A 72,089-nucleotide genomic window follows, 5' to 3' on the forward strand; every position below is an offset into this window, starting at 1 on the left:
GATATATAAGATGTGGAAGCAGAGGTGTGCTGATGGTCACAGGGAGATAAGACAGCAATCCTCAAGTAAGGGGAGCCGTCCCACCAGAGGAGGCATTTTATCCCTCTTGGAAGGAGGCCCAGGGGTGGGAGATACCACAGCCCATGGATTAGGGGGGTGGCAAAACTCTGGAGGCAAGGCTAATAAAGACAGCCATCCCTGGAGATCAGCGCCCTCATATACCTCTGACCATATATTGGTCTTGAACAAATGTGCAGCATGTAATGGCCCTCATGGATACTGGGGCCGAGGTAACCCTGATACATGGCAACCCCGATAAGCATCAGGGGGCCACAGTTTATATCAATGCTTATGGGGATGGGAAGAGCGTACCACTCAGGTGGCAGCATGTCTAGCTTTGGGAAAGTCTAGACCATTTTGGGCAAATGTGTTAGTCTCTCATCTACCTGAATATATCATTGGAATAGATTTATTGAAAGGGAGAGAATTTCAAACCCCATGGGGTCAGTTCTCTTTTGGGATTTGGGCCATAATGCTGGGAAGGGCAAAGTGGACCCCATTAAAAGTACCACCACCTTGCAAAGTGGTATATGTAAAGCAATATCGACTGTCGGGGGGGGGGGCATAAAGAGATATCGCAAACCATTCAGGGATTGCTGGAAGTAGGAGTTCTAAGACCAGTGGTCTCCCCTTTTAATTCTCCAGTATGGCCACTGAAGAAGCCAAATGGCACGTGGAGAATGACAGTTGATTATCGGCAATTGAATAAGCATGCCCCGCCACTGGCTGTAGCTGTGCCAGACATAGTGACCTTATTGGAACAAATAGAGAAAAATGCTGGTGCTTTGAGCCAGGGGGCCACCAGGTGGCACATTGGAAGATGGCCGACAATAACATCTCTCTGACCCACACGAGGTAATTAAGAGGCTGCTATGGGAAGTATGCAGTCTTCCCAACCCCCCAAGGAGATGGGGGGACTGCCTTGCCAGCGGTGTCCATAATGCACCCCCGGAATCGAAAGAAGGGGGTGCCGGACACTTGGCACGAGCCCTCGGTGAAGTCGGCTCTTCCTGACGCTGTCTCCAATTAGCGTGTGCTGGTTCGCTTTAGCTCGGAAATATAATTGGAAACATATAATTGGAAAGAAGCTAAAGCACATACATCAAGCAAAGTTCGGGAGATAAGACTGCTGATTAATGGATCTCTGTGATCGGAGCGACGCACGGGACAAATAAATCAAGTGATGAACCACCATTAAGAGATTGGTATGTTTGGAGTGAAACGGAGGGGGGTGGAGGAAAAAACTTTTATTTTCTTTGCCTTATGTGAGTGGGAAAAGAGAGGATCGGTAAACATCGGAGTACGGAGGAAAATTTTATGACGCAGCTCTAAATGGCATCTCGCTAAAACAGGCTTGTCTAAGAAAGATTGGGGGGGGGGGAGGACCAGGATCATCGGAATGCGAATGATGATTGGAATGTGATCTAACCTGGCAGAGCCCTCTGTGATATATTTAGCAAGCCTGGGAAAATTAAAGGACAGACCGAGGATAAATTCTTTACGGAAGTGTGGAATGGCGTCTGTTCCTATGTGATATGATTTTTGGAAGTGTAAAGCCCACACAGAGGATGTTTGTTTCCAACCCGCTTGTGAAGATTATCAGAGATCGCAAAGAAAGGAATATATGATAACAACAAGAAGATGAAGAAACTAATAAAGAGACTATCTGGACAGAACTGGATAGAACTGTCTAATTAAAGCAGCAATATAAGAGATGCTTGGACCCGTTCGGAGCTTGAAGTATGGGTACCCCCAACAAAATTTAAAAATCTGGCTGTATAATTTGGAATTAATGTGATTTGGAAATAATGTGATTTGATTGGCCTGTTAATAAAAATTATTTAAGATAGAAAAATGCTGGCACCTGGCATGCCGTAATTGATCTGGCTAATGCATTCTTCTCAATAGCAATTGCCCCTGAGTCCCAGGATCAATTTGCATTCACCTGGGAAGGCAGGCAGTACACCTTCCAGGTTTTACCACAAGGGTATGTGCACAGTCCCACGCTATGCCATGGGGTGGTGGCTAGAGACTTAAAGGAAGTTATACTGAACTCTACCTTGTTTATGGCCCATTACACTGATGATATTATGCTATCAGGACCTACAGAAGAGGAGGTTCAGCAGGGCCTAGCCATTTTAAGTGACCACATGAAAGCCCGAGGGTGGGAAATTAATCCCGGAAAGATCCAGGGACCAGCACGACAGGTGCAGTTCATAGGAGTGATCTGGGCAGGACCTATGCGGCATATTCCTGAGAAAACCCTCAATGTAATTGCCACTTTGCAGGCTCCACGCTCCAAAGAGGAGGCTCAATGGCTGGTGGGGTTTTTGGAGGCAGCATATTCCCCATTTGGCACAGATATTGGGGCCAATTTACAATGTGACAAGGAAAAAGGCCCAATTTGAATGGGGGGAGCTGCAAGGGAAAGCCTTAGCGGAAGCCAAAGCCGCAGTAGCAACTGCCATGCCATTCGGACCCTATGAAAAAGGGCAACCTTTTGAATTGCAAGTGTCAACAGATAAGGAAATTGCTGTCTGGAGTTTATGACAAAGGGGGCCAGAAAGGGAAGCAGATTCCTCTAGGGTTCTGGTCAAGGAAATTCTCTAGGATTCTGGTCAAGGGTTCTGGTCAAGGAAAAACTAGTGGGATGGCACCAAAGATAAAGAAAGTGGAAATCTGCCCAAAGACTTGCTCCGACCATAATGCTGTAAAGATGGAGATGAACTTAACAACAGCTGGCTCCTTCAGATGGAGGATGAATGACTCCCTATTTAGAGATGAAGAGGTGTACAAAAAGGCCCAGAAAGCGGTGAAGGACTATTTTGAGATAAATCTGAGAACAGAGGTGGAGAAAAGAGTAATTTGGGACGCAAGTAAAGCCGTCATGCGAGGATTCTTAATACAACAGAATGCTATAAAAAGGAAGAGACAGAATGAGAAGAAGGATAAGATCTTGGAAAGGATAAAAGAAGGAGAAAAAAACTGAGATCAAAGCCAAAGTCACATGAAATTTTGAGAGAAATTAAGTTTTATCAGAGGCAATATATGGAACTGATGAATCAGGAGATAGAATGGAAAATAAAACAAATGAGACAAAAGACATTTGAATCGGCAGATAAATGTGGGAAACTTCTGGCATGGCAATTGAAGAAGAGACAAAAACTGAATATGGTTACAAGCCTAGAAGTTGAAGGAAGGAACATTTATAAACCAAATGAGATTAGAAACTGTTTTCAGAGTTATTTCAGGAGACTTTATGCACAAGGGCCGGTGAATGAAAAAGAGATAGAAGAATTTCTTAAAAAATATGGATTACAAAAAATTTCTGAACAAAGTAAAGTGATTTTGAACCAGAAGATAACTGAGCAAGAAATAGAGGGAGCCATTCAAAATATGCAATTGGGAAAATCTCCAGGACCAGATGGATTGACTTCCAGATACTACAAAGCATTGAGAGAATGGCTGGTACAACCGCTGAAGGAAGTCTGTAATGAAATTTTAGAGGGGAAGAAGGCACCCGAATCGTGGAAAGAAGCGTATATTACACTTATACCAAAATCTGAGACTGAGAAGAACCAGATTAAGAACTACCGCCCTATATCACTACTTAATGTGGATTACAAAATCTTTGCAGACATTTTGGCAAAAAGATTGAAGAGAGTTTTGGTGGGAGAGATTCATAAAGATCAAGCTGGCTTTCTTCCAGGAAGACATTTATCTGACAATGTGAGAAATATAATAGACATTATGGAACTATTAGAAGCTAATATTAATACTAAGGCAGTATTAATATTTGTGGATGCAGAGAAAGCCTTTGACAATATCTCTTGGAGTTTTATGAAGAAGAATCTTGAAGGGATGGGGGTAGGCCAAGGTTTTGAGAATGGTATAGGTGCAATTTACTCTGAACAAAAAGCAAAATTAATTGTAAATAACGTGGTTACTGAAGAATTTGCTATTGAAAAAGGGACACGACAGGGGTGCCCAATGTCCCCATTACTTTTTATATCTGTCTTGGAGGTTTTATTAAACATGATCAGAGGGGACCAGCTGGTTAAAGGGATTCAGGTCGGAGCTAAACAATATAAACTGAGAGCGTTCGCAGATGACCTAGTATTAACTTTACAAGAGCCAGACACTAGTACAAAAAGAGTTTTAGAGCTAATACAAGTATTTGGTCAAGTAGCAGGTTTTAAGCTGAATAAACAGAAAACGAAAGTATTGGAGAAAAATTTAACAGTTGCTGAAAGAGAGAGGTTTCATAGTGAAACCGGATTAATGGTAGCAAAGAAAGTGAAATACCTGGGGATTAATTTGACATCTAAGAATGTGAACGTATTTAAAGACAATTATGAGAAATGTTGGACAGAAGTTAAGAAAGATCTAGAAATATGGTCAAATTTGAGACTTTCCTTGTTAGGCCGAATTGCTGTTATTAAGATGAATGTTTTGCCGAGAATGTTGTTTTTGTTTCAAACATTGCAAATTGTTGACAAGATGGACTGTTTCAAGAGGTGGCAGAAAGACATATCTAGATTTGTCTGGCAGAGCAAAAAGCCCAGAATAAAATTTAAGATATTAACTGATGCAAAAGAAAGAGGGGGGTTTGCCCTGCCAGACTTAAAACTGTATTATGAATCAGCGGCTTTTTGCTGGCTGAAAAACTGGCTACTTCTTGAGAACACAGACATTTTGGATCTGGAAGGGTTTAATAATAGGTTTGGTTGGCATGCATATATATGGTATGACAAGGTAAAAATTCACAAAGGTTTCAAAAACCATATTGTTAGGAAAGCACTATATAATGTTTGGATTCGGTATAAAGATCTGTTGGAAAATAAAACCCCTAGGTGGCTGTCACCAATGGAAGCTAAGGAAGTGAAAAAACTTAATATGGAATCTAAATGGCCAAAATATTGGGAAATTATAGAACAAGAGGAGGGAAAAGTGAAACTACAGAGTTATGAGAAATTGAAGTCTAAAGTAAGAGACTGGCTTCATTATTATCAGATAAATGAAGTTTTCAAACAGGACAGGAAAATCGGCTTTCAGGTGGAGAGATCAAAATTAGAAACTGAATTGTTGGAACCCAATACTAAGAATTTGTCAAGAATGTATAACTTGCTGTTGAAATGGAATACACAGGATGAGATGGTTAAATCAGCTATGATTAAATGGGCACAAGACATTGGTCATGACATTATGTTTGCTGACTGGGAACAGTTATGGACTACCGGTATAAAATTCACGGCATGCAATGCCTTAAGAGAGAACATTATGAAAATGATGTACAGGTGGTACATGACCCCAGTCAAGCTTACAAAAATCTATCATACGCCCAATAATAAATGTTGGAAATGTAAGGAAACTGAAGGTACTTTCTACCACCTTTGGTGGACGTGCCCAAGGATCAAGGCCTTCTGGGAAATGATCTATAATGAAATCAAGAAAGTACTTAAGTGTACTTTTCATAAGAAACCAGAGGCCTTCCTCCTGGGCATGGTAGGCCAATTGGTGTCAAGGAAAGATAGGACGTTCTTTATGTATGCTACAACAGCAGCAAGAGTTCTTTTAGCAAAGTATTGGAAGACACAAGAACTACCCACGCTGGAAGAGTGGCAGACGAAGGTGATAGACTATATGGGACTGGCTGAGATGACTGGCAGAATCCGTGACCAAGGGAAAGAGACGGTGGAAGAAGATTGGAAGAAATTTAAAATTTATCTTAATAACTGTTGTAAAATTAATGAGTGTTAAAATGTCATGGGTAATGTAAAACAGAATTGCAGTGACAAATAATTGGGTAAGAGAAAAAGGATTAAAGAAAGTGAATTATAAGTAATTGAAATTAGGAGTTGCTGGGAAAATTTAAAACAGGGATGCAGAAAAGGGAGGCATGGGGAAGTCGTTGAAACATGGTTTAAGAAAAAGAGGATATGAAATTATACGTGTTTGTATGTTTGTTTGTTTGTGTACTGTCAGTTGTGTTGTGTTTTGATATATGTTGGAAAATCAATAAAAATTTATATAAAAAAAGGAAATTGCCCACTGCATCATACACTCCATTTGAAAAACAGCTTCTTGTCTGTTACTGGCCCTTGGTAGACACTGAGCGCTTAACTGGGCAAGACCCAGTAATGTTAAGACCTGCCATTCCAATCATGGCATGGGTTCAGAATGAATCTGTTAGTCCGAGAGTAGGACGGGATCAGCAGTCCTCAATTGTTAAGTGGAAGTGGTACATTGCCGACAGCAAGGGTAGGGCCTCAGGGAGTCAGTGCACTGCAGGAGCAGGTGCTAGCACTGACACCTACAGGGGAGGAGGTGCAAGAGAATTCTGTGGTCAAACTGGATAAAGTCCATTTCACAGATGGGTCGGCTGGATACCAAGGAAATGAGAGAGTGTGGTGCGCTGCAGCCATCAATCCTAAGAGAATCCCCAGCGATGGAGGCGCCCCCATAAAAATTAAGCAGCTAACACCTACCCACACGTTAAAGGGGTGGGGGAAGGTATTTGAGCAAGCTGAATTTGAACAGTCGTCCTCTGTGTGCTGGACTTTGCAGCGAATGAGCTCACAAGGAGTATTCTTACCAGTAACCCACCTCAAGGTATGGAAGGTTCAGCCATACGGTAAGCTACCCCTCCGGGCAATGCCTGATAGTGCAGGAGCAGATCTCATCACGCCTGAGAAAGTAGTGGTACCAGCTGGAGGGCAGGTAACAGTACCCTTAGGCATAGGGATTGCAGTGCCTCCTGGTACGTATGGGCGAATTGCACCGCGGTTGGAGCTGGCCCTCAAGGGCATCCAGATACTGGGAGGGGTGGTGGATACTGGTTACCAAGATGAAATAAAAGTACTACTGCATAATATTGGTGTGCAAGATGTGATTCTCCCCACAGGACAGCGAATAGCTCAACTTATCTGTGAAAAATAAGGATACCAACTATCCAGGGAGTAGCCGGTCCAAACCAGCCTACAAACAAAGGTAGCAAAGAGTCTGAATCAACAGATTCAGATTTCATGGCAGGACAAAAAGTATGGGTGGTGTATCCCAACCGGTCTGACCAACCAGGGGAAATAATTGGTAGGGGCCCGAGGGCCACCTATTGGGTGCTGCTATCCCAAGCCAGCGCTCCAATTTGTTTGGATTATGCTAAACTGAAGCAAAGAGAATGATAAAACTCATTTTCAGAGTTACCTTAAATGTTTATTAGTTGGTATTAATTTTGTTTCTTTCATTTAGGATCTCAAGTATCCCACACGAACATGCACAAGCCTGCCTTTAATGATGAACAACCGATCTTCTCCCAAAGACAATGGCTCCCAGGCACCCAGGACAAGCGCATGAACAGAACGGGGCAAGGGATAAGAACGATGTCCAGAAGAAGTGGAACACTGTCACCCAAATGAAACCAAGGATGTAAAGGAAATGGAACATGCCACGGGGTGGAATGTAGTGGAAATGCGGAAGACAACTGTATTTTGAGGGGTTAGGTGGCATGTCCCTTTCCCTTTAACATCCCCAGTTGGATTCTTGTGTTTCACACACCTGTCATGAGTTTATTGGGTTCTTCTGTGTTGCAAGTGCTGGCTGGATGCCGGCTGCAGGTAGTGGGAGACTCTCAGCCACTCTGTATTAATCATGAGTGATGCCAGGTGCACTTGATTACATCAAGGCAGACTATAAAAGCCATAGGTGGTGGGGGGGGGGCGGTGAGCTTCTGCCCAGATCAAAGGACCTGATGCTGGGAGACCGACGGTCGGGGTCTTTCTCCTGCTGCTCTACCTGGGGGCTCCGGGCAGCTGAAGAGGAGATTGGGTGGCCCCTGTCGGGTTTGTTTTATGTTATGCTTTGTATGTTTGTTTGTTTGTTAATAAAACTGTTTTGGTTCCCCTTCCACCTCCTCATTCCTTTTGTCCTGATATTCTTTGAAAGAACTGCCGCATTTGGCAGCACAATTGCTTTTCATATTTCCCCTCTTTACTCTCTATTCAATTCTGATAATCACAAAATGTTTATTGTAAATCGGTGCTTTCTATAAACTATAGTCCTATCAGTGTTGTTAGATGTTCACAATTATCTTTCAAATACTCTATGAACTTATTGCAGTCTTTGTGAAACATTTTGTCCCACTGGTTTCGGATTTTCCCAGTCAATTTCGCCAACTCAGCATATTCCAACATCTTTGTCTACCAGTCCTGGATCGTTGGTAAGTCCTGTTGTTTCCATCTCTGCGCTATTAAAACGCTTGCTGCAACAGTTGCATGCCTAAACAGTTTTTGGTCTTTTTTGGGTATTTCCTCACCTATTATTCCTAATAAAAATGCTTCTGGTTTCCTTACAAATGTAACCTTTAACATTTTCTTCAGTTCATTATATATCATATCCCAAAAAATTTTGACTTTATTACAAGTCCACCACATGTGGAAAAAGTTGCCTTCCTTGACTTTGCATTTCCAGCATTCCTTATTTTTACATTTTTGCATTTTAGATAACTTAGTTGGTGTTATATACCATCTATACATAATTTTCACCACATTTTCTTTCAATGCAGTACATGCTGTAAAGCTAAGTCCCTCTTTCCATAAATTTTCCCAGTCTTCTAGATGAATATTATAGCCAAAATCTTTTGCCCATTTAATCATAACCACTTTAACTTCATCATCTTTGGTGTGCCATTCTAATAGTAATTTATACATTTTTGATAATTTCTTTTTATCATCCAACAATTCTGTCTCTAGCTTTGATCTCATCGTTTCAAAGCCATTACCTATCTTGTCCTCACTGAATACTTTATTTACCTGGTGGTGTTGCAACCAGTCTATCATCAGATCTTTAACCTCCTCATAAGGTCTTAGCTTTGATTTATTATCTACTTCCATCAATAGATCTCTGTATGTTGCCCAGTCTCCTTTCATATTTACTTAAGTGCTATCGCTTCTAATGGTGAAAGCCACCATGGTGTTTTTCTTTCCAGCAAACTCTTATATCTGTTCCATACCTCATAGATACTTTCTTATTACGTGGTTTAAAAAACCTCTATGAACTTTGACTTTATCATACCACAAATATGTGTGCCAACCAAATCTATTGTTGTGACCTTCTAAATCTAGAAGATCTGTATTTTTTAACAAAATCCAATCCCGTAACCAGCAAAGGCATGCTGCTTCAGAATATATTTTTAAATCTGGCAGTGAAAATCCACCTCTCTCCTCAAGATCTGTAAGCAATTTATATTTAATTCTAGGCTTTTCCCCTTGCCAGATAAACTTTGAAAGCACTTTCTGTCAATCTTTAAATTGTCTCAGTCCGCTGGTCACTGGGATTGTTTGAAACAAAAATAGCATCTTGGGTACAACATTCATCTTGATTGCGGATATTCTGCCCCAAAGGGACAGTTTCATCCTTGCCCACACCTCTAAATCTCTTTTAATCTCATTCCATGTCGGTATGTAATTATCCTTATATAAATTAATAGCTTCTGCAGACATCCAAATTCCTAAATACTTCACCTTCTTTACAATTGTTATTCCTATCTTACTTTGCAGTTCTACAGTCTTTTCTTTATCCAAATTCTTAACTATCATTTTCGTTTTGGCTTTATTCAATTTGAAGCCTGCTAACTGTCCAAATTCATAAATCATTTCTAAAACTTCTAGTGGTTTCTCTACTGTCAGTACCAAGTCATCTGCAAAGGCTTTAAGTTTGTATTCCTTAGTTCCAACTCTTATACCTGTTATTTTTCCACACATTTTTATCCTCTTTGTTAGGATCTCTAGGACTGTAGTAAACAATAAAGGTGACAACGGACATCCCTGCCTAGTTCCATTGGTTGTGTAAATATTATCTGTCAAGACATTATTCACTATTAGTCTTGCTCTTTGCTCAGTGTAAATAGCTTGTATGCCTTTAAGGAAGGAGTCGCCCATATTCATCAATTCCAAATTTTTTATCATAAATATCCAAGAAATATTATCAAATTGCTTTTTTCTGCATCAATAAATACTAACCCAGCTTGTTCATCATTCCTGGCCTCAAGATATTCCAGAATATCTATTACATTTCTTACATTGTCCTTCATCTGCCGGCCAGGAAGAAAACCAGCCTGGTCTTCATAAATCACATCCATCAAAATATCTTTTAATCTATTTGCAAGGTTACTAGTAAAAAGTTTGTAATCATTGTTTAATAAGGATATAGGTCTGTAATTTTTGACTTGTCAATGATCTGTGTCTTGTTTTGGAATCAGTATGATATATGCCTCCTTCCAGGATTCAGGAACTTTACCATTTATCAATATATTATTCATTACTTCCTTTAAAGGGGTTGTCAGTTGTTCTGTTAAAGCTTTATAATATTTTGCTGTAAATCTGTCAGGTCCCAGAGCTTTTCCAATTTTCAGTTGCTTTATAGCCATCTGTACTTCTGCATTGGTTACCAAGCAATTCAACTGTTCTTTCTTTTCTTTCAGAATCTTCTGCAGTCCATTTCTCCCAAGGTACTCTATTTTCTCTTTACTAAATTTCTCTGCTTTATATAAATTTTTATATTTTTTTGGAAATTCTTCCTGATCTCTCTGATTTTCTATTAATTTCTCCTCAATTTAGTTATTGTATTTTGCTTTGCTCTTTTTTTAATTGCCACGCTAGTAGTTTACCAGGTTTATTGGCAAATTCAAAATTGCTTTGTTTTAGAAATTTTATCTTCCATTCAACTTCTTGATTTATCATTATTGAAAATTGGGCTTGCAACATTTTTATATTCTGCTTAACTTTATTCCCAGTTCTTTTTTGCTAACTACTTTCCACTTTCCATAATTTGTTTTAAAATCTCCTTTCTTCTTCTCTCTTATTCCTTTTAAAAACATTTTGTTGTATTAGGAAGCTTCTCATAGCCGCTTTACACAGTATTCAAGTCCGTACCTTTACTTAAATTTATCTCAAAGTAATCTGCAAGTGCTTTCAGGGCCTTCTTTGTAACCTCCGTCATTCATTCTGCACCTGAAGGAAGTTTCCTCAATACCTTTCAACTCCCAAATTATTGAATTATGAGCTGAGAGAGTTCTTGGAAGAACTTCAACTTTCATAACTCTTGGTGTCAAGTCCTTGGAAGTCCACATATAATTAATTCTTCCTGAACTTTAATTTGGTTCTGTAAAGTGAGTGAATTTTTTTCTAATGGGTGCTTCAACCTCCATATATCAATCAAATCATAATTTTCTGCTAACATAAAGAATGAGTTGGGTAATCTCCCTTCATTTGTATCCCTTTTCATTTCTGTCCTGTCCATTTCCATTGAGACCACCCCGTTAAAATCACCCATCAATATAATTTTTTGGTCCATATGTTCAAATAAATTCTCCTCTAATGATTTATAAAATTCTGATTTCCTTTCATTAGGTGCATAGATTCCTACTACAATCAACTTCTCATCCTGCAATGTGACCTGTACCGCAATTATCCTCCCGTCCTCATTCTTGAAGATTTGCTGCGGATCATAATTCTCCCTTATATACAAAACTACACCTTTACTTTTATTAACATCTGATGAAATAAATTCTTTACCCAATCTCTTATTTGTCAGAATTCTTCTATGTTTCCTTGCAACATTAGTTTCCTGTAAACAAATTATATCTAAATTTTGCTTTTTTAATACATGTTCAGTTTTATTTCTTTTCACTTTATTATTTAGTCCATTCACATTCCATGTTAAAATTTTCAGCCCCATTGTGATGTTGCTTAAATTTAAAATAATAATTTTTAATTTTTGATTCTTCTTTTTCTTCATCCAAATCTTTTTCTTCTTCCTCTCCCAGTGCTAGTGTTTCGTTCTGCTTTTCCCCAAGCTCCTTTGCATACTTCCTCCAAAATTTTGCAATGTCCTGTGGGTTTTTCATTTTGAATTTCTTGTCTTTATAAAAGGAGATCCCCTCCGGGAACTCCCACTTACACATAATTTTGTTCTTCCTTAGAACATCAACCAAGTCCTTGTAAGCTTGGTGTTTATTCCTAAATCTTTGGGGGACTTCTTTATAAATTATGATAATCTTTTCATCTATGCAGAGTTTTTTCTCTTGATTTGTCCTTAGAATTAAATCTTCCATTTCTCTAGAATTTGAAAAAAAATACAGTCTCCTGAGATTCCCCCCCCTTTAGTCAATTTCATTTTAATTCTAAATATTTTATCAATTGTAAATGCCACATTTTCATTTCATTTTTTACCATTTTGCAATTTCAATGATTAATCTGCTTTTACTATCTTCCCCCTCCTGTTCCGGCACGCCTCTGAATCTCAAATTCAATTCCTTTTGCTTCATTTCAAGCATAGCAAGAGTGTCCAAGGTCTCTTCATGCAGTTTTGTCAACTCTGCTACTTCTTGTTTGGTTTTGTCCCTATCTCTCCTTGTCTCCTTGATTTCTTTCTGAACTTTTAAAACTGAGTCATCCAAAGACTGTGTCTTGGTCCTCACTTCAATTACTTGTCCTTTTAATTCTGCAATAAAAAGGTAAAGGGACCCCTGACCATTAGGTCCAGTCGTGACCGACTCTGGGGTTTCGGCGCTCATCTTGCTTTATTGGCCGAGGAAGCCGGCGTACAGCTTCCGGGTCATGTGGCCAGCATGGCTAAGCCGCTTCTGGCGAACCAGAGCAGCGCACAGAAACGCCGTTCACCTTCCCGCTGGAGCGGTACCTATTTATCTACTTGCACTTTGACATGCTTTCAAACTGCTAATACGACTGGACCTAATGGTCAGGGCTACCTTTACCTTTAAGCACTTTGTTGGATAAAAAAACCTCTTAAGACCGCTTTACTCACATCCCTAACCGTTTTTATATCCGTTCCTTGATTTAAATTAAATTTAAAATATTCTTCTAAAGTTTGCATGGCCTTCTGTACTATCTTTTCATCGTTCAGCATGCTCTCATTAAGTCACCATCTTTTAGTTCTTTCTTCCTCTTTAAACTTAGCCCATACTGGGTTGTGATCTGAGATTGTTCTTGGGTGGATTTCAACTTTTATAATATTACACAATAATTCTTTAGAAGCCCAGATTGCGTTTATAAACTCTTTCTCTATTGGATGTTTAAACCTCCAGGTATCATTCAAATTCAGGAGGTCTATTAAATGAAAGGAGGAGGCTTGGAGTTTATCTTGTCTCAATGGTTTTTTCCTTTGCTGTTCTGTCCATGCCCGGATTGACTACTCCATTGAAGTCACCTAGTAAAATGATTTTGTCCCCAAGGTATTCTACTGCTTTTTCTTCCAGAGAGTGATCAAATTCCGCTTTCCTTTCGTTTGGTGCATATATTCCAATAAGTTATTTTTTCAGTTTTGATCTTTACCTCAACAATCACTATTCTACCTTCTTCATCGTTATAAAGCAGTTTAGGTTCCAACTGCGGTCCTTACATAGATCACCACCCCTCTCTTCCTTATTTGATGAAATAAAATCTAGTCCTAATCTTTTATTAATACTCTTTTATGTTTTTTCGCAACATGAGTCTCTTGGAGGCAAATAAAATCATATGTTTGCTTTACCAAAATATGTTCTACCTTATTCCTGTTTGATTTTTCATTTAGGACATTCACGTTCCAAGTAATAATTTTAAGATCCATACTTTATTTCCAACCAATAATACAGCAATTTAAAAAGAAAATATCAACGCAACCAAAATTTCTCAATATACACCAGAAACTTTTACTTAATTTCTGAGCTGGATTCCCAGATTAGCTTCTGTTTGCTGTGGCCATTGACTCCGATTCCTCTGGCTCCCCCCCCCCCGAGTTGTCTCTTTCCTCCAAGCTCTCTCTTCTAGTGCTGACAGGCACTTTCTTCGTTTACCTTTGAAGAAAAAGGAGATGCCTTCGGGGTACTACCATCTATAGTCCACTGCCTTTGCTTTCAAGGCCTCAGCTAGAGGTTTATAATTGTCTCTTTTTATCAATCAATTTGGGATAATTATGTGAATAATAATATTGTTTCCTTCAATATTTAGTTTCATCTTGTTAGTAGTTTGAAGAACTTTATTTCTAAAGTCCATAGAATTAAAGGAAACAAAATAATCTGCCGGCCAGTTGTTCACTTTGGCTACACTTGACTTGACTCTAAAGGCTTTTTCTATTTTTGGTATTACTTCTGATTCCTCCAGTTTTAACCATGCTGCTAGTTCTTTAGGAAATTTTTGTTCAATTATTTCCTCTGCATTCTCCGGTAAGCCTCTAAATCTCAGTGTATTCTCTCTCCTCTGCATCTGCAGCATTGCTATGGAATCCAAAGTTGTTTCCTGGATTGCCCTCAAGTCTGCTGGTTTGTTCTTTATTTTATCACATTCCCTTTTTATCTCAGTTTTCATTCTGTATTTTTTTTTTGTGAGCTTCATCTAAATTTTGTGTTTTTCCCTTAAGGTCCTGCACTGTTTTGGTTAATTCAGAGTTTTTTTTGAATCAAATTTTTCACCTGGGTCGATAGTTTTGTGATTTTCATCAATTTTGACCCCCTATCGAGACAAGGTTTCTTCTGTCATTTTTGCATTCTCATTTACATTGTTTTTTAAATCTTGGCTTCAATATTACCAGATCAATGAACTATTTAAGTTGGACAAGAAAAATGGTTTTGCAAAGGAAAAAAACAAACTGGAAACGCAGTTGTTAGATACTAATGTTAAAAATCTGTCTAAAATGTATAATTTATTGTTGGAGTGGCATACAAAGGATGAACAAGTGAAATCTGTGATGATAGATTGGGCAAGGGTTCTTGGCCATAATATAATGATGGAAGATTAGGAAAAGTTGTGGAAGAAAGGGGTCAAGTTCACTGCATGTACCGTGTTCAAGGAAAATATTATGATGTATAGATGGTACTTAACCCCAGGAAAATTAACAAAGATTTATCAAATGAGTGATAATCTATGTTGGAAATGTAAAGAAAAAGAAGGTACCTTTTACCATATGTGGTGGACGTGCCCAAAGGTGAAAGACTTCTGGGGAAAGATATATAATGAATTTTTAAAAATGTTGAAATATACATTTATTAAGAAACCAGAAGTCTTTCTACTTAGAATAATAGGTTTGGAATTGCCCAAGAAAGATGTTAGATTGTTTTTCTATGCCACAACTGCAGCAAGAATTTTAGTAGCCGAAAACTGGAAATCACAAGAAATACCTACGGTGGAAGATTGGCAGATGAAAATGTTGGACTTTCTGGAGCTGGCAGACCTTACTGGAAGAATCCGCGATCAGAGGGAGGAGAAATATCAAGAAGATTGGAAGAAATTTAAGGATTATTTAGCTAAATATAATATTTTATAAGTAGACATATTTGCAAGTATTAAATTGGCTTAGGATTAAGAGATATGGAATTGTATAATATTATGGTTTGAGTGATGTATGGAAGTGAGAGCTGGGCCATAAAGAAGGCTGATGGCCGAAGAATTGATGCTTTTGAATTATGGTGCTGGAGGAGACTCTTGAGAGTCCCATGGACTGCAAGAAGATCAAACCTCTCCATTCTGAAGGAAATCAGCCCTGAGTGCTCACTGGAAGGACAGATCGTGAAGCTGAGGCTCCAGTACTTTGGCCACCTCATGAGAAGAGAAGACTCCCTGGAAAAGACCCTGATGTTGGGAAAGATTGAGGGCACAAGGAGAAGGGGACGAGAGAGGACGAGATTGTTGGATAGTGTCTTCGAAGCTACAAACATGAGTCTGACCAAACTGCGGGAGGCAGTGGAAGACAGAAGTGCCTGGCGTGCTCTGGTCCATGGGGTCACGAAGAGTCGGACACGACTAAACGACTAAACAACAACATGGTTTGAGAACATGATGAAAAGTAAGGAAGTTAGTAATCTGAACTAGTTAATTATATTAGAAAATGTATATTGGAAAATTGCTAAAATGAGTCTTAATGAAAATCAGTCAGGAAGGCTCTGAGGAAGTCACCTAACAATGGATATTAGGTTAGATTTGGACTGGAAGACATTTTCTATGTTTGTTTGTTTTCTATATGTTTTGCCCTTTTGTGTTATGTTGTATTTGTCAAAAATTGGGAAAATTAATTAAAAAAATTGAAAAAAACACCATTGTTTTTTAAAATCTTGAATATCTTAAGCCTAAAATTAATTCTAATATCTAGCGTCGAGTCCAGATCATTGGCAGAACGTCTCCTAATTTGAGATGCTGAAACTACTGAAGGGCCAGGATGTGAAGGCTTTTTATTATTCATTACTATTAATTTTCCCTAATGATTCAAAATAGATTACCCCGATTCACTAATTGACCTTAAAAATTGATTACACCCTGGGTTTCAATTGATTTCCACCATTTTTCAATAAAAAACACACCATCAACCCTCTCTAATATTTCAAATTAATATCAATCTTACAATCACTGATTCTGTCTTAATTTAAACATTAGTATCAATTCTAGGCTTCAATTAAATACATTTTAGTAACTCCATAAGATGACTTTCATTCAAATATATAGAATAACACGCACTCAGTAGGGAACACCCTCTCTCTCTCTCTCTCTCTCTCTCTCTCACACACACACACACACACACACAGGAATAGAAGGAAGAAGAAGAAAGAAAGAAGAGGAGGAGGGGAAAAGGGGAATTATAATAAATAGAATAAGCTGAGAAAGAGGTAATGGAGGCAAGTGGGGAATGTGGTTGAGAGTGAGGAGTATGTAAGGGTAATAGAGTAATAGAGAGACAGCAGAGGAGCACGTTCAGTTTGAAAAAGCACAGTGTAGTACTCTTGAGCAGCCACTGGGTGTCACTCTTCCAATAAGCTCAGTCTTAGATGTCGGTGAGGTGCAGATTTTTGTTCGATAGATGTTGCCCTTGGAAAATCACTCGTCTACGTTTTCAATTTAAGCTTTCAGTGTCTCTTGATCCAGTTCATTTCCGTTTCGCGATGCAAAAAAGATGTCGGACTGCATGAGTCAGCAAATACACAATCAGTCCAGCCTAAACTTCACAGTGACCAACAAGAGGAAACTGGGAATAGGGACTGCCTTGCACAGTAACTCTTGAGAGGGTGGATAGATGTTTGGCAAATTCCGGCTTTATAAGCCGCTCCACCACTCAGCCGTCAGTGTATCTTTGTGCAACCACCACAGGCTGCAAACAGCTTATTTTTTGTTGCCTGGTGGATGGAATCCTGACCTTACTACCTCTTCTTAGTTGCTTTGTCCCCTTTTTTCCTAGTCAGCTACCGAGGATATATAAAAATGAAACGAAATTATATATGTTCTGCGGAGTCTGTCTGCTTCTTGCTGGTCTCTTTTTTCCCCTTGTTGGGAATGTCTCTTTATCTCTTTTTGTCTCAGTTTGTTCCTCTCTGCATCTCTGTCGCACCGCTAATATTTATATAAATTCATAAAGTGTTCATAGCATCAGTATAATAAGGCACAAATAATTTGGGTTTTTTAATGGAGTAGACGTCCTTCATCTCAAATCATTCCGTTGTAGCTCATTGTCAAATAAAAAAAAAATTCCGGAAAGCCTTCATTTCTTCTCAGCACATTGTACTGCATAAATTCATTTATTAATCACTAGGTAGCAAATTCATTGATTGTGTAGGCTAATCAGTTAGGTGTGCTTCAGTCTGTCGGAAGTAAAGCCTCTTACATACCCGTGTACTTGGGCTTCTCGGCAGCAGAGGATCACTGGATCTAGTGCCCGAGAAGTTCTCCCTCTCCCTGCCGTTCAAGGGTCCTCTTCTCTGCACCACAGCAATTCCATTTCATCTCGGGATCCCCTCCCAAGACTTTGGGGTTCCCGTAGCCTTGGTCCCCCCCTTCTTAGCTCCACTACCAAACGTGTTCTCCCCCAGTGCGGGAGAGTGGAGGAGATGCATCTGTTCGTGAGTAGCGATCAACCGGAAGTTCTCATGCTTTTGTTTTTAAATGGTGTATGAACTTTCCTTCTGACTTGATTTTCTGCCATTACCACAAGCCATTTCCAATAAATTGCATAAAACAGGTAAACTGTACTAAAGTTATCCAGATTGCACTACATATATTTGGAAAGAACTATGATTTTAAAAGTTAAAGTGTTTAAAATAAAGCTTAAAAACTAAATGAGCAAGTAAAATAGTTTATAATCATTTTTCACATAATATGCAGCCTTTGCTGTGTTTAATGGAGAATTCAGCCTCAGTTTGGACATCCTCAGAAGAAACGGATGGCCCTCAGGGCTTATTTCTCCTGTGGCATAATGAGTTCATAATGTCCGACTTGGCCATCTTGCTTTAGCTGGTCTAGCAATTCTTCTTTGCGCCTCTTTCGGCTAACCACCAGGTATCTATCACGACCCTGGCCATGGGATTTGCTCTTAAGACCATATTTTTGGGCTATCTGATGTATCTGTTTGCGTTCATCATTGGTCAATTCTGTCGAGAAAGTCAGATCAATTTTACTGTCTGAGAAGGCATAATTCTGGATGATCTGTTCAATATCTTTCTTTGTGATTTTCAACTCCCTTTCAATGTCCAGCCCAAGCCCTTCCCTTTTGAACTGTTCCTTCACAGCAATCGGCTCCCGGATCCCTTCTCCACTTTTGCCCAAGCCGCCACCCGTCCAGCCCATTTTCCTTAAAATCTGATTCCCAATATTATCTTCCTTGATCTGCTGCTTCAACGCTTCTTCTGCTGATCGCCCACAGATCTCATTCCTTGAGATTACATCTTCAATAGTGCCTTTTTTCAGGTTGTTGACAACTGTTGGCTGGGTTTTCTTCAGGATTTTGACAGCCTCTTCAGCTGCAACATGCTTGACAGTCTTCTTGACTCCAATTGATTCAGCTATTAATTCATTTTCCAGCAATACCTTGCACTTCCACCGCATCCCTGTCATCCTTTCAAAGACGTACTCCACAGTCATCTTGTTGAACTGAGCTGTGTCATTCAGCGTGCACACAGGGTTCATGGAGTTCTCATATACAACAAGGTCCTTCAGATCCTTCTTCTTGGCAGAATCTCGGGCAGCCTCACCAACTTTCTGAACATGGACTGCTTTGGTGACCCCAGCATTGGACTGGGTCTTCTGGAGAATTTTCAGTGCCTCGTCTGCCGCAGCATGCTTGCTGGTTTTCTTTGTGCCATACCCTTCAGCTAAAAAGTGGTCCTGTAGATAGACACTGCAGTGCCACAAGCGGTTTGGCATCAGGACATATTTGTATTCAATGGTCATTTTGTTAAAGGAAGCTGAATTGTTCAGAATCCCAATGGCATCACTGGCATTTTCTGTGAGAACAAAGTTAGTCCAATGTTTGGCTGAACTGGGACCCTGCTGTATGTTGGTGGTTGGCTGCCCAGGTGTGCATTCTTTCATGGCAGCAATAAAGTCATCTAGCTGCTTGAGAGCTGGCGGGAATTCAAGGGGAGACGTGCCACTCTCACACAGCACTAAATCCTCCTGGGTGGTGTTCTTGAACTTCCGCTGGGCAACTTTAACCTCCACGGGCTTTTGCAGCAGCATCACTGCTAGTTCCGTTGCTCGGTCCCTGGATCCGTTTTTGCTGCCAGCATACCCTGTGGTCAGATACACATTCTGGCACCTCACCTCACAAGCAAAGCCATCTTTTAGGAGCTTCTTGTTTTTGGGAAAATCCCCAGGGGAAAGATCTTTCAAGGGAGAATAAGTATACTCAGGGTTTGTCTTGCAAGCCTGTATGGACCGTGTCAAGAGGTAAGTGTAGTTAATTTTGTCTGTCCCACTGCTAACATCAAAGCTAGCAAGACTCTTGTGGACTGCCATTACAAGTTTGTTAATGAAACACTGCTTGGCTGTTAGAACTGACTTGGGAAACATTTCAGAGGTGGCCTGGAGAAGAGAAGCCCCCACCGAAACCGCTGCAACACCACTACCAGAAGAGTCTTTGCTTTTAGAAACTACTTTGGCTTGTGTCTGGCTAGCCTGGCTACTTCCATAACCTAAACTCATTGAACTGGAAGAATGAGTGCCCCCATCCAGCATGTTGAAGCTGCTGAAAACCCGATCGGCATAGTTTTGTATTTGCTGGGTTGTGATGTTCTCACTGGCCACCTGCACTTGGTTCTCTGAAGGTGGCTCCATTCCTCCATCTTGAGTGTTGCTAGCTACAAAGTGTATGGGTTCAAAACGAGGCCTGACCCAGAATTTCGGAGGCTGCTTTCTCAGAGGTTCAACACCTATGCAATGCAAGAAGTTAAAAGATAATTTTTAATAGAAAAAAATTAAAAACATTGGTGAAATATAGCTTTTCTCTGCAGGCATGAGGACTTGTAACTTTGTTTTTCCCCCAATGTTCGTTTCCCCCTTAATAATACTTCTACAATTTAAAGTTGACAGAAGCACATCTTGTTTGTTACTCAAAAGAAAGTGAAGTCAGACACACCATTTATTGATGAGAGGTGGAATAATGTCACCAACGTGACTGGCATCCAAACATCCCACCACTTTCAACCCTACGATGAAAATCATATACTGGTTAGCAAAACAGCAAATGCTGAAGTGCCACAAGTTAGCATCACACTTAACGAGACATCTAGGACTAATGAACATATGTACAGTGACCCTTCTGAAGATGGTAGTTCATCAAATGATGATCCAAGGCCACCAGAAGAACTGCTTCCATTCACACTAAGTTTAAAATAAATGTAATAATAAAAAATTTCCTCACTCGTTAGCTTACATCAGACAATATTTTATGGTTCATATTTTTGTCAGTGTTTAATGCAACTTTTACTCAGTTTTTGTTTAATGATAAGTTATCTCTTGTTTTACAATGAATATTGATTGCTTGAGTAATAATAAAAGGTGAAAACTGGTATATTGCTTGTCATATCCGTTACGTAACAGTGCCACATCCGTTATAGAGAAAACAAGCATTTTTTAAATTATTAGAAATCATTTCCTTTGCAAACAGTTCACATTGAAAATTTTATCAATCCTGCTGTATGAAAAAAATTACACTTACCTGTACTTACCTGAGATTTTTAATAAAGCATCAACAAAACACCTAAGTGCAAATCATGCCACATCCATTACAAGCATGACTGCAGATAGAAAACTTGTTCATAAAATTGAACAAAAATTTGCAGAAGTGTAAATGAGATACTAAACTCATTTACAGTAAACAGCCTTGGCCCAGTATACCTGAAGGAGTGCCTCCACCCCCATTGTTCAGCCTGGACACTGAGGTCCTCCTCCAAGGGTCTTCTTCTGGTTCCCTCACTGCAAGAAGCAAAGTAACAGGGAACAGGGAACCAGGCAGAGGGCCTTCTCGATAGTGGCACCCTCCCTGTGGAACACCCTCTCTTCAGATGTCAAATAAATAAAGAACTACATTAACTTTTAGAAGACATCTGAAGGCAGCCCTGTATTAGGAAGTTTTTAATGTTTGATGTTTTAGTATGTTTTTATATATGCTGTAATGTATATGTATGTTCCCACCCACTGTGGAGAAGGCACACGAAGAAAAGCCTCAGATTGCAGGGTCCGGGTAGGTTCATATGGGGAAAGGCAGTCCTTGAGATATTGACGTCCTGAGCCTTTTAAGATTTTATAAGTCAAAACCAGCACTTTAAATGGGTTTGACTGCAGTGTAATGCTTGGTTACACACTGGCTAGGCAGCCATTCTGTTTGCTCAGGGCTGCTTGCTGCCTGCCCATAACACTTACTCAGAAGTAAGATCCATTAATGTGAATAGGACTTACTCCAAATTAAGTGGGCTTAGGACAGCAGCAAACAATTGCTGCCTATATTGAGTTCTGAAGGTAGTAAAACATTTTCAGATTTATTTTCTGTACATTTGATTTCTTTAATTATTTTTTTATTGTTAAAATAGTTCATTAATACACATATATTACAGATATACAAGCATACAAACATACATTTCATACAATCCTTAAAAGTGTTCAAACATACTTACACTTAATCCCACCAATAATTCCTTTTCCCACCACCATCCCTTACCCCTCACCCCACCTTTGTGTTAGACTTCCAATCTACTCAGTTGCAATTTCTTTCCACTTCTATTACTTTCTTTCACACACCTTTAGCCTAATTTCATACTTCTTTTTCTATTACACATTGTTATCCATCTTATTCAGTATTTCAAACAGAACTTGTTTATTCTAATAGGAGTTCTGATTTTTCGATATGGTTTTGCAAGTATCTTTTAAACACCTTCCAGTCCCTATCTATCTTCTCTTTTGAGATCCTTCCAATTTCTCCCATTGTTTTGGATATATTGTAGTACTCCAATAATTTGGCAAGCCACTCTATTTTTGTCGGTACAATACCACTTTTCCAGTTTTTCGCAATCAATAGCCTTGCGGCTACTGTTGCGTATAAATATAAGGTCTTGTCTTCTTCCTTTAGGCTTCCTGGTATTATTCCCAATAGAAAACCTTCTGGTGTTTTCCTAAATGAATATCTAAACATTTTTTTCATTTCGTTATATATTATTTCCCAAAATTGTTTGATGTTTAAACAATTCCACCATATATGTATCATAGTACCTTTTCCAGTGTTGCATCGCCAGCAGACATCACTACAATTTTTATTCATTTTTGTTATTCTTTCAGGTGTTAAATACCATCTATGTTGTATTTTGAGGTAATTTTCTTTCAGTATATAACACATAGTGAATTTCATATCATCTTTCCACAATTTTCCCCATTGTTCAAACATAGTATTTTTTCCAATATCTTGCGCCCATTTAATCATTGATGCTTTAACCAATTCATCCTTTGTTTCCCACTCTAAGATCAGATTATACAATTTAGATATTTTTTTTTTGTATTAAATATTTATCGAATTTTGATATTTCTTTTTCAAATCCTAACTTTTTGTCTTTCGCTAATCTATACTTAATTTGAATATATTGGAACCAATCACTAATATGAGCTTTAATTTCTGTATAATCCTTTAATTCCAATTCTCCGTTTTCTTCCTTTAATACAGTTTTATAGGTAACCCAATTTTCTTTCATATTTAATTTTTTCACTGTGACAATTTCTGCTGGCGATGCCCACCAGGGAGTTTTCGGTTCTAGGAGTCTTTTGCTTCTCCCATATTTTATATATAGACTTTCTGACTATATGCCCTAGGAAGCCTTTATGTACTTTGACTTTTTCATCTATTAGATAGGCATTGCATCCAAATCTCATCTCTACTCCCTCTAAATCCAATACATCCGAGTCATCTAATTTGATCCATTCTTTTAGCCAGGTCAGACCCACCACATCATGATATAACTCCATGTCTGGGAGACCAAATCCTCCTCTCTCCTTCTTATCTATCATTATTTTGTGTTTTATTCTTGGCTTTTCCCCTGACCATACGAATTTAGCCAAATCTCTTTTCCAGTTATTAAAACATTTATCTCCTCCTAGTATTGGGATACTTTGAAATAAAAACATCATCCTTGGTAATATGTTCATCTTTTTTACCGATATTTTCCCTAGTAAGGAAAGATTTAATTTCCCCCATACTTGCAAGTCATTTTTTATTTCATTCCATGTTTTCCCATAGTTCTCATTACTTAAATCTATAGTGTTTGTTGTTAAATTTATTCCAAGATACCTTATTTTCTTTTTAATTTCCAATCCTGTAATTTCTTGTAATTTCACTTTATCTTTTTCTCCCATATTTTTCACTAGTATTTTGGTTTTCCCATAGTTTAATTTGAATCCTGCTAATCTGCCATATTCGTTTATGCATTCCAATATTCTAGGTGTACATTGTAGGGGATTTTCTGTTGTGATCATAACATCAACTGCAAAGGCTCTTAACTTGTATCTTTTTTCACCAACTGCTATTCCTCTTATTTGGTTGTCCTGCCTTATTTTCTTTAATAGAACCTCTAATACTATTATAAATAACATTGGGGATAGGGGGCATCCTTGTCTTGTACCTTTAAAGATGTTGATTTCTTCTCCAAACTCTCCATTAATTATAATTTTTGCTTTCTGTTGGTCATATATTGCATTTATACCTTTTTGGAATTTTTCACCTAAACACAATTCTTTTAATAGTTTTTTCATAAATTCCCATGAGATTTTATCGAAAGCCTTCTCCGCATCAATTGAAATCAGGGCTGCTTGTTTATCTCTTCTTACTTGTAGATATTCCATTATGTCTATTATATTTCTAATATTATTCTTTATCTGTCTACCTTCCACAAATCCAGCCTGATTTTTATGTACTATTTTTCCTATAATTTTTTTCAACCTGTTAGCCAATAATCCTGCGTAAATTTTATAATCTGAATTTAACAATGAAATGGGTCTATAATTTGAGACAGATTCCAAATCCGTACCTTGTTTTGGCAGGAGCGTTATATACGCTTGAGTCCAAGAGTCTGGAATATTCCCCTTCTCTACTGCTTCCTCTATTACTTCTTTTAGTGGGTCCATTAATTCATTTAACATTTCTTTGTAGTATTCTGCTGGTATGCCATCTGGACCTGGGGATTTCCCTATTTTTAATTTTTGAATTGATTCCTTAATTTCTACGGTTGATATTGGTTCATTTAATAATTTATGGTCTTCTTCTGCTATCTCTATTAAATTATTTTTCTTTATATATTCCTCTGTTTCTTCTATTGGCACTTCATCTTTTTGATATAATTTTTTGTAATATTTTTCAAATTCTTTTTTAATTTCTGTCATATCCCTTATTGTCCTCTCTTCTACTTTTATTTTATTTATTAATTTTTCATTTCTTTGTTTCTTTAATTGCCAGGCAAGGATCTTGCCTGGTTTATTTGCCCATTCAAAATTTTTATATTTCCAAAATTTAATTTGTTGTTCTACCTCCTGTTCTATAATATTATTATATTCTACTCTCAGTAATTTAATTTCTTGATTTAATCTCTCTTTATTTTTGCTTGCATAGGCCAATTTTTCCTTCCTTTTAATTTCTTCTAAAAGCTCCCTTTTCTTTTTTTCTTTATTCTTATATGCTATTGAGTTTTGTTGTATGAAATATCCCCTAACAACTGCCTTCCCAGCATCCCATACTGTTTTAACATCTGTCCCTTTCCTCCTATTGTTTTCAAAATATTCCTTCATCAACTTTCTGGCTCCTTGTATTACTTTTTCATTTTTTAATAAGAAAACATTCATTCTCCACCTTTTCCCCCTTTCTCTTTTCCTTTAAGAGTTAATGATACTGGATTGTGATCTGTGTTTTTGGTAATATTTTGGCATTCTCTGCTTCAATTGTCATATCCTTAGTAATCCATATACTGTTGATTCGACTATACAAATTGTTTGGTTCTGAGAAATATGTGAACTCCTTTTCGACAGGATATTTATATCTCCATATATCCACTAAATCAAAAATCTTTACCATTTCCATAAAGCTTTTTGGCAACTTCCCTTCATTTCCCCCTCTCTTCTTCTGCGATCTATCAAATTCTGGTTCCATTACTCCATTTAAATCCCCTAACACAATAATTCTCATATCTATATATTCCATTAATAATGATCTTACTTTAACATAGAATTCTGATTTTCTTTTATTTGATCCATAGATTCCCCCTACCACAATTGGTTCCCCCTCTAGTGATATTTTGACTATTACAATCCTCCCCTCTTTATCTTCATATAACAATTCTGGTTCATATTTGCTTTCAACATACATTCCAACCCCCCCTCTTTTTTCTTACATCAGATGCGATGAATTCTTCCCCTAACTTTGGTTTAGCCAATAGTCTTTTATGCTTAGTATTGATGTGGGTTTCTTGTAAACAAACAAGGTCCTACTTCTGCCTCTCTAAGATACGTTCTATTTTCTGCCTCTTCCTCCTATTATTTAAACCATTTATGTTCCAAGATAACAATTTAAATTTCATTCCATATTAGTTAAACAATTATAAAGTTAGTGGAAAGAGTTTAAATTATCTGCAGTGGTAAAGGAGAAGGGTTTTGTAATAGTTATTGGTCTGATTCTTTACCACTGGCATAGTTCTTTATCCTTCCACCCTTTGCTGAGCTCTTTCTTCTTCTTCCGCCTCATCCGATAGCTCTCCCTTTCTTCCTTCCTCATTTCTTCCTTCGCTTTTCCCGCCTCCTAATTCTCCTCGATACTTCCTCCAAAACATATCTGCTTCCTCAGATGTCTCAAATCATCTTTTTCCTTTGAAGTTGAAGGAAATCCCCACTGGGTATTCCCATCTGAAGGATATTGATTTGGCCCTTAGTGCTTTTGTTAGAAATTGGAATTGCTGTCTCTTTTTTAACAGCCAGGTGGGACTTCTCGTAAAATTATTATTTCCTTTCCATCTATGGTTAATTTGTTCTTACTCTTTACTTGGAGGATCTTATCTTTCATCCAATTCGATGTGAATACAATGATGCAGTCTGCCGGCCATTTGTTCATTTTTGCTTTTCTTGAGTTCACTCTGAAGATTTTCTCTGTCTGTTCTATTATGTCTTTTTCCTGTAAATGTAGCCACTTTGCTAAAGTTTCAGTCATCTTCTTCCAAATATCCTCCTTCTCCTCTTCTGGAACATTTCTGAATCTCAAGGTCTTCTCTTTAATCTGCATCTGTATCATTGCTAGCGCATCACCAGTAGCTTCCTGGACGGCTTTTTGTTCCTCCATCTCCTTTTTCAATTTGTCCATTTCTCTTCTTTGTTCCCTTTGTTCTTTGCTAATTTTCTTCACCATCTCATCCATTTGTTGATTCTTATTCTTAATTTCTTGTACTTTCTTACACTTTGTAGTAATTCCGTTTCAGATAGTGTGCTTTTCAAATAGTTTAATTGCAATCTGAGTGATTTCTTTACACTCTCTCCATATTTTTTTTCCGTTCTTCTGTCTTCCCTTTACTTTTGTGGTAGCATTACTTCTCCTCCGCTATTTTTACTCTTTATCTTGTTTTGGGTTGTTTTGGGTTTACTCACTCCGTGAGGGATTTCCCCCCTGAGTTCCCTTTCCCCCCTTGTCTTATTTCCTTTTAGGTTTTGTTACTGCTGCTACCACTTTACGTTTATTTTAATATAGAAATAGAGATTTTACCATCTTGTCGCTGCTTCAGTGATGTGAGGCTTTTCACCAGTCTGTTTGACGTTCTTCTCTGTGCCTGGATTCCCCCCCCCCCCACCTCAGCCGTTTTTTCTTTCGGCGAGGGGTGCCGGGACTCCAAAGAGACACTGCCGAAGTTCCTTTGACTTGAGCTTCCTTCCAAGCCTTTTCAGGGGTCGTTTAGCCAAACGTTGCCCCTCACAGTACCGGTGTATGCTCCGACCTGCTTACTGCAGTCAGAGCTCACACTGTTGCAGCTGTGGTAAAAGCGGAAGTCCCCTCCTGTACATTTGATTTCAAGTAAGTTAACACAATGAGAGGGCAGAAAAAGGAAAACAACTAGGAAAGGGAGAGTAGACTTAGCTTCCCAGCGATGGAGACCCTTAGTTAATCTCAATTAAATGAATACTCAGATCCTATGGATGACTACTCAGAAGGTCCATTTATTTTAATGGGACTTACACTCACGTAAGCACACACAGGACTGCAACTTTAACATTTCTGTGTTGATTTGGAATGAAAATCAGTTTTATTTAGTTTCTTTTTTAAAAGATTTGTAACGTGGCAAGACTTTGTAAACGAAAATAAAAAAATAGCACTTTTTGTTTTGGAACTACAACTACTGCATATTGCAAACCACCCTGTGAATCTCTGATGAAGGGCAGTATAGAAATTTAATTAACAACAACTACAACTGCAAGACAGGTGATGGAGGACAAAAAGTGCAAGAAGGTAGACATAGAAAAAGGCACCAGCAGGTGACAGAGAAAGGAAGGATGTGGTAAAAATTATGGAAAACAAGAAAGTGGCAAAGTCTTTTTTGGTAACAAAGTACAAACATAATTGGTGATGAAGACTTGCTGTCTTGGTCAGTATCAACCACAGGCTTCACTGAAGAGAGAAAAGCCAGAAATCAGAGAGAGGATATAAGGTTCAAAAGTTTGACCAATGTGTATTAAAAATAATAGTATGCCTACACCTCAGTGTGCGTTGCGTGGTGAGATGCTAGCATGATTAAGTATAAATCAAAGTGAAAATCTGAGAGTGGGTCCCAGGTTCCTGGTTGGGAATCAGAGGTGGGTCTTGGGTCTGGACTGGTTGAAGATCACTGTGCTAGTGCAGCTGTTGCATTGGATTCCTATGTTGCATAGCATTAAAACTCACCTGTCTGCTAGCACAAGAGGATGCAGAACATTGCCTATTACTGTGACATACAATAATCATCATTAAAGAACCAACTCTGCTGCAAATGAGGGGAAATGGAAGTACTCACTGCAAGATGGAGAGTTGTCCAGCAGGGAATATGGCCTTTTGGTAGCCTTGGCATCAGGCACTAATTCAAATGATGGCATCTTGCCAATGTCAATCCCTTCGGCCATATGGAGAATTTTCTCCATAACTTTGGGGCCATACCTGCATTTAAGTGAAGGAAGGTTCGAGTAATAAATCATCATTACAAAACTCTCCTTACTGCTCTACTCCGACCTCTGGCTACTTAAGTGGGTGCCCTGTCATACCAAGAGTTGTGTGGGTACAACACCTTCCCACACCTTTTCCCAGTTGGAATGAAATATAATGTGAAATCCAAAAACACAGGAAACTGCCTTATTCAGAGTCAGCCCACAGGTCCACCTAGCTCAGTACTGTCCATACTTGGGATAGTCAATGTGGTGCCCTCCAGATGCTGTTGGACTCCAGCTGGCTGGGACTCCTGGGAATTGTAGTCCAGCAACATCTGAAGGTTGACCGACTGGGAAAGTCTGCCCTTGGCAAAAGAAGGGGAGCCATTACACTAAGAAGGGGAACCTTACACTATGATATAAAACTGGCACCTGCTTCCAGTTAAAATGCAAACAACATCCAGAATATCCAGATATGCTGGCATAGGTCCTGCCTTTGGCGCACATGTGTGCCGAAGAAACATGTGTCTGCACTGTCATTAATGCTTTACAGAACAATCCAAACTACAGGAAGCCAACCAGAGTAAATTATGCTGGTGCAAATTTTGGTGTAAATCCAAACTCCATACAGAAGCAGGGCTACTGCCGGCTGAGCTCACTCAAGTCTGGTAGCGGGCAAATGACCCTTTAAAATAATTTGATTGAAGGGGAAAACTTGCTCAGAGTTCCCTAGGACCCAAATCTCCCTGTCACGAGGCAGGGTCAGTCTGGAGAGAGTGGGGTGGCCCCTTTCCTAGGGAGGATCTGTGATTTGGACCTTCCTTGACCAGCCAGTGGGAGGGACAATCCAAGTCTAAGTGACTGCCCTCCAGGATCCCCAGGGAAGTTTGATTCAACACTACCCTTTTTGCTAGTGTAAGTACCACTGGGTTGTGAGGTCACATAACTGAGCTGAATGGGATTTGGAATAGGGGCAAGTCTCCTGAACCATCCTGCCCCCACCACACCCCCAGAATGCTTCTTTTTGGGGACCTACCTGGGTCATTCCACATCAAGTGATTCAACTTTTTTACCTCATGTCATCCAATTTTCTTAATATCGTTCATATGCTAGTTTAACACCTGGACAGCAGGTGGGGATGTGGCAGCATTTGTTTGTTTGTTTTATTGAATTTATATCCCACCCTTCCTCCCAAAAGAGCTCAGGACGGCAAACAAGAAGAAACAAAACAATAAAAACAAAAATCTTAAAAACAATCCCAATACAGATGCAAGCTGTGAAAGATCTCAATTTAAAAGGCTTGCTGGAAGTGATAGGTCTTCTGTAGGTACCAAAAGGATAACAGAGAGAGCATCTGTCTAAGATTTAAAAGTTCAAAAGTCCTAATTGTGTGAAACAGACCAGCTCTTTAAGATGGTATCTGCAGGAGGCCCTCACCTTCAAACCACCGTAATTGATGGGGGTGAAACAATCTTTCAGGTGTCATGGTCCTAAGCTGTGTTGGTGGTAGAGTTTGTTGAACCAAAGTTGAACTGTTTCAGAAGCTTTGCTAACGCCATCTTGGTAGTCAAGATCAGAGTTAGAAACTGAGTTATGAAAGCTAGGAGCTAAATGGCACCTAAAACCTAGGTTATGGGCACAACGGAATGTCTAGGCATGCTTTTTTATAACAAGAATACAAAGCTGAAAATGAATGAACTAAAATATCATGCTCATTTTTCATATGGTCTAGTCCTTCCCCTGCCCACTGCCCTAATATTCTAAAGAGGGTCTCTTCTCCAGTCTTCAGAGAGTAGCTGGAAGTGGGGAGACAGAAAAAGTCCTCCTTTCCTTTGACTCTGCAGGGTTTTTTGTTTGTTTTTTAAATAAATATTTATAATTTTCATTTATAACAAATAAACATTTCAACTATAATTATCACATTTCAAACCTCGACTTCCCTCCCTCTCTTTATATGGTTCCTTAAATTTATTTACATATTTCCTTGCATATCCCAGTTATCTCTACTTATTCCTTTATTCATCTGTTTTCATATATGTCACAGAATAACAACAGCAACAACAACAACAATTTATTATTTTTATAATAAATTGCGCAGCGATTCCTCTTGCTGTTCTGGCTTCTGGGATTCAGAATATTTTTTTTCTTGTTTTCCTCCTCCAAAAACTAGGTGCGTCTTATGGCCTGGAGCGTCTTATAGAGAGAAAAATATGGTAGATGACATACAGGGGTATTCAACAAAGGAAAAAGGAAAAATGGCTTTGATATTACAAGATCAAAGCTGGAAACCGAATTGTTGGGAGGTAAAAGTAAAATATTATAAAAAATGTACAATTTATTACTAGAATGGCACACAAAAGACGAAGAGGTAAAAGAGGTAATGATAAAATGGGCAAAAGATTTTGGGTATAATATACAATTTGAATCCTGGTCAAAGTTATGGAATGAAGGAAATAACTTTACTGCATGTACGGCATTGAAAGAAAATATAATGAAAATGATGTATAGATGGTATCTAACCCTGACTAAATTAGCTAAAATGTATAGAATGAGAAATAAGAATTGCTGGGAATGTAATGTTAAAGACGGAGATTTTTATCATATGTGGTAAACATGCGATAAAGTCAAATTATTTTGGGGAAACATCTATAATGAGTTTTTAAAAATGTTTTAGTATACTTTTCCAAAAAAAACCCAGAAGCGTTCTTGTTGGGTATAATAGGAGGGGAAATACCAAAAATAGACCAGAGGCTATTTATGTATGACATTACGGAAGCCAGAACTTTATTAGCCCAAAAGTGGAAACAGCAAGAACTACCAGCGGTAGAGGAATGGCAGACAAAGATGATGGACTATGCAGAATTAGCAAAGCTGAAGGGGAAAATCCGAAACCAGAGCGACTAAACATTCCAGAGAGAATGAAGTAAATTCATTCAATACATAAAAACACTAGCAGGACTGCAATAAATCTTGCAATGTTTATTAGAAGAATTTTTTTACATTTGATTAAAGTTTAAAAATATATTGGAATAAATGTAGAATTGTGATGATATAAATGTGCAGAAATACGATGTAAGCATGTGAAAACCAGATGACGAGATGGAGGGAAGTCAAGTGGCTCTGCAGAGCCAAAAGTTATGTAAAAGGGAATAAGATGTTATGTGAATGTTAAAAATGGAAAATCAATAAAATATATATTAAAAAAAGAAAAGAAAAAGAATTTCTGCAAAGCAAAGGGGGGTGGGAAAGCAATTGAAATAGATCAACACATTTTATTGCAAAACACTCACATCTTAGATCTGGAAGGTCATGATTTTAAATTTGGCTGGCATGCATGTCTTTAGTACGGGAAACCTAAAATATATGAGTTTTTTGAATCATGTTATCAGGAAGAATTTGTATAGAGTCTGGAAGAAATTGTCAGTACGCCTTTCAATCGATGTCAGCGACTGGGCTCAATAACTGGTTCTGTCCCAACTGCGCTAGGCGACTGGAGCACTTTCAGAGACCTTCCAATCCTGGAAAACAGGTCCCAGTGCACTGGACCCACAACTGTGCATTGTGAGCACCAGACTCAGCAGAGTATAAATAATGCAGAAGCTAGCTGTGAAGCATAGCTCCTTTTATTTCTAACAGCTACTGCAAACTAAAGAACTACTGGCTTGCATGAGTGTTACATCTCCCACTCAGCCATCTGGTCACTACATAGATAAGACTCTCTCCACACACAGAGTCAGGCAGTCAGTCAGGAGCGGAAGACGAGAAGAGCAGTTTCCGCCCCCTCCTTTCTCAAAACATCAGATCAGGATATTCTTGCAATGGGTGGGGGTGAAAATATAAACAATCTCCCCCTTTTTATACCAACAATTGCAGAATCTAACACATTTGCAATCTATGTATACATACAGCGAGTTGTTCCCTGTTAACAACTTTGGTTAGTGCATCGGCAGGTATTTCTTTCCCTGGCATATACAACACTTTCACAATTCCTTTCTGGATGCATTCTCTAGCTCGTTGAAGCTTAATTTGTAGATACTTTGTTCTCTGTTTGCATCCTTCAGAGTAGAGCAAAGCTATACAAGCTTTATTGTCCTGATAGACCTGAACAGGACAAGTAACTTTCACTTTTACATCCTCATACAGTTGTAATAACCACTCTATGTCCATGAGGGAAAGAGTTAAAGCATTAAGTTCTGCTTCCCAAGAACTCATGCTTACTGTCGCCTGCTTCCTACAAGATCAATCAAAAAGGCATTGATTATACAAGTAGCACACACCTGAAGTGCTTTTGCCATCAATTGCATCACTGCCAAAACTGGCGACGGCATAAATTTCAAGACCTCCAGATTTTTGGCTAGTAAGCTTCAACCTGTAATGCACAATGCCTTTTAAGTATCTTGCTATGCGTTTCAGCACCTTCCAGTCTTAAACTGTGGGTTGGTTTGCATGTCTGCTGAGCAGATTTACACTTACAGCAATATCTGGTCTTGTGCACCTTGCTATAAAACTGAGTGAAAATATCAACAGAAATACAAGAACCTGCTGGAAAGGAAAACACCCCTATGGTTATCGCCAATGGAAGCTATTGCAATCAAGAGAATCAACATGGACAGACAGCGGACAACCTATACAGACTTACTGGACCTCTCAGGGAGGGAATCCAGATTGAAACCAAAGGAAGGAATAAGGAGCCAAGTAACAGACTATTTACAGTACCATCAATTGTATGATATGTTTAAACTAGGTAAGAAAAATGGATTTCTGGACCAAAGCTCACAAGAGATTTATTAGAAAATAATGAAAAACTATTGTCTAAATGTATAAGCTACTATTGGGAGTGGGAAACAAAAGATGAGCTGGTAAAAGCTTCAATGACTCACTGGGCTCATATAGAATTTGACCTCTGGGAGAAATTGTGGAAGAAAGATTTGAAATATGCCACAAGGTACGCTTTGAAGGGAAATAATATGAAAATGATTCATAGATAATATTTAACACAGAGTAGATTACGTAGTTAAGATGTATAAATCTGAATCTGATTTGTGTTGGAAATGTAAGGAAACAGAATGAACTTTTTTCATATGTGGTGGGCATACAAAAAGTTAAAGAATATTAGGAAATGATATGATGAAATGGAAAAAAAGTTTTAAAACAACATTCCCAAAAAAGCCAGAGGCATTCCTTCCTTCCAGTAGCACCTTAAAGGCCAACTAAGTTAGTTCTTGGTATGAGCTTTCGTGTGCATGCACACTTCTTCAGATACCTGCATGCACACGAAAGCTCATACCAAGAACTAACTTAGTTGGTCTTTAAGGTGCTACTGGAAGGAAATTTTTTTTTTTTGTTTTGACTATGGCAGACCAACACGGCTACCTATCTGTAAGAGGCATTCCTGTTAGGAATGGTTCTGAAGGAGGTACCCAGGTGTCAGTAAAAAATATGTATGCGACAACAGCAACTTGGATCTTGTTAGCACCAAAAGGGATGGTCCCTAGTTAGGAGAATTGGCAACTTAAGATGATAGAATATGCAGAGGTAGCAGGTCTTACAAGTAGAATAAGAGAAGAACAGGCATTTAAAGAGGAGAGGGAAATTTTTGTTGAGTATGTGGGAAATAATTGTACAGTTGCAAAAGCAGGCAGTACTAAGGTAAATTCAACCGTATAACATATTTAAAAGGGATGTAAAATGGGGAAAACTGAAATAGATGAATATACAAGAATATGCAGGAATTATGGGTAAATTAAAAGAACCTTGGAAGGGGAAGGAGTGAAGTTGCTGAATGTATGGGTATAGTGAAAGATGTTAATATGGTAATGTAAAATCTGAAAACTTTAATAAAAATTATTATTTTTTAAAAAAAATATGAAATAACTAACCACAACGGATGCTTCAAATGGTTTCCCCAAATTCAGCTGAAATTGCAACTTATACAGGCTTTTCCAGTCTCACTATTATTCAACCCCCTGAATAGAATCCCTCACAACAGCCCAAATACAACAGGTGTTGTCTCAAGCACACCTGGTGCACCAGCTGTAACACATGAAATACCTGAGCTGACTAGGGGGTCACGGAGTGTCAAATTTGGCTGTATGTTAGAAATATGGCTAAGTCAAGAGAATGGTCCAAGAAGGTAAGAGATCGTTGGCCTTCACAAACAAGGAGCAGGATACAAAAAGATAGTGAAGGCACTGAATGTTCCTAGAGACACTATTGGAAGCATAGTTTGCAAGTTCAAAGTTAAAGGAACAGTGGTCACACTACTTGGATGGGGCAGAAAAAGGAAGCTATCTGCGGCAGCAACCAGATTTCTGAGAAGGCAGGCTGGGAAAAACCCTTGAGTGACTGCAAAAGAGCTGCAGCAAGACTTGGTGGCAGCAGGCACTGAGGTTTCAGTGAGCAAAGTAAAGCACGTAGTAAATGCAGGTGGTTTCCATGCCAGAACTCCAAGACGTACACCACTACTGACCCAAAAACACAAGAAAAGTTGGCTCCAATATGCTCAAAATCATATACACAAGCCACAAAAGTTTTAGGATTCCTGTTTCCAGCAGTGAGAAATGGCTGACTCCCATATGATTGGATCCCAGCCGTGCCGGTAATTCAGAAGAAGAAGAGTTTGGATTTGATATCCTGCCTTTCACTCCCTTTAAGGAGTCTCAAAGCGGCTAACATTCTCCTTTCCCTTCCTCCCCCACAACAAACACTCTGTGAGGTGAGTGGGGCTGAGAGACTTCAAAGAAGTGTGACTGGCCCAAGGTCACCCAGCAGTTGCATGTGGAGGAGCGGAGACTCGAACCCGGTTCCCCAGATTACGAGACTACCGCTCTTAACCACTACACCACACTGGCTCTCAGGGCTGATATGGGGTTAATTAGCCCTGGCAGACTCCCCAGGGTGGGGGAGGACTGTCTTGTAGACCCGCAGATTGTCTGAGATTGTCAGCTTGCATCAAGGTGCAAGCGGCAGGACACTGGGTCCCAGAGCACGACACGGCTGGCACTCTCCGATGCCATTCTCATAGCCGGAAATATTTGCTTGATAAAATGATTGGATTTGGAGAATAAACAGACATAGTCTGGACTGAAGAAGACTAAGAAAAAACCTGCAGAACTGTACAGTCCCTGGTGTTTAAGCTTGGATTTCAAAGAGATTCTCATCATGGCGTTTGGATTACAGAGGTGTTTGGTATGTCCTTTTTTTCTTCTTAATATCTACAATTGGTTTTCTATGCCAAGCCTCATCAAGAAACTTTTTTAAAAAAAAAGAGTACAGATGGACTTCTATTTATAATTAAGTATTCAACTGTGCAGCTTTACTCAGACTTGAAAGACTTGATAAAGATAAAAGAAGAAACAAGATGGCGCTTGTTAATATGACGCAGCACGGAAAAATGAGAATTCCTCCCTTTTTCGAGGGAAGCAGGACATATTTGCTAGCTGACTTTGTAATGACTTGAGATAACAATTTTGGACAACATATAGTGCAGTTGTTTGCAGAAGTTTTTCATTATGAGCGAGAGAGAAGGCTGAATGGATGTCTAGCAGCCCCCCTTGTAGGGCCCGAAGGGTGGGATTGTGTGGTCTCCGAGAGGCTGATTGATCGCCAAATGACTTATATCTGTGGAATACAGTTCATTTACATTGCAATATTGCAAACAGTATGCTCAACAATTTACAGTAACAACTTAACAACGTGGAAGCTACTATGTTATTAAATCTCAAACGAAAAGTTTGGACAACAGCCCAGATTGGAATGATTTAACAATTTGGGAGTTGCTGCGTCATTAAACTTCAGACAATAGACTTGGACAACAGCCTGGATTGGAAGATTGGAATGGAGTCAGGGAAAGCTGCGCTGGCAAATAGTCAGTTGAAAAAATATATATACACAAATAAAGCTGTATTCGATGGACGAAAGGATATATGATTTCTGACATGACTGAGAATCGCAGAGCCAGGGACGGAGAACTTTAAAGCGTTAAGATCGGGATGTGGAAAACATGAAAACAACAACAAGAGGCAGGATCGAAGATATTGGAAATACACTTCAAAGGTCCAGACTATGGGGAGCCCCCCCAAAAAAAATATTATTAATAATTTGGATGGTAATTTGGTCATTTTTATGTTAGTTTATTGTTTTTAATTGGCTTATGATATGGATATGTTAATTGGCTGTTTTTATTGGAAAATCAATAAAAATGATTTAAAAATAATAATAATACAACATTCCTTGTTTCCCTAGAGTGGACACAGACAGGGGGGGTTATTCCAGCCACCATCCCTCCTCTCTTTTGCCACTCTCTTCCATTTTGGCCACTGCTCCTGATGCTGTCTGCTGGCTCTGTGCCAGCAGCACATCGGCCCATCCTTACAAGGATGTAAGCCACACTGTATCTATAACTACAAGCTAAAGGCTGCCTTCAGGGATCATACTGTGAACTGAATGTGAGTAAACTTCATTACTTATAAGGAAAAAAGAAATAAAAGACACAAGTCTTTAAGGGATCTTACCAGGAATATACTCCAATCTGGGCATGCCAGATTGGATTGCTTAACTAAAGAGATTCAAATGAATCTGCAAACTAGCTTTCTGGTGTGAAGGGGAATGAGCTCTGAGATCTATATCTATATCTCTATAGCTATATCACTCACTAGCATGAGTGAGGAAGGATAATAATTAATCAATATATCCTCTCCTACTATCCACAACATTCCCACAGAAATGTCATGCCATCTGTGAGTAAGCTGAAGCTTGGGCATCTTTGGATTTTCCAACAAGACAGTGATCCTAAGCATACCTCAAATTTCACCAAGGGTGGGTTGCAGAAGAAGTCCTGGAAGGTTCTATAGCGGCCATCACAGTCACCTAACTTGAACCCCATAGAAAATCTCTAGTGGGATCTGAAGAAGGCGGTTGCAGCACACAAACCCAAGAATATTACTGAACTGAAGGCCATGAGAATGGGCTGAGATTCCTCAGGAACGCTGCTGGAAGCTGCTGTCTGGCTATGCATCTCATTTGCAGCACATCATAGCAGCAAAAGGCTGCTCTACTAAGTACTGAAGATTCTTGTCATGAAGGGGTTGAATAATAGTGAGACTGGGGAAGCCCGTATAAGTTGCAATTTCAGCTGAATTTGGGAAAACCGCTTGAAGCATCCGTTGTGTTGAGCTATTTCAATCGCTTTTGTTTGATTTGCTTATTGCAAACAGCTGAAAGTCTGTAATTTTGACAATAAACCTGATTCGCAATGAGGGTTGAATAATTTTGATTGCAACTGTATGCTATGCTGACTATGTCCAAATCCAGAATATACATTTAAAGCACTATGATACCCCTATTCCCCTCACAGAGCTGCTATTCTCAAAGTGGTTAAATAATCACAGGGAACTCTGGGAATTGAAGCTCTGTGAGTTAAACAGGATTGAAGCAATGACTTTTTAAAGTGGTATAACAATGATTTAAATGTTTGCTGCAGATGTGGCCCCAGTAGCCGATAAAAACCAGGGGCTCCATTCTAAATAGCTCAGTCAGTAGATCATGAGCCCATTTGGGCAAAAGGATTCCTGCATTGCAGGGGGTTGGACTAGATGGCCCTTGTGGTCCCTTCTAACCCTACAATTCTATGATTCTAAGACAACCTGCTCATCCTGCCCTCTGACCTGGAAGCACTGGCTTCTAGCTTCCTTGTTTGTGGGACGGGGAGTGAATAATGGAGGATGAATTATTCTGGAGAGAAGAAATTGGGCCCCAAATGATGCAAAGTTAAGGAAACGTGGGCTGCCTGCAGGTGCAAACCAAAGGCCCATCCATGCCACAACAGTGGACATGGCAGACTACTAAAGAGGTCCACAAGATTTATTGAACCACACAAATATTCAATACCTTAACATAGTCGGGAAAATATTACTTGTGAAGTAGAAGATAATCCAAGGATTGGTTTTGACCAATGACGGTGATACCAAGCCAATAAGCAAATATTCCCCTGAAGAAGACCTGTAGGGTCTCAAAGGTGTTGGGAACTTGGAATCGCTTTGTGGTTCAATGAAGATGGTAAACAGAACATTTAATATTCTGCCTTTCACTGGCAGAATATCAGGCTTTGTCGCTGCTCTATAATGGCAATCAGACAGGTGCTAATGGGGTGCTCACAAGAATAGAAACTGTGGAATATTCTTCCTGCAGAGATTTGCCCAGCTTCCTCTTTGCTGCCTTTTGAACCCAAAGCAAAAGTGTTTTTATTCAAGCAGTCTTTTCACGGTTAGTTCTGCTACTGTTTTTCCAAAAGGTTTTTCTTTACTATGCTCTTGATGTTTTAAAATGACTGCTTGCTTCAAGTGGATGGTTTTATCACAGGGTGCTCTTGTTTATTGCATTGTTACTGGTTTTCGGTCTGTAACCTATTCTTAGTATTTATTGCTACAGCATGATATAAATATTAAATACTAACATTGAAAATCACTGAATGGAAAGGAAAATGAGTTGTGAACAAAGAATAATGAGAAGAGGAGGAAAAGGGAGCTAAGGTCAGTAGCAGAGCATCTGCTTTGTATGGAGGGCCCAGGTTCAATCCTTGGCACCTCCAGGTAAGGCTGGGAGAGATCCCTGTCAGAAATCCTTGAGAACTACAGGGATGGGAAACCTGTAGCCCTTCAGACCTAATTGGACTCCAACAACTCCTGTCATACCTGACCAATTACGATAATACTGGCCAAGACGAGTGGGGCTGGTGGAATTTGGCCTCCAACAACATTGGAGGGACACAGGTTCCCTGCCACTGTTGCAGACAATACTGAGCTAGAAAGAACAATGGCTGACTCAGTAAAAGGCAGCATTCTATGTCAAAATTATTGAACAGAAAGGGATATAGCTCAGTGATAAAGCATCTGCCTTGTTTACATGAGACCCCAGGTTCAATCTTTGACTCTTTTCCCCAGCCCTCCCAGGAGATGCCTTAGAAATCCAAAGTTGGAAGGGAGCCTGAGGGTCATCTAGTCCAACCCCATGTGATGCAGGAATCACATCTAAAGAATCACTAACAGAGGGCCAGCCAACCTCTGTTCAAAAACCTCCAGTGCAGAAGAGTCCACCACCTCCAGTGGTAGTCTGTTCCACTGTCAAACAGCTCCTACCATTCTAAAATTCTTCTTAATGTTCAGTTGGAATCTTCTTTCTTGTAACTCCAGAGCAGGAGAAAACAAGCTTGCTCCATTTTCCATGTGGTAACCCTTCAGATATTTGAAGATGGCTATCACATCACCTCTCAGTCTTCTCTTCTCCAGGCTAAATATACCCAACTCGCTCAATCATCCATTATAAGGTCTGGTTTCCAGACCCTGTCAAAAATCCTGGCGAGCCCCTACCCCTCAGCACAGACAATATTGAACTACACGGACCTGTATAAGACAGCTTCCTGTGTTCCTAAACAAACAACAGGAAATGCACTGAATGGATGGATGAAAGATATGCATATATGTGTGTGTGTGTGTGTGTGTGTGTGTGTGTGTGTTTCCCCCCCACCCCCACCCCACCTCCCTATTAACAATCCGAGCCTCTTCTTTGTTAACAAGGGTCTTTAGCTATATATCACAGTTATTACTTGCGCGACTGAGGACTTCATGTGTGCAGAGATGGGATGGGGGAAAGTGCATAATAAACGAAAAACGTTCCTCATCTCACCTGCATCCCATGAAGACGTGGTTGGTCCAAGCATGAGACAGTGCCAGAAGCTTCTGGAAGGCGGCAGCGTCCGAGTAGCCCCGCAGGTTGCGGAGGAGGAACTGCCTGCGCAGAACCCAGTACCTGTCGTTCTCCTGCTTCTCGCGCCACTGCTCTAGATCGTGCTCCACAGCGGCGGCTGCAGCATCGGCAGTAGGCTGAGACGGCGGTGGCTGCTTCGTTTGGGAAGGAGGAGGAGGCGGCTGCGAGGATGGGAAATCCTCACCGGGTAGCGTCCACCCTCCGCTGGCCATGGGCTGGCCTTGTCGGGAGTAATGCCAAACGGACCCGGCTTGTGTGAGTGCCGAAGCTTAGCGGAGGGTCGTGGTAGGTAGGTAGAGGCAGGAAGGGGCTGCCTGGCAGCCAGATCCGGATTTCCCTTGATCCGGATCCAGAAAGGAGGAAGAGCGGCAGCAGCTACACAAGGGCACAAATTTATCTGTTAACACGTGCAAGCGACTGCTTCCTTTTCTCCCTCAAGCCCCCCCCCTCTCTCGTTTCTTTCTCGTGTATGCGCGCACCTAGTGCTCTTCTTTCATTGCTACAATGTAACTCCCGTCGCACACCCCCCCCCTCGCTTGTTACACTCGGCTCACGTGGGTGGAATAGAACGTCCAAGGCCCGCGAGATCTCCGGAGAGACAAAAAAAAAAACGCGCGAGAGGGTCAACTGGGCGGCCCAATAAGTAGTAAAGCAGTTCAGCGGGTTAAAAGGGATGCTTCGCTCCTCACAGCGACACCTCGAGACGTGGAGGGCCCCAGGAGCGGAGCTCTCGGATTATGTGAAGGTGGGAAGAGTGCAGATAGTGAGTGGCAGCCATAAGAGTTAAGACTCTAGGGCACAGGTCCAGAGACTCACTGAGCAGAATGAGCCCGAGGGCCCCCCAATCCAGCACAGCTGGCTTGCCACATTTTGAAGTAAAGTTGGCGCCTAAAAGGGTTGGAGGAAAGACCATGAAGTCCAGAAACTAAAATTGCTTATTACATTTCTATCCCACCTTTCAAGGTGGCATACATGGGTCTCTCCCCTCTCCGTTTTACCTTCACATTGGTATAAGAAAAAATGGGCTTGACTTTTAAAGTCCAACTTCCCATCAAGGGACCCAGTATCTCAGATCCTCCAAGGGTCCCTATTTCCTAGGGACAGTTCCAGATTTACAGAAGCCATCCTGGTTTCTGATTTGATCCCGGAATGTCAGGCTTTTCCTTAGGATGTCCCTGTTTTCCTTGGAGAAATGTTAGAGGGTATAGAGTTATGCAACCCCCAAGCATAGGCAGCCCTATATGGCAGTCACCCCCCAAACTTGGCCCTCCAGCTATTTTTGGGACTACAACTCCCATCATCCCTTGCTAACAGGACCAGTGGTTAGGGATGATGGGAATTGTAGTCCCAAAACAACTGGAGGACCGAGTTTGGGGAAGCCAGCTATATGGGGAAGTTTTTAAATGTTTAATGTTTTATTATATTTTTATATATGTTGGAAGCCGTCCAGCATGGCTGGGGCAACCCAGTCAGATATGTTACCAGAAAATGGGGGGTGCCTTTTAACATCCCCCAAGTTTGTTATCTGTCAGAGAATAATGAGCTGAGGCAGGATCCAGCAAAAGCAAGGTACAGTATTGCACTGGCCCGAATATAAACCACACTCCCCCCCCCCCCAATTCCAATTGTGAAAAGTTAAAGTGTGGCTTATATTCGTGACCTTACGGTATCGCTGCTGAAACAGCTGCCCGTGAGGGCCTTCAGGGTGTGTGAGACAACTGCACCCATCCTGACTGCGTCTCCCAAGCTACCGTAAGGAAGGGGAAAGGGGAAGAGGCCTCTGGCAAAGCGACGCGGCTCCCCCCCATCGGAAGCAGCCGGGGAGTGTGGGGCAACGGTGTGCAGCCCGCCCACCCGCTGCTCCCCAGCCTCCCCCGGTGTCGGCTTGGGGAGGGAGTACTGGGAGACAGTAGTGCCAGGAGGCGGGCACACAGCACGCTTGAAACAAGTGCTGGCTTGGGGAACGGGGCGCCGAGTGCCAGCCACCCCCTGCCCCCTGTTCAGGGCGGTAGTGTCGAGAGGCGGGCCGCACCCACAAATAAACCTTGAATTTTAAAGGTGCAGCTTATTTGCGGGTGCATCTTCTATTCGGGCCAATATGTATATCTTTATTTCCTGTTGCAACAGAGACCCCCCCTTCCCATTTGCAAGGAGGTCAGGAACCCAGGACAAAGGAGTGCAGACCCTTTTAAAAACTTTTGACTTTGCCCAACCACTTAGCCAAAGACTACCCAAAAAGCATCATACGTATGTCACAGAAGGAGGCGATTTCCCACAAAAATATGAGTCTGTGGCACCATCCATCCTCCAACAGCCTCCAGATACTCGCACAGAACATTCACTGGCTTCACTGGTTCCGATTTAAAGGAGAGGTAGAGCTGGGTATCATATGCATACTGGTGAACACACAGCCCAAACCCCCTGATGACCTCTACCAGTGGCTTCATGTAAAAGAACATGGGGGAGAGGATGGAGCCCTGAGGCACCCACAAGTGAGAGCCCAGGGGTGTGAACACTCATCCCCCAACACCAGAAGGAAGAAGCGGAACTACTGCAAACAGTATCTCCAGCTCCCAACTCCTCTAGACAGACCAGAAGAATACCATGGTCAATGGTATCAAAAGCAGCTGAGAGATCCAGCAGAACCAGGAAACAGCTTTGACCTTTGTCCCTAAGCCCTCCAGAGATCATCAACCAGCGCAACCAAGGCAGTTTCAGTCCCATAATGGGGTCTGAATTGTGATTGGAAGGGATCCAAATGGTCCACATGGGGGTGGGGGGCTGAGGTAAGCGCGCTATTCCTGTCAGCCCTGGAGAGCGTGTGTGCATGTGTGGATGAAGGGAAAAGCCGTTGGCCACACTGTCAGGCGGGCGCCGCTCAAGCAAATACGTTCTTTTCCCCGCGTGAGGGACGACGAGGTGGCAATGGCTATTTAGCTTTCCATGGCTCGCACTGTGTAGCTAACGAGCGGCCTCCCCAGCAGAGCACAGAACTGCTTCGGAGTGCAGCCACCCAGGCACTCCTCGCTTCCTCTGGAGGGGAGCACTGCCAATACAGACACGGGCGGGCGTTGCTCCCGAGGCGCCTCCAAGCCCCTGCCGCTGCAACTGCCCTTCCTGAGGTCAGTCACCGGCAGCTTCATGATGGAAATCCAAACTATGGCTCCTTTTCCCTCTTCCCCACCCCAGAAGAAAAGATTGCTGCGTGTGCAACAGACAGAGAAGGGGCTTGTCTCAAGCAGCCACCCACCTCACTTTTGACCCCCAAGCCTGGCTGAGTCACAAAAACCATCGCGCGTGCACACTATGCTGGCTGCCTGGATTCTCGGACCATCCGCAGGCCAGATCTAGAAGGCAATTGGGCCTGATCTGGCCCATGGGCCTTAGTTAGCCGACGCATTCTCTGAGGTAACAGATTGGAATTGAGCCCATACAACTGGACTAAACAAAACTCTAGCACTCTCCTGCCCCATCCCTACTACCTTAGTAAAAGGTACCCCCTCCTATACTTCCTCCTAATAAGAGAAACATTTGAGGTCATTGGGGGAGAGTCAAAATGGCTTTAGGATTGCTCACCTATACCATTTCAGAATGTGGTTTGTGCCTGTGTACCCATCCTGTTCATTTTGAACATTTATCCTATGATCTGACACCTTAGAATTTGGGGGGAGGGGAGCACACACAATGGCCATTCCCCTGGTAACAATCCTCCTTTGGGAGCATGGTTCTTCACAGGATAACCGGAACCAGGAGACTTCCGGGTCAGCGCCATCGATCAATGGCAGATTCCCTCTGAGCTCCGGAGGGATTAGCTCCGTGGGATCGGGTCTTACCGCTGCGGCAAAGCGGGGACCCTTTAAAAATCACAGGCGGGGGAAGCCTGTGAACGTGGGGACTCGGCGGGCACCATTTGCGCCCCCCCAATCTGCAAAGGACCTTTTTTAAAAAAAAGAAGGGTTCCGGAGCGGGACGGGGTGAGCAGCGCAGTGCTGAGAGTCGATTGCTTCTTCCACGGAGTGAAGCCGCACAGCTGTTATCGGAGAGCGCTGACTTTTTCCTGGGACAATTGGACTCGAAATTAACTACCCGTGAGTAGGAATAAACTGGATGTGAATTGGACTTTAAACAATAAGTAAATTTGGTACCGAAACGGGAAGGTATAAACAGGAAGTCTGCCTTCCCTTACTGTAAACAGATCAAAGCAAAGAGACTGTAAAGCGGAAACTTGGAAAGAAGTTTTGGAAAAAGACTTAAATCTTAACATCAGGAAAGCGGTCTCCCCTCCTGTTTGCAGGAGAGGAGGGGGGAAAGTTTGAGGTGTATTTACCTGCAAGAATAAGAGGAAAAGGAAGTTAAAATCCGCAGCCTGAAACCTGGGAACGGACTGCCTTTAGATAAGGAAAGCCGCTCAGTGGAAAGTAGAGGACTTTTGATTTAGCTCTGCAAAAAGAGATACAGTGTTTCTGGACTTCTCCTGGTTTTAAAGTAACCTTTTAAGTGGACTGAAACTGTTGCTTTTAAGTGAATTGGGGGACCTATAAGGACTATATTTGTTTTTAAAAGTGGAAAGTGCTGGTTGTTACTGTGTCCCCCTAGAGGAGGTTTGACATTGCTACAAAAACAACTGGCCTACAGGAAAATTCCTTTTCAAAACAATCTCTAGCCGTAGGATTGGCCTTGGATTTTCATGAGAGTGTTATGGCAGATGGGAGAGGAAAGTTAGAGCTGGCGCAAGAAAAGATTACTAGGTCTGGAAGACAATACAGGACAGATACTGCGCAGCAGCGTAGGCCTTCAATATCTGGTGCATCTGGAACATCAGGGGCTGCACTGCCACAGGTCAAACCAAAATTTATGTCTTCTGAAGATGTCTTGGCACAAGCACTTGGGAAAATTAATGAATCTTTGGAAAAGTTAGCTAAACAGGTGGCAGAGACAAATAAGCAAGTAGCTGAAGCATCAGTTAAAATTGATTTGAATACTACAAGTATTAATAATTTGGGACAGAAGGTGAACACCAATACACAGTCTATTGAAAAATTACTACAGGAATCTGCTTCGACTAGAAAGATAGCTGAGGAAGCAAAAGAGATTGCAACTGCTACTCAAGAGAAGATACCACCAGTATATAAGCAATTGGAGGACCACGGTTTGACATTGTCTATGATTGAATTGAAAGAGAAACAAAAAAATTTAAGAATCAGGGCTGTACCAGAACGTGAGAAAGATAATCTGGCTGATTTTCTTACACAGGAATTTACAGATTTTTGGCAACAGGACTTGGGGAAGGAAGAATTTAAGATAGTGAGTGCATTTAGACTTGGAAGAGGACAGAGGAGGAACAAGGTGAGAGACTGTTTGATTACTTTTCGAACAAAAGAGGAGAGAGATAAAATTTTGAATTTGCACTATCAAAGGACTTTGGAAATTGACAATTCAAGAGTGGAGATATTTAAGGATATTCCAAAACATCTTCTGGATTTAAGGCTTAACTACGGAGATCTGGTTGCCCTGTTGAGAAAAAATAGAATTCTTTTTAGGTGGGAATTTCCTCAAGGCCTATCTTTTAAATACAAAGGGAGAAAGATAAAAATAAGATCAGTCAATGAAAAAGATAGGTTTCTGAAAGACCACGAAGAAGATCTACAGAAAGAAGTGGAATCTGGAGAAGAGCCAAGAGCACTGGAAAAAGGAATACTGGATATAGCAAATTTATCTTTTGGATTGCACGGCCCAGAGAAAGAGACACAGTTGACAGAACAAGAACAGACACTTGGTGCAGTCGGAGGTAAAGTGAAGTAACCCCATCATGGCTCTGCAACTTTTAAGTTGGAATTGTAACGGCCTTAACTCTCCTCGGAAGAGAAAAAGTGTTTTTTATCTATTAAAAAAGGAGCAATTGGACTTGATTTGTTTACAAGAAACTCATGTAACAAGGTTACACAGGAAATTACTTATTAATAAGAGATTGGGACAGGAGTTTATCTCATCTGATAAAGTTAAAAAAAGAGGAGTGGTGATATATGCAAAAGAGAGACTATTACCGAAATTTATCTTTAAAGACGAACAAGGAAGATTCCTGGCAATTGAAATTCAAGTTCAAGGAGAGAAATTTTTGATCGTAGGAATTTATGCACCGAATGAGGGGAAATCTGAATTCTTTAAAAAGTTGCATGAGACATTGTACTATTTGGATTACAATCTGATTTTGATGGGGGATATGAATGGAGTTGTATCTACAAACATGGACAAGGCACAAAGACAGGTAGTTACCAAGGATGGTAGACTACCAAAAACTTTTTTTGAAATGACAGACAATATGGACTTAGTGGACATTTGGAGAACAAAGAACCCCTTGGGAAGAGAGGGAACCTTCTTTTCTGAAGCCAAGATGACATGGACTAGAATTGATCAAATATGGGTAACTAGAGGAATGGCACCAAAGATAAAGAAAGTGGAAATCTGCCCAAAAACTTGCTCCGACCATAATGCTGTAAGGATGGAGATGAAGCAAATATCAACTGGCTCCTTCAGATGGAGGATGAATGACACCTTATTTGGAGATGAAGAAGTGTATAAAAAGGCCCAAAAAACTTTGAGAGACTATTTTGAAATAAATATGAACACCAATGTAGAAAAAAGAGTGATCTGGGACGCAAGCAAAGCTGTTATGAGAGGGTTTTTGATACAAAAGAATGCAATAAAGAAGAGAAGTCAAAATGAGAAGAAAGATAAAATTTTGGAGAAAATAAAAGAAAGTGAGAAGAAATTGAGGGCAAAACCAAAGTCACAGGAGATCTTGAGAGAAATAAAATTATATCAAGTACAATATATGGAAATGATGAATCAGGAAATAGAATGGAAAATTAAACAAATGAGACAAAAAACATTTGAATCAGCTAATAAATGTGGGAAATTGCTGGCCTGGCAAATGAAAAAAAGGCAAAAATTAAATACTATTACAAATTTAGAAGTGGAAGGAAAGAACATATATAATCCAAATGAAATTAGAAATTGCTTCCAGAGGTACTTCAAACAATTATACTCACAAGGGCCACAGAAAGAAATGGACATAGACCGATTTTTGAAGACAAATGGATTACAAAAAATCTCCCAAGAAAGTAAATTAATGTTGAACTATAAAATATCTGAACAGGAAGTAGAAGGTGCCATTCAAAATATGCAACTGGGCAAATCTCCAGGACCGGATGGGCTGACTTCTAGATATTATAGATCTTTGAGAGAGTGGTTAGTTCAACCTTTGAAGGAAGTCTGCAATGAAATTCTGGAAGGGAAGAGGGCACCAGAGTCGTGGAAAGAGGCGTATATTACACTTATACCGAAAACAGGGACTGAAAAGACCCAGCTTAAGAACTACCGCCCTATATCGTTACTTAATGTGGATTACAAAATTTTTGCTGATATTCTGGCCAAGAGATTGAAAAAAGTATTGATGGAAGAGATTCATAGAGACCAAGCGGGCTTTCTCCCGGGAAGACATTTGTCTGATAATTTGAGGAACATAATTGATATTTTGAAAAATTAGAAGTGAATATAAACACTAAAGCAGTTCTGATATTTGTGGACGCGGAGAAAGCCTTTGACAATATCTCTTGGAGTTTTATGAAAAAGAACCTACAGGGGATGGGGGTAGGCCAAGGTTTTGAAAATGGTATAGGTGCAATATATTCTGAACAAAAGGCTAAATTAATTGTAAATAATGTGGTGACGGAAGAATTTAAGATAGAAAAAGGGACACAACAGGGGTGCCCAATCTCCCCATTGCTTTTTATATCGGTCCTAGAGGTTCTGCTGAATATGATTAGAAGGGACCGGTTGGTTAAAGGTATACAGGTCGGAGCCAAACAGTACAAATTGAGAGCATTTGCAGATGATTTAGTATTGACGTTACAGGAGCCAGAATCTAGTACTAAAAGGGTTTTAGAACTAATTCAAGAATTTGGTCAAGTGGCAGGATTTAAATTGAACAAGTCAAAAACTAAGGTTTTAGAGAAAAATTTAACACTGACTGAAAGAGAGAGGTTTCAGAATGAGACAGGTTTGACTGTGGTTAAGAAAGTGAAATACTTGGGGATTAACATGACAGCAAAAAATGGGAACTTATTTAAAGATAATTATGAAAAATGTTGGACGGAAGTGAAAAAAGACTTAGAAATTTGGTCAAATTTGAAGCTTTCCTTGTTGGGTCGAATTGCAGCTATAAAGATGAATGTATTGCCTAGAATGTTGTTTTTGTTTCAAACACTGCAAATTGTGGACAAGATGGATTGTTTCAAGAAGTGGCAGAAAGATATCTCTAAATTTGTCTGGCAGGGCAAGAAGCCCAGAATAAAATTTAAGATATTGACTGATGCAAAGGAAAGGGGTGGATTTGCCCTGCCAGACTTTAAACTTTACTATGAATCAGCAGCATTTTGCTGGCTGAAAGACTGGCTACTTCTTGAGAACACAGACATTTTGGATTTAGAAGGTTTTAACAATGTTTTTGGGTGACATGCATATTTGTGGTACGACATATTTGTGGTAACCTCATTAGAATTAAATAGAACAGTTAGAGAAAAAGAATCAAAAGAAATAAGACTACCACTGACCTTCTTTCAACTGGTGGAGAACCTTAACTTACAGGATGTCTGGAGATTTAAACACCCAAATGAGAAAGAATTCATGCACTTCTCAGATACAAAACAATCATCAGGGAGAATAGATGCAGTATGGATGTCAAGTAATTTAATATTGAAAACAAAAAAATAGAAATACAACCAAGACTAATCTTGTACCATAATTTTCAGGAACTTGCCTTCTCCAAGTGCCAGCATGCATTCTCCAAGTGCCAGAGAAACCTCAGAGGGAGAAGGGGGGCAGGCTTTCTTTCCACAGGGAGAGTGATGATAGCCCCTCTCGCTCAGGAATGCTAGCTGCAGATTCCCGGGATAACACAAAGCAGACAGAGTCTGAGTCGGCTCAAGAGGAGGAAGAAGGGGAGAGGGAAGCCCTCCCAGAATCCCCTCTCAGCCGACGCATGAGCAGACTCCAGGATTGACGCCAGCCCCGCAGGAGGTGGGGTCAGGGTTGGAAGATATCCTGTTGGAGAAGGAGGGGCCAGCCACTGGGTCTATCTGACTCTTCTGGGGAGGATTGACCGTGGGGACTCGGACTGAGCTACTGTGTAATTACCCAATAAATCCAAGAAGCTATAAACCTGCCGGCTTGCTGTGTTTTGGTGTGAGAGAGGCATCATAAATCCTAATCCAGTTACCTTGGAATTGAGAAACAACAGAACAAGATGGAGATGGAGAATGAAGGAAGACATCTTGAATGATGAAAAAGTATTTTAAAAAGCACAAGAGACCTTAAAAGATTTTTCTGAAATAAATACAAATCAGGAAACCTTCATCAAGGTGATCTGGGATGCCAGCAAGGCTTTTATGCGAGGCTTCTGTATTCAACAAAATGCCATTCAGAAGAAAATTAGAGAAAATAAAATGGAACAAATTAGGAAAGAGGTAAGTATAAATGAAAAAGAACTATCAAAAACCCCAAAGAAGAAGACTGTAAAGCAAAATATTAAAATGTTGCAAACCCAATTTTCCACATTCTTAAATTATGAAATCGAAAATAAAATAAAATGGTTAAAACAAAAGAGTTTTCAATTTGCTAATAAACTGGGTAGAATGCTGGCTTGGCAACTAAAGAAGAAACAAAAAGAAAAGATAATAGAAAAACTTATAGAAGGGGGGGAAAAAACAATTGACGAATCCGAGGAAAAAAATAAAAGTTTTACAAAATACTTTAAAGAGCTCTACCAATCAGGAAAGGAAGACAATGAGAAAATAGAAAGATATCGAAATCAAACTAAATTCTCAAAAAACACAAATGATAAAATTGGACATTTAAATTCACCTATAACAATGATGGAGATTCATCAAGCAATAGCAAAGGCAAAGTTAGGAAAATCTCCAGGACTGGATGGACTGTCAGCAATCTACTATAAGGGAACAGACTTAACATCAGTCAAAAATTACAGATCAGTATCACTCCTGAACAATGATTACAAACTATTTGCAGATGTGATGGCAAATAGATTTAAAAAATATTGACTTTATCAATGAAGACCAAGCAGGGTTTTTACCAGGAAGACAGATGAGTAACAACATGAGAATAGTGATCAATATTATAGAATATTTAGAGATGAGACCAGATAAGCAAGCGGCTTTGATGTTCATAGATGCCGAAAAAGTGCTTGATAATGTTTCATGGTAATTTATGGAAAGAACTATAGAAGCAATGGGAGCAGGGGAAATATTTGGAAGGGGAATAAAAGCAATCTATAAGAACAAAGAAGACAGGAGTGCCTGGCGTGCTCTGGTCCATGGGGTCACGAAGAGTCAGACACGACTAAACGACTAAACAACAACAATAAGAACAAAAAAGCCAAATTAATAATAAATAATGAGTTAGAAATCCCCCATCTCTTCCTGATTCATGAGTAGTGACAGATGCAATTTTAGGACACCCTGCGAGGTGGGGTGGTCTCTGGCTCACAAGCAGCTCTGTCTTTGCAGAGGAAGTAAAGATGTTTTTTTAATGAAAAAGATGTCATTCACCAGGGGACAGCCCAAGTGCATCCCTGCTCATTTCCCTGGGACCGGGTGTCCTTGTTGGGTCTCCTTAAACATGCATAAATCTGTGTTGAGTACAGTTGTGAGTGTCTAATGATGGCTCCAGAACAGGGACTACCAAGCTTTCCCAAAAGGAGATGCTTCAGTTGTTGCTGGCTTCAGGTTTCTTGCTCTTCTTATGCAACACTAGTTAAAGGCAAGTGACTGAAGGAAGCCAAGTTGGACACTCAAAATAATAATAATAATAATAATAATAATAATAATAATAATAATAATAATAATTTATTATTTGTACCCCGCCCATCTGGCTGGGTTTCCCCAGCCACTCTGGGCGGCTTCCAACAAAGATTTAAAATACATCAAAGTGTCACACATTAAAAACTTCCCTAAACAGGGCTGCCTTCAGATGTCTTCTAAAAGTCTGGTAGTTGTTTATCTCTTTGACATCTGGTCGGAGGGCATTCCACAGGGCGGGAGCCACTACCGAGAAGGCCTTCTGCCTGGTTCCCTGTAACTTGGCTTCTTGCAGTGAGGGAAAAGCAAAAGCAAGGGACTTACTCTGCTTTCACAGAAGCTGAAGAAGATAAACACTTTTTACTACCTGCTATTCACTTAGTGGTGTGCACAGGTTGGGGCAATCAAAGAGATGGGGGCAGGGGGTACCTGGTTTTGCTGCAATCAAAAAAACTGGAGCTACATTCTGTGAAGCAGTTAATAGCCTGCCAAGTTCCAATCTAACATGCAAGATTGTCTCTTGAATAGTTGTTTTTTAAAAATGGATTTTAATGAATTTTATCAGGTTTTGTTTGTGTGTGTATAGGAATTATAGGAACAGCATTATAGGAACAGCATTCCTGACAGATTTTCACAGGAAATAATTTTCCCTTTCAAATGGGATACGTGAACCTCTAAGAGAATTCAGACCCACATAAGTAAAATGTTTAATAACTTGCCAATTGTGTCCAAATTAACAAAAAAATTGTCCCTTCGTTTCTTCCACAGCCAAACTAAGTGAAGGAAATTAGACTGAGAAGAAAATAACAGTAGTAATTATATGGAAAAGTGATAATAATATTGAAATTTAAAAAAAAACCAACATTCAAGATTTTGTATTGTTTACAGCTTCCCAATAAGAAATTTCTAGGATATTCTCCTCTTTCTTGGCTATTTATAATCTTACTCCTTCCCTTATCTAACTGACTGTGTCTTCAGACTGAGGGAACGAGATGAAATGAGAGCTGAGGATGCAGGTGGGCTGTGCGGGGGAAAGCTGCTTCTATGATCCCCGCAGAGCCCTTTTATTAGCAATATGCAAAACATTCAGAGACATAAAGAACTTCGTGCTTCAGTACTTTTCCATCATGAACTGTCTACATGACCCAAGTTTTTAAAAGTACAAAAAGAAAAATCAAGAAAAACATCCTTTTAAACAAAAAAAAATGAAATACAAAAAAGAAAGAAGAAAGATCAAAAAGAAAGAACAAAGAATTAAAATCCATTAAACAAAAAGAAAAATCAAGGAAAAATACAGCAACTCTTCCCATTTGTTTTCTTTCATTAGCTTGTTTCCCTGACCTCCTCACACCTCCCTTTTTTGTATTCTAAGTCAGTTATCCATTTCAGCAAATCCTTTCCCTCTTTTCAAATTTTTGTCCTGTAAATTTATCTTGATATTAATATAAGTTTACTTTCCCTCCTTTCACCAATTAACAGTCTGTTTTTTCTAAATCTTTGTAACATTTCTGCTAAAATCACATGAATTCATTCCAACATCATTCTAACATTCATTAATCTTACAATGCTTCTGTAAATAAACTTTGAATTTCTTCCAATCTTCCTCCACCGACTCTTCTCCCTGGTCTCGGATTCTGCCAGTCATTTCCGCCAGTTCCATATAGTCCATCACCTTCATCTGCCATTCTTCCAGCGTGGGTAAATCTTGTGTCTTCCAATGCTTTGCAATAAGTATTCTTGCTGCTGTTGTAGCATACATAAAGAAAGTTCTGTCCTTCTTTAACACCAATTGGCCGACCATGCCCAGAAGAAAGGCCTCTGGTTTCTTCAGGAAGGTATATTTAAATACCTTTTTCATTTCGTTATAGATCATCTCCCAGAAAGCCTTGATCCTTGGGCATGTCCACCAAAGGTGAAAGAATGTACCTTCAGTCTCTTTATATTTCCAACATTTATTATCGGGCAAGTGATAAATTTTTGCAAGCTTGACTGGTATCATGTACCACCTGTATATCATTTTCATTATATTCTCTCTTAGGGCATTACATGCCGTGAACTTCATACCTGTGGTCCATAGCTGTTCCCAGTCAGTCATCATAATGTTGTGTCCAACATCTTGTGCCCATTTAATCATAACAGATTTCACTGTTTCATCCTGAGTGTTCCATTTCAACAGCAAGTTATACATTATTGACAAATTCTTAGTTTTGGAGTCTAACAGTTCTGTTTCCAATTTTGATTTTTCCACCTGGAAGCCAATTTTTTTATCCAAATTATATGCCTCCATTATTTGATAATAGTGAAGCCAATCTCGCACTCTTATTTTTTTATTTTTCAAAACTTTGCAGTTTTAATCTGTCTCCCTCTTGTTCCAAAATTTCCCAATATTTCGGCCATTTGGCCTCCATATTGAGCTTTTTCTGAGCCTTCGCTTCCATTGGTGACAGCCACCTTGGGGTTTTATTTTCAAGCAAATCCTTGTATCTTATCCAAACATTAAACAGTGCTTTTCTGACAATATGGTTTTTATTTTTTATTTTTTTATATAAATTTTTATTAATTTTCCAACATATATCAAAACACAACTCAACTGACAGTACACAAACAAACAAACATACAAACACGTATAATTTCATATCCTCTTTTTCTTAAACCTTATTTCAACGACTTCCCCATGCCTCCCTTTTCTGCATCCCTGTTTTAAATTTTCCCAGCAACTCCTAATTTCAATTACTTATAATTCACTTTCTTTAATCCTTTTTCTCTTACCCAATTATTTGTCACTGCAATTCTGTTTTACATTACCCATAACATTTTAACACTCATTAATTTTACAACAGTTCTTAAGATAAATTTTAAATTTCTTCCAATCTTCTTCCACCGTCTCTTTCACTTGGTCACGGATTCTGCCAGTCATCTCAGCCAGTCCCATATAGTCTATCACCTTCGTCTGCCACTCTTCCAGCGTGGGTAGTTCTTGTGTCTTCCAATACTTTGCTAAAATAACTCTTGCTGCTGTTGTAGCATACATAAAGAACGTCCTATCTTTCCTTGACACCAATTGGCCTACCATGCCCAGGAGAAAGGCCTCTGGTTTCTTATGAAAAGTACACTTAAGTACTTTCTTGATTTCATTATAGATCATTTCCCAGAAGGCCTTGATCCTTGGGCACGTCCACCAAAGGTGGTAGAAAGTACCTTCAGATTCCTTACATTTCCAACATTTATTATTGGGCGTATGATAGATTTTTGCAAGCTTGACTGGGGTCATGTACCACCTGTACATCATTTTCATAATGTTCTCTCTTAAGGCATTGCATGCCGTGAATTTTATACCGGTTGTCCATAACTGTTCCCAGTCAGCAAACATAATGTCATGACCAATGTCTTGTGCCCATTTAATCATAGCTGATTTAACCATCTCATCCTGTGTATTCCATTTCAACAGCAAGTTATACATTCTTGACAAATTCTTAGTATTGGGTTCCAACAATTCAGTTTCTAATTTTGATCTCTCCACCTGAAAGCCGATTTTCCTGTCCTGTTTGAAAACTTCATTTATCTGATAATAATGAAGCCAGTCTCTTACTTTAGACTTCAATTTCTCGTAACTCTGCAATTTCACTTTTCCCTCCTCTTGTTCTATGATTTCCCAGTATTTTGGCCATTTAGATTCCATATTAAGTTTTTTCACTTCCTTAGCTTCCATTGGTGACAACCACCTAGGGGTTTTCTTCTCCAACAAATCTTTATACCGAATCCAAACATTATATAATGCTTTCCTAACAATATGGTTTTTAAAACCTTTGTGAATTTTTACCTTGTCATACCATATATATGCATGCCAACCAAACCTATTGTTAAACCCTTCCAGATCCAAAATGTCTGTGTTCTCAAGAAGTAGCCAGTTTTTCAGCCAGCAAAAAGCCGCTGATTCATAATACAGTTTTAAGCCTGGCAGGGCAAACCCCCCTCTTTCTTTTGCATCAGTTAATATCTTAAATTTTATTCTGGGCTTTTTGCCCTGCCAGACAAATCTAGATATGTCTTTCTGCCACCTCTTGAAACAGTCCATCTTGTCCACAATCTGCAGTGTTTGAAACAAAAACAACATTCTCGGCAAAACATTCATCTTAATAACAGCAATTCGGCCTAACAAGGAAAGTCTCAAGTTTGACCATATTTCTAGGTCTTTCTTAACTTCTGTCCAACATTTCTCATAATTGTCTTTGAATAAGTTCACATTCTTAGATGTCAAATTAATCCCCAGGTTTTTCACTTTCTTTGCTACCATTAATCCAGTTTCACTATAAAACTTCTCTCTTTCAGCAACTGTTAAATTTTTCTCCAATACTTTCGTTTTCTGTTTATTCAGCTTAAAACCTGCTACTTGACCAAATACTTGTATTAGCTCTAAGACTCTTTTTGTACTAGTGTCTGGGTCTTGTAGAGTTAGTACTAAGTCATCTGCAAAGGCTCTCAGTTTATATTGTTTAGCTCCGACCTGAATCCCTTTAACCAGCTGGTCCCCTCTAATCATGTTTAATAAGACCTCCAGGACAGATATAAAAAGTAATGGGGACATTGGGCACCCCTGTCGTGTCCCTTTTTCAATAGCAAATTCTTCAGTAACCACATTATTTACAATTAATTTTGCTTTTTGTTCAGAATAAATTGCACCTATACCATTCTCAAAACCTTGGCCTACCCCCATCCCTTCAAGATTCTTCTTCATAAAACTCCAAGAGATATTGTCAAAGGCTTTCTCCGCGTCCACAAATATTAATACTGCCTTAGTATTAATATTAGCTTCTAATAGCTCCATAATGTCTATTATATTTCTCACATTGTCAGATAAGTGTCTTCCTGGAAAAAAGCCTGCCTGGTCTTTATGAATATCACCCACCAAAACTCTCTTCAATCTTTTTGCCAAAATGTCTGCAAAAATTTTGTAATCCACATTAAGTAATGATATAGGGCGGTAGTTCTTGATCTGGTTCTTCTCAGTCTCAGATTTTGGTATAAGTGTAATATACGCTTCTTTCCACGATTCAGGTGCCTTCTTCCCTTCTAAAATTTCATTGCAGACTTCCTTCAGCGGTTGTATCAACCATTCTCTCAATGCTTTGTAGTATCTGGAAGTCAATCCATCTGGTCCTGGAGATTTTCCCAATTGCATATTTTGAATGGCTCCCTCTATTTCTTGCTCAGTTATCTTCTGGTTCAATATCATTTTACTTTGTTCAGAAATTTTTTGTAATCCATATTTTTTAAGAAATTCTTCTATCTCTTTTTCATTCACCGGCCCTTGTGCATAAAGTCTCCTGAAATAACTCTGAAAACAGTTTCTAATCTCATTTGGTTTATAAATGTTCCTTCCTTCAACTTCTAGGCTTGTAACCATATTCAATTTTTGTCTCTTCTTCAATTGCCATGCCAGAGGTTTCCCACATTTGTCTGCCGATTCAAATGTCTTTTGTCTCATTTGTTTTATTTTCCATTCTATCTCCTGATTCATCAGTTCCATATATTGCCTCTGATAAAACTTAATTTCTCTCAAAATTTCATGTGACTTTGGCTTTGATCTCAGTTTTTTTTCTCCTTCTTTTATCCTTTCCAAGATCTTATCCTTCTTCTCATTCTGTCTCTTCCTTTTTATAGCATTCTGCTGTATTAAGAATCCTCGCATGACGGCTTTACTTGCGTCCCAAATTACTCTTTTCTCCACCTCTGTTCTCAGATTTATCTCAAAATAGTCCTTCACCGCTTTCTGGGCCTTTTTGTACACCTCTTCATCTCTAAATAGGGAGTCATTCATCCTCCATCTGAAGGAGCCAGCTGTTGTTAAGTTCATCTCCATCTTTACAGCATTATGGTCGGAGCAAGTCTTTGGGCAGATTTCCACTTTCTTTATCTTTGGTGCCATCCCACTAGTTACCCATATTTGGTCAATTCTGGTCCAGGTCATTTTTGCTTCAGAGAAGAAAGTTCCCTCCCTCTCAAGAGGGTTCCTTGTTCTCCAAATGTCAGTCAGGTTCATATTATCTGTCATTTCAAAAAAAGTCTTTGGTAGTCTCCCATCCTTGGAGACTACCTGTCTTTGTGCTTTATCCATGTTTGTAGAGACCACTCCATTCATATCTCCCATCAAAATTACATTGTAATCCAAATAGTCCATTAATGTCTCATGCAATTTCTTAAAGAATTCTGACTTTCCTTCATTTGGAGCGTAAATTTCTATTATCAATAATTTTTCTCCTTGAACTTGAATTTCAATTGCCAAATATCTTCCTTGTTCATCTTTAAAAATTAATTTAGGGCCAACTTTTCCTTTGCGTAGATCACTACTCCTCTTTTCTTCACTTTGTCTGATGAAATAAATTCCTGTCCTAATCTTTTATTAATAAGTAATTTTCGATGTACTCTGGTCACGCGGGTTTCTTGCAAACAAATCAAGTCCAATTGTTCTTTTTTTAAAAAAAAAATATGAAAAACCTCACGCCTTTTTCTGGGAAGATTTAGTCCATTACAATCCTCTGCAATTTCTAAGTTGGAACTGTAATGGACTAAATCTTCCCAGAAAAAGGCGTGAGGTTTTTCATATTTTAAAAAAAGAACAATTGGGTCCCCGCTTCGCCGTAGCGGTCAGACCCGAACTCGTAGAGCAGTCTCCCTGAGCGGAGCTCAGCGGGAGACCGCCATTAAGCGCTGGCGCCGACCGGAAGTCCCTGACAATATGGTTTTTAAACGCTTTATGTGCTTTGACCTTATCATACCACAAATATGCATGCCACCCAAAAATGTTGTTAAAACCTTCTAAATCCAACACATCAGTGTTCTCAAGAAGCATCCATTCTCTCAGCCAGCAAAAAGCGGCTGATTCATAATAAAGTTTTAAGTCTGGCAGGGCAAATCCACCTCTTTCCTTAGCGTCGGTTAATATCTTAAATTTTATTCGAGGTTTCTTGACCTGCCAGACAAATCTAGAGATATCTCTCTGCCACTTCTTGAAACACTCCATTTTATCTAATATTTGCAATGTTTGAAACAAAAACAACATCCTTGGCAATACATTCATCTTTATCGCAGCAATTCGGCCTAGCAATGATAACTTCAGGTTTGACCATATTTCTAGATCCTTTTTCACTTCCATCCAACATTTTTCATGGTTATCCTTAAACAGATTCACATTCTTGGCAGTCATGTTAACCCCTAGGTATTTCACTTTCTTAACCAGTGTTAGCCCTGTCTCCTTCTGAAACCTTTCTCTCTCCATCACTGTTAGATTTTTCTCTAAGACTTTACTTTTCATCTTATTCAACTTAAATCCCGCTACTTGTCCGAATTCTTGAATCAATTCCAGTACTCTTTTGGTACTAGATTCTGGCTCCTGTAGTGTCAATATCAAATCGTCAGCAAATGCTTTCAGTTTGTACTGTTTAGCTCCAACTTGTATACCTTTAACTGTTTGGTCCCTTCTAATCATGTTTAGAAGAACCTCCAGGACCGATACAAAAGCAATGGAGAGATTGGGCAACCTTGTCGTGTTCCTTTCTCTATCTTAAATTCTTCTGTCACCACATCATTCACAATTAATTTAGCCTTTTGTTCTGAATAAATTGCACCTATACCATTTTCAAAACCTTGACCAACCCCCATCCCCTGTAAATTTTTCTTCATAAAACTCCAAGAAATGTTGTCAAAAGCTTTCTCCGCGTCCACAAATATCAAAACTGCTTTGGTATTAATATTCACTTGTAACTTTTCTAAAATGTTTATTATGTTCCTCGTGTTATCAGACAAGTGTCTACCCGGGAGAAAGCCAGCTTGGTCTTTATGAATTTCTTCTACTAATACCTTTTTTAGTCTCTTAGCCAAAATGTCTGCAAAGATTTTATAGTCCACATTAAGCAAAGATATGGGGCGGTAATTCTTAAGCTGTGTCTTCTCAGACTCTGTTTTCGGTATAAGTGTAATATAAGCTTCCTTCCACGATTCTGGTGCCTTTTTCCCTTCCAATATTCCATTACACACTTCCATTAAAGGCTGTATTATCCATTCTTTCAAGGTTCTGTAATATCTTGAAGTCAAACCGTCCGGTCCTGGGGATTTACCCAATTGCATATTCTGGATGGCCCCTTCTATCTCTTGCTCCGTTATTTTATAATTCAGCATTAACTTATTTTCTTGAGAGATTTTTTGTAGTCCATTTATTTTCAAAAAACTGTCTATATCCATTTGTTTCTGAGTTTCCTGTGTATATAGTTGTTTAAAATACCTCTGAAAACACTTTCTAATCTCCACTGGATTCTGTATGTTTTTCCCTTCTACTTCCAAATTTGTAATAGTGTTAAGTTTCTGTCTTTTTTTCATTTGCCAAGCCAGTAGTTTTCCACATTTGTTTGCTGATTCAAATGTCTTTTGTCTCATCTGTTTAATTTTCCATTCTATTTCCTGATTTATCATTTTCATATATTGTACTTGATGTAACTTTATCTCTTTCAAAATCTCCTGCGATTTTGGCTTCGCTCTCAGTTTCTTCTCTCCTTCCTTTATTTTCTCCAAGATCTTGTCTTTTTTCTCATTTTGCACTCTCTTTTGGATCGCATTCTGTTGTATCAAGAATCCTCTCATGACCGCTTTACTTGCGTCCCAAATTACTCTTTTTTCTACAGTGGTATTCATATTTATCTCAAAATAGTCTCTCAAAGTTTTTTGGGCCTTCTTGGTCACTTCTTTGTTCCTAAACAATGTGTCATTCATCCTCCATCTGAAGGAACCAGTTGGTGTTAATTTCAATTCCATCTTTACAGCATTATGGTCAGAGCACATTTGGGGGCATATTTCCGCCTTTCTAGTCTTTGGAGCCAGCCCTCTAGTTATCCAAATTTGGTCAATTCTTGTCCATGTCATTTTGGCCTCAGAGAAGAAGGTTCCCTCTCTTCCCAAAGGGTTTTTAATTCTCCAAATATCAACTAAGTCCATATTGTCAGTCATATGAAAGAAAGTCTTTGGCAATCTACCATCCTTAGTAACTACCTGTCTTTGTGCTTTATCCATATTTGTAGACACCACTCCATTCATACCCCCCATCAAAATCATATTGTAATCCATATAGTCCATCAGAGTCTCATGTAGCTTCTTAAAGAATTCTGATTTCCCCTCATTTGGTGCATAAATACCTAATATCAAAAACTTCTCTCCTTGCGATTGGATTTCAATTGCTACAAATCTTCCTTGATCATCTTTAAAAAGAAATTTCGGTGATAGGCTCTCCTTTGCGTAAAGTACTACTCCTCTTTTTTTTTACTTTGTCTGATGAAATAAATTCCTGTCCCAATCTTTTATTTACCAATATTTTCCTGTGTAGCCTTATCACATGTGTTTCTTGTAAGCAAATCAAGTCCAATTGTTCCTTTTTTAATACATGAAAGACTCTTCATCTTTTCTCAGGGGAATTCATCCCATTAACATTCCAGCTTAATATTTGCAGTGCCATGATGTAGTTACTTTAAGTCTCCTCCAACTGCGCCCAGTTCTTGCTCTTGTTCTGTCGGCGGTGTTGGTATCCCTTTCGCTGGGAAATCCAATCCAAAAGGTAGCTTTGCTATGTCCAGTATAGGTGAGCTTCTGTCCAGTACTCTTTGCTCTAATCCTCTGTCTGGTGATCTTCTGTCCAATACTCCTGGTTCTTTTCCAAGTCCCTTCTGTAAATCCTCTTCGTGGGTGTTCAGAAATTTGTCTTTGTCTTCAACTGATCTTATTTTTATTTTCCTTCCTTTAAAGCTGAAGGATAGGCCTTGAGGAAATTCCCACCTAAAGATGATTCTGTTCCTTCTCAGCAGAGCAACCAAATCTCCGTAATTGGACCTAAGGTCCAAAAGGTATTTCGGGATATCTTTGAATATTTCCACTCTTGACTGCAATATTCCCAAAGGCTTCTGGAAGTGCCAACCCAAAATTTTATCTCTCTCTTCTTTGGATCGGAGCATAATCAAACAGTCTCTTACTCTATTCTTCTTCCCTCCTCTTCCAAGCCTAAAAGCACTCACGGTTTTCACTCCTTCTTGTTCCAAGTCCAGCTTCCAAAACTCTGCAAATTCCTGCGTAAGAAATTCTATCAGACTACCTTTCTCCAATTCGACGACAGCTCTAATCCTCAAGTTCGTCTGTTTTTCCTTGAGCTCAATCATAGAAAGAATCAGCCTGTGGTCCTCAACTTGTCTCTGTATATCTGGGACTCTCTTTGTTTCCAGTTGTGTTACTTTAACTTCCACAGCTTCCACTTTTCCCTTAGCTTCCTCTGCAATTTGACGGGTCGAGGCAGACTCCTGTATCAGTTTCTGTATTGCTTCTATGTTAGTATTCACCTTTTGTCCCAGACTATTTATACTTTCTGTATTTATATCAATTTTGGCATTTGCAGCATCCACCTTCGCATTTGACGCATCGACTTTTACATTTGTCTCATCTACTTTCCTGCTGAGTTTTTCCAAAGATTCATTTATCTTACCTAGCACCGTCGCTAAAGCCTCTTCTGATGACATTCCTCTTTGTTTAAGTTGAGCTGGCACAGCTGCGGATGAGGCAGAAGGACCAGATGCTGACGCTCTTCGCTGCCAAGGCTTCCCAGATCTCGTTGTTGACAAATCTACTTTTTCTTTCCCATCTGCCATAACACTCAAAAAGTCCAAGGTCAATCCCACAGTCAGGCAGTTTTATCTTTCTGATGGAAAATTCCCCTGGTCCGGCTCTTATAACAGTTTCCACAACTGCCTTTAGGGGGAAACAGTTACAATCTGTGCTTATATTTATCCAAAATAACTCCTTTTAAAGTGTAACTTGAGAAGGAAATTTAGTTTCAATTTTCCGTTACTTCCCCCCCCCTTTAGAATCAGAGGGAACAGTTAAAAACACAATGTATCTCTCTTTTGACAGCTAACAGTCAAAGCACATTCCAAATATGGCAGCCTTATTGTCTAATTTGCAGCCCGTTCCCAGGGTCTGAGCAGTGGAATTTTAATTTCCTTCCCTCTCTCCCGCAGGTATAAATAGTCCAAGACTTCTCCCCCCTCTTCTCCTACTTCCAGGGGGGAGTTTCTTATTTTAAGAAGTTGAAATTTTAATCCTTTCCAGTTGGCTCTCCAAGACTCTAGCTTGCAGCCTCTTTGCTTTGTTCTGTCTACAAAAGCGGAAGGCGGATTTCCTGTTTATGCCTCCCCGCTACAATTCCGAATTTAAACTTTCTTCTTTTAAAAGTTCCAATTTGTTCTGTTCTCAGATAGTATCTTTAAAATCCAATTGTTCTACTCACGGGTAGTATCTTTTAAAGTCCAATTGTTCACAGGAAAAAGTCAGCGCTCTCCGGCAACGGCTATGCGGCTTCACTCCGTGGGAAGAGCAGTCGATTCACAGCACCGCGCTGCTCACCCCACTTCGCTATGGAGCCCCGCGGACGGGTTTCCCCGCGAGTAGGGGAGGCGCCAAGGGTGCCCGCCGAATCCCGCGTTCACAGGCTTCGCCCGCCTGTGATTTCTGAAGGGTCTCCGCCTTCGCCATGGCGGCCAGACCCGATTTTCACGGAGCAAATTCCTCTTAGAGGAATTCCGCCATTACCGATGGCGCTGACCCGGAAGTCTCTGAGGCCGTTTAGGGTTTTAAAGGTCAGCATCAACACTTTGAATTGTGCTCAGAAACGTACTGGGAGCCAATATAGGTCTTTCAAGACCGGTGTTATGTGGTCTCGGTGGCCGCTCCCAGTCACCAGTCTAGCTGCCGCATTCTTCCCCCCAATTTTTTTATTGGTTTTCCAAATTTGTAATAAACACAAAAGAAAAACAATACAATAGACAAACAAACATAACTGTTAAAATCCCAATTTAGATAACATTGTTAAGTGACTTCCTCAGATCCCCCCTAACTGTGTTTCCATAAAACTCATTTTAGCAGTTTTCCAATATCCACTTTCAAATAAAATTAACTTATTCCATTAACATCTTTCTTTCTTTTCATAATGTTCTCAATCCATAGTGTTATACAATCAATCTATTTTACTCCTAGGCCAATTTGGTACTTACACATAGTTCTACTTAAATTATGTTAGAATATATAGCCAAATAGTCCTTAAATTTCTTCCATTCTTCTTGTTCCTCCTCCTCCTTCTGATCGCGGATTCTTCCAGTCAGGTCAGCCAGCTCCAAAAAGTCCATCATCTTAATCTGCCATTCCTCCACAGTTGGTATTTCTTGTAGCTTCCAGTTTTTGAATAACAAAATTATTGCTGCAGTTGTGGCATACAAAAAATAATCTATCATCTTTTGGGGGCAGTTCCAAACCTATTATTCCAAGTAGAAAGGCTTCTGGTTTCTTAATAAATGTATATTTCAACATTTTTTTCAGCTCATTATATATCTTTTCCCAGAAGTCTTTCACCTTTGGACACGTCCACCACATATGGTAAAAGGTACCTTCTTTTTCTTTACATTTCCAACATAAATTATCAATCGTATGGTAGATCTTTGCTAGTTTTACAGGGGCTAAGTACCATCAATACATCATTTTCATAATATTTTCCTTCAGCATCGTACACTTAACCCCTTTCTTCCACAACCTTTCCCAATCTTCAAACATTATATTGTGTCCAACATTTCTTGCCCAATATATCATGACAGATTTAACTTGTTAATCCTTTGTATACCACTCCAACAGTAGATTGTACATTTTAGATAAGTTTTTGACATTAGTATCTAACAACTCCATTTCCAATTTGTTTTTCCCCGATGCAAAACCATTTTTCTTATCAACCTTGTACAATTCATTGATCTGGTAATATTGTAACCAATCTAATTTATCTTTGATTTGGTCAAATGGTCTTAATTTAAATCCTTCATTATCTTCCAACAATAAATCAGAGTATCTCAACCATTTGCTCTCCATATTTAACTTTTCCTGGGCCTTTGCTTCCATTGGCGAAAGCCATCTGGGTGTTTTCCTTTCTAATAAATCTTTATATTTTATCCAGACATTATATAGAGATTTTCTAATTACATGATGTTTAAAACTTTTATGGGCCTTTATCTTATCATACCATAAATAAGCGTGCCAGCCAAATACTTTGTCAAACCCCTCCAAATCAAGAACATCAGCACTGTCTAGTTGGATCTATTCCTTAACCCAACAAAGGGCTGTGGCTTCAAAATATATCTTCAAATCCGGCAGGGAAAATCCCCTTTTTTCTTTTGAGTCTGTTAATAATTTATATTTTATTCTGTGTTTTTTTCCCTGCCAGATAAATTTAGACAAAGCTTTCTGCCACTCTTCAATAATCGGTAGGGCTTGGAACAAAAAAACAATCTTTGGCAATACATTCATCTTGACCACAGATATTCGGCCCATTAATGACAATTTTAAATTTGACCAACTCTCAAGATCTCTCTTGGTTTCATTCCATAATTTCACATAGTTGTCCTTATATAAATTCAAATTTTTCACCAACAAATTTACCCCCAGATATTTAACTTTTTTCACAAAAACTAGGCCCGTTTTTTCTTGAAGAGTTTTCCTCTCTTCGTTATCCAGATTTTTCTCCAATACTTTGGTTTTGCTCTTGTTTAACTTAAATCCTGCTACCTGCCCGAACTTCTGTATCAATTCCAGTGCTTTTACTGCACTGGAGTCTGGGTCTTGAAGTGTTAACACCAAATCCTCAGCCAAGGCTTTTAATTTATATTGTTTAGATCCTACTGTTATACCTTTAACTTGATCCTCCTTCCTTAGCACACTTAACAAAACCTCCTGAACCGATATAAATAGCACAGGGGAAAGTGGGCACCCTTGTCTGGTACCCTTCTCAATTCTAATTTCCTCTGACACCACATTATTAATTATGATTTTTGCTTTTTGTTTGTGATAGATCGCATTAATACCATTTAAAAAGTCCTGTCCAACCCCAATACTTTCTAAATTTTGTATCATAAATCTCCAAGACACATTATCAAAGGCCTTCTCCACATCAATAAACATTAACATTGTTTTACAGTTTTTTTTTAACTTCCAACCTTTCCAAAATGTCGATTATATTCCTAATGTTATCTTTCATATGTCTTCCAGGCAGAAATCCTGCCTGGTCCTTGTGGATATAATCTGACAATACCTTTTTCAACCTATTGGCCAAAATGTTAGCAAAAAATTATGTAATCCACATTAAGTAATGAGATTGGTCTATAGTTTTTTACATTGGATCTATCTTGATCTTGTTTTGGTATCAGGGTTATAAAAGCTTCCTTCCAGGTTTCGGGTGCTTTGTCCCCTCTTATTATCTTGTTGCAAACATCTACCAATGGCTGAATAAACCAATCTTTCATAGTCTTATAGTACTTTGCTGATAATCCATCTGGTCCCGGGGCTTTGCCAAGTTGCATCTGGTTTATTGCATTATCAGCCTCCTGTCATGTAATTAATCCATTTAGTAGGATCCTTTTATTTTGGGGATTTTTTTGCAGTTCATTAGTTTTAATAAATTGGTCGATTTTATCCTTATCTTCTTTGCCATTTTTATACAGTTGTTTATAATATTTCTGAAAGCATCTTCTTATCTCCGTAGGGTTCTCCACAGACTTTCCTTCTGATACAATGTTTGTGATGGTGCTATGTTTCTGCCTCTTTTTAAGCTGCCAAGCTAGGAGTTTTCCACATTTGTTTGCAGATTCAAAATTCCTTTGTCTCATCATTCTTAATTTCCATTCTATTTCTTGGTTTATGATCTGTGAAGACTGCGAGATCCAGAGGTATGTGGAGAAAAGTGAGGATTTTCTGTGCCGCGGCAGAGTCTTTGAAGTCCAAGCCAAGTAATTTAATTAGGAAGGCAGAGACAAGCAAGCTATGTCTGATTTACGACCTGCCAAAGATAAGGAGCCTTTGAAGGGAATAAGGCTCACGGCTGAAGTAAAGAGCTGAAATGGAGCTTTTACAAGCCTCAGATGGGGTTCTGTGCCCAAAGCTTAATGGCCACAACTATCAGACTTGGGCAAGGTACTGCGAGGGCCAGATGAGACAGTTTGGAGTGTGGCACACTGTTTCTGAAGCCCCTCCTGTTCCTCTGAGAGATAGATGGAGGGCCGATGATTCAAGGGCCATAGACGTGATCGTCTTGTCCGTCTCTCTGGAGGAAATTGTAACATTGGCTGGCAACATGACAGCAAGTCAGGTGTGGAGTGCTTTGAAAGTAGCCCATCTGGCAGCCTTTCCAGCACAGAGTTTGACTGCGTCGGAGGCTCTGTTTCCCAGATTGCGCGTGATCGCAGGGATGCTGAGGGCGCCAGTTGCAAGCTGCAGGGGGAGCTGACTGTGACATCATCCCAGACAGCATTCCAGCCACCAGGGGGAGCTGCAGAGTCAGCTGAGAGCTCTGTTTCCTGTGAGAATCAAGGTCATCTTCGCAGAGGCCGGAAGGCGAAAGGTAAACAGAGACAGAAGCCTGCAGATGGCCAGGAGCAGGGGGGCAAGCAGAAACCCAGTCCAGTGAAAAACAAGGCTTTGTTTGCTGGCATTGCTTCTCCAAAGGACAAAGGCAGATTTACAGTGGTACCTCGGGTTACATACGCTTCAGGTTACAGACTCCGCTAACCCAGAAATAGTGCTTCAGGTTAAGAACTTTGCTTCAGGATGAGAACAGAAATCGTGCTCCGGTGGTGCGGCAGCAGCAGGAGGCCCCATTAGCTAAAGTGGTGCTTCAGGTTAAGAACAGTTTCAGGTTAAGTACGGACCTCCGGAACGAATTAAGTACTTAACCCAAGGTACCACTGTATTGTGGATTATGGAGCCACGAGGCACATTACGAAGGATCGGCACTTGTTTGTTTCCTTCACGCCTCAAGATGGAGAGCTCCAACAGGCTGATGGAAAGACGTTGAGAATTGCAGGAGTCGGGACAGTGAAACTGGTAAGTCTGCACACAACCATCAGCGAAGTACTTTTTGTTCCAGATTCTGCAGACAATTTGCTCAGCGTCCCACAGCTGACTGGGCGAGGCTTTGAGATTTCCTTCAAGAAGAGCGTCTGTGTCATCAGGAAGGGCAAAGAGGATATTTTGCATGCAAAGTTTGTAGATGGCTTGTTCTTGATAACTTATGATGACAATGCTGTTGATGTGTCTAATGTTAAATCTTCTTGTGTTGCACAAACTAACAAAGTTCTTCATGCAGGCTGTATTCACGAGCTGCACCAAAAATTTGGTCACATGTCTTTGCAGGCACTGGCCAAGATGCCTGGGTTGGTTCAAGGTTTGAGCATCAAGCCCTGTAAGTTTCACATGAAATGTGTATCTTGTGCAGAGAACAAGGTGAAGGTTGCTCCGAAAGGCAAGGTGTCTAGCAGACAGGCTTCCAAATCCTATCAGCTACTCCATGCAGACCTGGCTGGTCCACTTGCGCCCTCTTTGGGTGGAGCAAGGTACTTCATGGTTTTAATTGATTCTTTTTCCAGGTACATTCATGTGTTTATGCTCCAGCAGAAGTCAGAAGCGTTTCCTAAGTTCAAGGCGTTCTGTGCTTGGTTGGAGAATGCTCACAACAAATGCATTGGCTGTTTGTTTTCTGATCGAGGCGGTGAATTCACTTCTCAGCAGTTTGTTTGTTTTTTTCAAAAAAATTTATTGGTTTTTCAACAAATTTTAAACAAACAAACAAACATACATACATACATACATACATAAATCCTAACCTTAATTAAACCAATTTTATTGACATTCTTAAGTGACTTCCTCATATCCCCCTGGTTGAATTTCAGTGTATATTGTTTTAACGGTTTCCAAAACCAATATTCTCATAAAGTTAACTTAATCACTTAACATCATTCTTTCATTCCCATATGGCATTTCAACATATTAATTTATCACATTACATATTTAATTCCTAAGCCTATCTGGTATTTGCAAGCTTTTTCAATCAGTTTATCTTAACATATTTAGCTAAATAGTCTTTAAATTTTCTCCATTCTTCCTGGTGGTCCTCCTCCTTCTGGTCACGGACTCTTCCAGTCAAGTCGGGTAGCTCCGAAAAATCCATCATCTTCATCTGCCAATCTTCCACAGTTGGTATTTCTTGTGTTTTACAATTCTTTGCTAACAAAATTCTTGCTGCAGTTGTGGCATACAAAAACAATTCAACATCTTTTTTGGGCAATTCCAAACCTGTTATCCCAAGCAGAAAGGCCTCTGGTTTCTTAATAAATGTATATTTCAACATTTTTTTCAATTCATTATAAATCTTCTCCTAGAAGTCTTTCACCTTGGGCAGGTCCACCACATGTGATAAAAAGTACCCTCTTTTTCTTTACATTTCCAACATAGATTATCACTGTTATGATAAATCTGCTAATTTTACAGGAGTCAAATACCATCTATACATCATTTTCATAATATTTTCCTTTAACACCGTACATGCAGTGAACTTGACCCTTTTTCCCCACAATCTTTCCCAGTCTTCAAACATTATGTTATGTCCCACATCTCTTGCCCAATCTATCATCACTGATTTAATTTGTTCATCCTTTGTATGCCATTCCAACAATAAATTATACATTTTAGACAATTTTTTTACTTTAGAATCCAACAGCTCCGTTTCCAACTTAGATTTTTCTGAAGCAAAACCATTTTTCTTATCCAGTTTATACAATTCATTAATCTAGTGTTAATGTAACCAATTTATCTTATCTTTAATTTGATCAAATGGTTTTAATTTATAACCTTCTTTGTCCTCCAATAACAAATCTTAGTATCTCAACCACTTGATATCCATATTTAACCTTTTCTGGGCCTTCATCTCCATTGGGGAGAGCCATCTGGGTGTCTTTCTTTCTAAGAGATCTTTATATTTCATCCATACTGTAATGGTTCTAGGGGTTGCTCGTGCGTAAGTTGTCGCCACTCCTGGCTAGGTTATCTGGGTGAACCCTTTCTGTCTGGACAGCCTCTCACCCATGGCTGTCTCAATCGCTGGCAGAATCCGTCAGTGGGCGTTTCTTGAACTTCTTCCAGCAAAGAAGTTCTTTGACGCCTAGTCTCCTCCTACTCTCCCTGCGCGGAAGTCTTCTGCGCAGGGAGGGTGTGGGCAGCGGAGGACCTGTGCTCTCCCCGCTGGTCTCTGGCGAGGAGTCCTGGAGCCCCCTCACCGATTCCCCTATCTGCCCCCCTTCTCCACCGGTGCTACGCTGATTTCCTTCCCCAGCAGATGGGCTGCCTCTCTCCCTACTGGGACCCTCTCCGGCATCCCTCTGGAGCCTTCCCTCCACCTCTGGCTCCGATGGAAGTTCCCTGACATCCACCTCCCCCCCAGGACCCCCTCCACCCCCGGCCTGATTTTCCGATTCAACCTCGTCCCTTTCCTCGGCCAACGATGCGGGGAATCCCCTGAAGAAACTGTCAACATCCTCTGAGGATTCAAACCCCGCTTCCCACCCGCTCCGATCTCTTCCCATGGGGTGGGCCTCCCAGTCTGATTCCTCCCCTCCCTCCTCTTCTGAGGCAGGAAAACCCACAAAGTCCTCTTCGTCGTCTGTGGTTCCAAATTCTTCCTCCCAGAATCTCGCTAGTGGTTTTGGTTTATCCGGGAACAGGCTGTGGAATTCTTCCACCAGATACCCGTCATTGATCGACTCAGCGGGGACCCACGTGTTTTCTGACCTGGGTTCTCCCTCCCAAGCTACCAAGTACTCCACCTGGCGACCTCGCCACCTTGAGTCGAGTATTTCCGTGGCTTGGTTGCGGCGTTCCCTCTCCTCTACCTGTGGGTGGGTGGTGACTCCTCCCTCCCGCCCCGGAAATTCCCGTCCCTCCCTGTACGGTGAAAGTAGGGACCTGTGGAACACCGGATGTATCTTCATGCTGTCAGGCAACTTGAGCTTGAATGCCACGGGGTTCACCTGCTGTGTTACCTCAAAAGGCCCCAGCCGTCTCGGCTGCAGCTTTTTGCACCCTCCCTTTAGGGGTAACCCTTGGGTTGACAACCACACCCGGTCTCCCACCCGTATGGCCTCCCCCTCCCGACGGTGCTTGTCCGCCTGCCTCTTGTAAACTTCCCTGGCCCGTTCCAAGTTCATCTTGAGTTGCTGGTGCAAGGCCTCCATTTCTTCTGCAAACTGCTCTGCCGCGGGTACACTCCATCCCTCCTCCCCCCTCCCCAGGAAGGCCCTGGGATGACACCCATAATTGGCCATGAACGGGCTCATTCCCGTGGACACATGTTCAGCGTTATTGTACGCAAATTCAGCCAACGCTAGTTTCTCTACCCAATCGTTCTGTCTCTCGCTGACGTAGCAGCGTAGGTACTGCTGGAGTATACTGTTCGCTCTTTCTGCTTGTCCATTGGTTTCCGGATGCCTCGCCGTCGAGAAGCCCACCTCGACCTGCAGCAAGCTCATGAGCTTCCTCCAGAACCGGGAAGTAAATTGTTTCCCGCGATCTGAGATGACCCTCAAGGGAGTCCCATGCAGCCTGAAGATGTGATCCACAAACAACCTGGCTGTCTCCTCTGCCGTCACCGCATGTGAGCAAGCTACGAAATGGCACATCTTTGTCAGTAGATCGACTACTACCATGACTGCTGTCTTCCCCCTTGACTTGGGCAAATCGGTCATAAAATCAATGGACACCACCTCCCAGGGTCTTCCCGGTGTGGGTAAGGGTTCCAGTAACCCTGCGGGGGCAGCCCTCTCCCCCTTTGCCCTCTGGCATCGGTCGCACCCCTGTACATATTCCCGTTCGTCTTCCCTCACCTTTGGCCACCAGAACTGCCTGGTGAGGAGCAGCATGGTCTTGTGTTGTCCAAAGTGCCCAGCTGTTGGGTTGTCGTGGAGTTGTTTGAGTACCTTCCCCCTCAAGGTCTCCCCCGGTACATACAATGCCCCCTTATAGTACAGTAGCCCTTCTTTTTCCTCAAACCCTCCCTGGTCTTCCCTTCCATCCCGGAGTTCCCTGATTTTAGCTTGAGCGAACACGTCGTCTCTAGTAAGCCCGGTCAGTTCTTGTTTCCCAACCAACGCTCCCCCACACACCCATCGGTCCTCAGGAAACACGTGTCGGACCTCCGGCGGTCCCTCTCCTTCCATGTGCTCCGGCTTCCTGGAGAGAGCATCTGCTCTTACGTTTTCCTCTCCCGGCACGTATCGTATCTCGAAGGAAAACTTGGAGAACTCCTGAGCCCATCGAATCTGTCTCTGGTTGAGTACTCGCGCGGTCCTCCAGTATTCTAAGTTCTTGTGGTCAGTACAGACCTGGATCTTGTGCCGCGCCCCTATCAACAGATGTCTCCATTGCCGAAAAGCTGCATAGATCGCAAGCAGTTCGCGGTCATACACGGTATAGTTTTGCTCTGACTTGTTCAGCTTCCTTGAGAAAAAGGCACACAGTCTCCAGCTCTGCTTGGCCCCTGCCTGCAAAAGGACCGCCCCTATGGCTCGGTCGGACGCGTCCGTCTCCAGTTTCATGGGCTTCTCCAGATCAACGTGCAGGAGCTGCTCCTCCGAAGCAAACGCCTTCTTCAGTCTTTCAAAGGAATGCTGGGCACTTTCTGTCCACGCGAACTTCTTTTTGCTACTGAGACAATCTGTGATGGGCGTGGTTAAGTAAGCGAAGTTCTTTATGAACTTCCTGTAGAAGTTGCTGAACCCTAAGAACCTCTGCACATCCTTCCGGGTTTTGGGGGTCTTCCATTCCAGCACTGCCTTCACCTTGCTTGGGTCCATAGCTAGGCCCTTGTCTGACAACTTGTACCCCAGAAACTCGACTTCTCTGGCGTGAAATTGGCATTTTTCCAGCTTGACCCACAACTGGTGCTTCTGCAGTCTCTGTAGTACTTCCCTGACGTCTCTGACGTGTTGCTTCTCATTGTCCGAATAGATTAAGACGTCATCTAAAAAGGCTACGCAATTCTTGTACAGCAGGGGCCCCAACACGTGGTGCATGAAAG

The 72,089-nt window shown here is 40.3% G+C and overlaps 1 protein-coding gene across 1 annotated transcript; it reads right to left on the bottom strand.

Moving 5' to 3' along the window:
- Positions 1-13,667: 13,667 nt before the first annotated feature.
- LOC310753826 (NF-kappa-B-repressing factor-like) lies at positions 13,668-40,853 on the bottom strand. Its single transcript, XM_083595176.1, has 3 exons — positions 40,173-40,853; positions 28,364-28,503; positions 13,668-20,239 (listed from the first exon to the last, which is right to left on the bottom strand). The coding sequence occupies exons 1-3, from the start codon at positions 40,463-40,465 to the stop codon at positions 18,267-18,269; spliced, it is 2,406 nt and encodes an 801-aa protein (XP_083451302.1). The 5' UTR covers positions 40,466-40,853; the 3' UTR covers positions 13,668-18,266.
- Between the last annotated feature and the right edge of the window lie 31,236 nt (positions 40,854-72,089).

Source organism: Podarcis filfolensis (assembly GCF_964270895.1).
Source record: "Podarcis filfolensis genome assembly, chromosome: W".
In the NCBI taxonomy this organism is placed as follows: Eukaryota; Metazoa; Chordata; class Lepidosauria; order Squamata; family Lacertidae; genus Podarcis; species Podarcis filfolensis.

Coding starts and splice junctions, on each gene's coding strand:
- LOC310753826 (XM_083595176.1), bottom strand. CDS start 40,465: ATGGCCAGCGGAGGGTGGACGCTACCCGGTGAGGATTTCCCATCCTCG. Junction 28,504..40,172: donor CACGTCTTCATGGGATGCAG/GTGAGATGAGGA, acceptor ACTTAAATGCAG/GTATGGCCCCAAAGTTATGG. Junction 20,240..28,363: donor GGACAACTCTCCATCTTGCA/GTGAGTACTTCC, acceptor TGCATTGCATAG/GTGTTGAACCTCTGAGAAAG.